This window comes from Oncorhynchus nerka, linkage group LG4, assembly GCF_034236695.1.
Source record: "Oncorhynchus nerka isolate Pitt River linkage group LG4, Oner_Uvic_2.0, whole genome shotgun sequence".
NCBI lineage: Eukaryota > Metazoa > Chordata > Actinopteri > Salmoniformes > Salmonidae > Oncorhynchus > Oncorhynchus nerka.
The window spans coordinates 32331545-32403131 of NC_088399.1; the positions used below are offsets into that span (position 1 = coordinate 32331545).

At 42.8% G+C, this 71587-nt stretch overlaps 4 protein-coding genes and 2 pseudogenes across 5 annotated transcripts; 4 read left to right on the plus strand and 2 right to left on the minus strand.

The window, feature by feature from the left end:
• Positions 1-467: 467 nt before the first annotated feature.
• Positions 468-6054, minus strand: c7b (complement component 7b). The gene is made up of 17 exons (XM_029651406.2): positions 5904-6054; positions 5757-5818; positions 5589-5664; positions 5332-5473; positions 4999-5146; positions 4652-4790; positions 4421-4549; positions 4075-4318; positions 3850-3963; positions 3462-3628; positions 3124-3352; positions 2769-2940; positions 2536-2623; positions 2285-2417; positions 1635-1823; positions 1402-1498; positions 468-1281 (listed from the first exon to the last, which is right to left on the minus strand). The coding sequence occupies exons 1-17, from the start codon at positions 5907-5909 to the stop codon at positions 978-980; spliced, it is 2439 nt and encodes an 812-aa protein (XP_029507266.1). The 5' UTR covers positions 5910-6054; the 3' UTR covers positions 468-977.
• A 2723-nt stretch (positions 6055-8777) lies between these two features.
• LOC115122219 (growth hormone receptor-like) lies at positions 8778-37558 on the plus strand. The gene is made up of 9 exons (XM_029651418.2): positions 8778-9066; positions 20582-20674; positions 29871-30012; positions 30238-30404; positions 31114-31292; positions 35109-35253; positions 35369-35459; positions 35578-35647; positions 35814-37558. The coding sequence occupies exons 2-9, from the start codon at positions 20593-20595 to the stop codon at positions 36717-36719; spliced, it is 1782 nt and encodes a 593-aa protein (XP_029507278.1). The 5' UTR covers positions 8778-9066; positions 20582-20592; the 3' UTR covers positions 36720-37558.
• Positions 37559-37657: 99 nt separating this feature from the next.
• Positions 37658-41947, plus strand: LOC115122230 (coiled-coil domain-containing protein 152). 2 transcript variants are annotated; one of them, XM_065017461.1, is made up of 8 exons: positions 37658-37894; positions 38229-38334; positions 38779-38847; positions 38982-39046; positions 39189-39324; positions 39667-39794; positions 40107-40202; positions 40365-41947. In XM_065017461.1, the coding sequence occupies exons 1-8, from the start codon at positions 37832-37834 to the stop codon at positions 40488-40490; spliced, it is 789 nt and encodes a 262-aa protein (XP_064873533.1). In that variant the 5' UTR covers positions 37658-37831; the 3' UTR covers positions 40491-41947. The 2 variants fall into 2 exon arrangements, with proteins under 2 accessions (XP_064873533.1, XP_029507286.2); XM_029651426.2 differs by lacking the exon at positions 37658-37894 and adding an exon at positions 37905-38101.
• A 4964-nt stretch (positions 41948-46911) lies between these two features.
• Positions 46912-48977, plus strand: LOC115117474 (serine/threonine-protein kinase NIM1-like; annotated as a pseudogene).
• Positions 48978-50246: 1269 nt separating this feature from the next.
• On the minus strand, positions 50247-51862 carry LOC115128891 (growth arrest and DNA damage-inducible protein GADD45 gamma-like; annotated as a pseudogene).
• Positions 51863-55277: 3415 nt separating this feature from the next.
• LOC115117493 (growth arrest and DNA damage-inducible protein GADD45 gamma-like) lies at positions 55278-56042 on the plus strand. The gene is made up of 3 exons (XM_029645965.2): positions 55278-55384; positions 55513-55720; positions 55838-56042. The coding sequence occupies exons 1-3, from the start codon at positions 55284-55286 to the stop codon at positions 55949-55951; spliced, it is 423 nt and encodes a 140-aa protein (XP_029501825.1). The 5' UTR covers positions 55278-55283; the 3' UTR covers positions 55952-56042.
• Positions 56043-71587: the final 15545 nt, after the last annotated feature.

The window sequence follows — 71587 nt, forward strand, 5'->3', positions numbered from 1 at the left end:
TGTCAAAGATAAATTTGTTGATAGAATTTCAACATAGCAAAATCATTCCATGTACATGTTGCTCTTACCCTTTGACTTTGTGCACCCAGAGTACAAACAATGTCTGTGTGAAGTTCCCCAGGACTGTCCTGAGGGAGAACACATGTTCTGTGTGAAGCTGCTGAAGAACCAGAGCAAGATGAGAATGGCCCTGTGCTCCATGGCTTCCATCAAGTGTAGAAAGATGGTGTTTGAGATTCTCAATGAAGGCCTGTGTGAATAGTCCACATAATCAGGTCCTGCTGTACCCATCCTCTTCCCATATTCTATCACTCTCTCCTTGTCCATAATACCATAGAGCACACACTACATTTAACTGTAAAGACTAACATTCAGAAGGAGCACGTTTTGTCCCGTTTCAGTTGTAGCTTGGTTCAACTTAATTTGCACAAACTTGTTGTTAAAAAATGTCACTTAATGCAATCAACTCTATTGTGTCACAACGTAGCGTTTATTTGAAATTAACAAAAATGTAACCTTTTTTGTCTAATGATCTTTTATTTACAACTTGCAACAATCCCAGTCATCTTCCAGACATTTTCCAGACGTTGACATAACGTGCATTTCCGGTACTGAATGAAAGGTTATAATATATCTTATACAAACGTCAAAAATACGTATTTTCCGGACATTGGAATCAGGTGCATTTTAGGTGCTGAATGAAAGATAAAATACATATTTTACGGAAGTTGACAAGTTGACATTTACAGACGTTGAAATGTTTTTCCTTCATTGATTCTATGGCCAAATTTCAACCAATAAAGGAAGTCCAAAAAAGTTGTCTGAAGTCAAAAGCTTAGTGGCATAGTTCTCCCCATTACCATGTAGAGTAGAAAATGGATAGCTCTACCTTGATGCACACTTTATTAGAATATAAGGGACTACTCTCTTATAAGTAAAAAACAACAACATTACAATTATGGGTTAAGAATCATGTTTTAAAGTGCAGAACAGGCCTTGATGCTGACCACATCAAACTGCTCCCCCTGGCACCTCCGAGCCCCCACCTCACATGCTGACATTGTCACAGCAACAGCACTGTCTGGTAGTTTGACACAGAGCTGGACAGAGGTGTCAAAGCACTCCTCCTGGCAGGAAGTGAGCCCCTGATCCGACCAATCACAATCACTGTCCTTCACCAGCTTGAAGCTCCGCCCCAGACACTGCAGAGCTCCAAGTTGACACACGCCCAATTTACTTGTTCTGCCTGTGTGGAGGGTGGCACATAACTGCAGGGAAGGCCTTTAAAGAGAAAAATAATCCGATTAAAATATCTTGTTTATTTCCAGGGTTGTATATACTTAGTTGTATTACCCTGTCAAAAGTCAAGAAATGTGAAAAGACTGCAATTAAAATACTCACTGGCATTGGTATGGAAGCTTACACACACACTGACTCTTTCCTGGTGTTTCCCATAGTTTGCAGTTCAAGGCAAGTGGAAGGGTGGGGCCCTTTGGCACTGGCACACACAGAATAAACACATCAAAATTCATATTTAATGGAATGGGATGCCTCCTCATTTAATTTCAGAGCAAAGATGGTAAGATTTTGCTTTCTAGATTCCCATGTAGCAGTTGAATCTCTTGATCTCTTACCTTCTCTGCACCTTATGCTGTCTGGGGATGGAGACCACTGCAGACTGGAGCTGCAGACGATCTCTGCCATGCCCTCTCTCATCATCCCCACAGGACAGGACAGGGACACACTGTCCCCAATTTGATAGATCACTTTCCAAGGAGTGCCTGTGACATCATTCTCAAGGGACGGAACATCACATGTTGCACCTAGAATAGAGTTTGAGCAAAGACAGTACAGTATGAAGATAGGCTAAAACTGCTTCTCCAATAGAAATCCCCAATCAAACTTGTTGGCAATGTCATGGCGACGTTGGCTAGCTAAACTCATGCATATAAGCTGTGCATGTGCAGTCTCCCAAATCAACGGCACGAAAATGAAAACGGGTCAGCTTGTCACTTTTGCGAAGTCAGAGTAATAACATGTTCAACTACTTAAGACCTTGTCTCAAATCTAGGTTGTGTCTTTACATTTTGAGAAAATTAACATCTAAAGATGAATTGTTCACTTCGCTCATTGACTTCTCAAACCCCAAACTCCAGCCTGGTCTGCTTCGCAAGAGTTCCCGGGAAGTCTTGCGATGTTGCGCCTCTGGGTTTAGAAACTCTGTGGTTTGAGTGAGTCAGATCCAACATCAGTGTTTTAAAAAGTTAACCCTTTGAGTACCTACTCTTGCACTCCAATGGTCCTCTGGTCCAGCTGTTGTTGTCAGTGCACTCAGCCACAGTTTCTCCAGTGATGTAGTGGCCCTCTATGCAGGAGTACTCAATCTTACTGCCTACAAGGTATACATCTCTGGGGCTCTAGATGCAAATACACATTGATGCTTTTTCACAACATACAGTAGACAAATTCACACACACTTCCTTGAAGGTTATTGAATTCTGCAATAGATAACAGGAATGGAAAGGTGACCATTACCAGGACAAAGCCATTCCTCAGGGCTGGCGGGGCTCTACATGCCTTCGGTGGACTTATAGAGAGAACAAAACACTGAGGCTCCATCATCCTGCAGACAAACACACAGTCAACCCCCATACTCTGAAGCAGATGTGGCAACTGTTATAGTCTACTGAGGTTATTGTAACTGTAGCTACTGTGCTAAGGTGTGCTGTTGTTCACAGCGTATTTGGTGAGAGGTTAAGTTTCCTCACTGTAAATGTTGTAGGTCTGACTCTTCACAGGAAGTATGTTCTGTGGGCAGCCCCACACAATGGAGGCCCCCTCGCCTGGGAGCAGGGTTAGTGCAGGTCCTAGACCTTGACAGTTGACTTTGAGAACAAGATCCCCATGACGACCAGCAGCTCCAGCTCCCATGGATCACCCCTTATAAAAGACAAAGCCAAAATATCACATTTATAAGTCAATCATTATGGATAAATGTACAACAACATCATACATTGATCTTAAATCTTGCTGGCTCAGTGTCAGAGGCAAGGGGCCTGTAGGAACAATACAGTGTCAGTGGACAAGTCATTACAGGAAGTGAGCAATTTATGGTTGTTTTACCTGGCTGCTCCCCTATAACAGTGCCACTTTCACAGGCAGGGCCCGAGGTACCAGGCCTGCAGACACATTTACACTCTGTGCCAGTCAGCAGGGGCTGCCCGTTGTTGTGGCAGGGCCGGCAGTGGCAGGGATGCTCCTCTGCCAGGTACTCCTCTGTAGCTCTCTTCAGATGGAGCTTCCTCAGCCCGGCACACTGCACCTCCTTCACCAGCTCATACAGAGGCCGCAGCTACAATATGGATGGACTTGATACAGTATAACATGACGGCATCCCAAAAAATGTGATAGAAATTGACTAAAAGGTTTATAGTTATATGAGATATATGTGATTATGCTACCTTCATGTTGATGACCTGAGGGAAGTCCTTGACAGAGCGGGCCCACTGGTCATACATTTGTCCATTGGCCTCAGGGTTCTCCAGGTCCAGGACACTCAGGCCAGCTATGAAGGATGGGTCTCCACCGATTACATTGGTCTTAATAGGCAGCTTGTTGTTGTTATACTCTGCAGACAGGATCATGGTTGACAGAGGTGATTACATACAGTACAATGCATCTGTTATTGTCCCTTCAGACCTATTCAATTCAGTACCTTTCTATTCTTAACAATTCAGACTAGTTGATATTTTCTAATACTGTGTTGTTTTTGATTCATTGTAGCACTCGTGGTGCATACCGTGTGTATATATGGTTTACTAAGGGTGACATAGAAACTTGTAGACCTACCTTTAGAGGTCTTGAGAGAGTCCACCAGTTTTTCACATGTGGTTTTGACCTTTTTCCTGAACAAGCGGCGCTTCTTCTTCGTAACACACCGTTGGTACTCTGTATCTGTTGTGCCTTCAATCAGAGAAAGTGGAAATCAAAAATAATGTGTAATGTATTCAATGCAATGAATACCATATTTAACTGTTATGTGTCTCTATCTGGTGAGAAAGGGGTCCTACTCACTGGTCTCTTTGAGGGCCTCGTTGTCAAACTCCAGCAGGGCCTGGTACTGGCCCCCCAGGGCCCCCTCTGACAAGTAGTGGGTGCCATAGGTCTGCAGGAGGGAGCGGTAGGCTGGGTAACTGTACGTGGTTGGGAGGGAGGACAGCGCCTTCCAGAAGCCCTCAGCCAGAGTGACGTACTGGGGCACGGTGTTCTGGAACTGGGCTAGCTCCACCTGATTCTTTATGATCAGCAGCCTGTGAGACTGGCAGAAGAGAGGGACACGCATATAAGGCCTAACCATCATACTTTACATACTCACGCAGGGCTATATTGTCATCAACCAGTTATAGTCTCAGTGAGTCACTTTGTCTTTGTTGAGCTCTGTGTGAAAAGTGCGGCGATCATGTCCCCATAAGGCATTGTCCTGGATGTGCTTCATGTAGGACCAGGAGCTCTCATAGGCCTCATCGCTGAAGTCATTCTCAACCACCACCTAGGAAGAGATCTCACAGATTGTAGTTGTATTACTTCACCAGTAAGTTACTACCTGTTACTAAACCAAACCTGCAGTCCCATATAGTATAGTATGGCTCACCTGGAAGTTGTACCTGAGGATACTCTGAGGCAATCTGTAGAAGGTCTTGTGGTCTCCACTGAAAACCTTCCTGCACTGCCCTCCGAAGCTTAGTGTGTTAATGACACCAGACCTGAACTTCCCTGTCAGCACATCATACCTACAGGGGACAATACAAACCTTAACTCGGATACCTATCTGCACATCTTCAACACTGGATTATCGCATCAACATGTTGAGAAATACAGTATAGCCAATGCAAAGTGACCATTAAGAAAAACACAAGCAAAACTCATCACATCAAATTTGCAAGATGTGTTGTACTATACATGTCATATGATGTTAGTGGTAGAGGGGGGCCTGCCTACCCTTTGCCAGTGTGGTCAGAGTTGGGAGGAGTCTTGTCCAGGTCACAGACATAGTGGCTATTGTCAGCATCACAGTGTCTCTCGTCTGTCCCGCCCTCCTCACAGTCCTGGTCTCCGTTACATACCAGAGAGAGGCTCACACACTGTCCTAAGATACACATACAAGTACATATGTTGTTGTTGTTTATGAATCATATATGCACATACATACACATCGGTCGCCTGTATGAGATGAAAATACACATACTAAACAATACACTAATTCAGTACAAAGTGCACAAATAGACAAAAATTACTTATTTTTACTGGTTTCATGTGGATTTCAAAAAGTACCTGCAGAACAGCGGAACCTTTCTCCACAGCCTGTGCCCAAGGGACATCCTTTCTTGGGGACACACTCTTGACTCTGAGAAGCCTCCCCAGAGCATGGACTGCCCTGATACTGGGCAAACTCCTCAACAGTCCGTGTGCGGACCTATAAATATTCAGAACACATCAATATTAATACATGCAAGTTTTAAAAAATACCTTCCTTTCTTGAAGTCCATGCAATGAAGTGTGTGTGTGTGTGTGTGATTGACTGTGTGTACCTGTGTTTTTGTGCAGCCATCGCATTCAGACCATTCCCCATAAAGTCCCCATCTGCAGTTCACAGGGCGCTCACAGCTAAGTGGACGGATGGAAACAATCATGTTCAGCTTTTACGTAGAATGGTAAATGTCAACCATGAATGTCACATTCAGGTTCTCAGTACATACCGAATGTGAGGGAGAAGGGAGAGTAACAGAGTCAGACAGGACAGAGTTACATCCAAGTTCAGCTAGGAGAAATAATGACATTCACAAGGTCAGATTGAGTTATAGTAATCATCATTCATGTTGAGCGGATCAGTGAGAACTCCTTACCTTCATAATGCACACCACAGAGACAGACAGGTCTTTTCCTCTGGCCCAGCACAGTGAGCCCAGCTCATATAGCCAGTGAAGAGAGAGCTTACTCAACAGCACCCAGAATTCAGGACATTCCACACTGGAGAAACACTCATGTTCTTTCCCCCAGCCAGACAACAATAAGGACCCATTTCCCCCTCCCTTGCTTGATGCGTAATTAATGGGGGCCTTGTAGCCCTGTGCCAGCAACAAACCTAATAAGTATATTTCTATCCATTTTGCCATGGGCTTTTATTCATTTCTAGCAAAAGTATTGGTGGTGTCAAGGTTTTTGTGATGGTATTAGGTAATAATGCCTGTACAATCATGAAATAAATGTGCTTTTCTTCAAACAGCACCTGAACTTTGTTTCTGAGTTGGGAGGGAGTTACGCAATCATTGTTTTTCCAGGATGAGTCTCTCTGCTCCACACAACTGGTGCAAAGGTCACAAGCCTGTATTTACCCAAGTTAGTAGAGCCAAATTGTATGAGTTTTTCTACTCCAGTTGCTCCCAAGCAAATGTGTATGTAATGTATGACTGACTGTATGATATCAACCAGACACAATACAGCAGCTGACATACTGACATACATCATCCCAAACTGAACAAAAACAATTGTATGTTTAAAAAAAAGAAGATAATTACCAATTTAACAACATGTCAATTTACACCTATAAGATCTGATCACAGTCAGACCACAATGTGTATTTTAATCATGTACACCTGTCTAAAAATGTACAGGACAAAGGAAACATGTTAAAACCATGTATAAGTAAGGGCCTAAGTAACACAGCAACATGGATGGTGCTGAACACTTGTCCCACAGGACACCAGTACAAGAAAGTATGAAAATGTATGCACTCCTTACTGTAAGTCACTCTGGATAAGAGCGTCTGCTAAATGACTAACATGAGAAATAGAAATATGAATAAAATTTGTTTTTACAATATGCACAGTGTAATCACACATTTAGTCCACCAAGTAATTTTTTAAGTTTAAGCTAAAAAAAAGTGCAGCTAGGTCCAATAAACCCACATATCAGGCATGGCATTGCAGTAGGCCTATTCTGAAGCTAGCCTACTGAGATGATTGAAGGCAGAAATTGCTGTTGTATTGCAGCTGAAGGACATGCTGTAGATGAGTATCAGACATCCTGTTTCGCTGAGAGGTAAACAGGTTTCCACCATAGCTGAAAAGGCTCTCAACTGGGGCACTGGAGGGCAGTGTAGTATTGCACTTCAGAAAACAGTTCCGAACTACGGGGAACGATTTCAAACAATCCAAAGACTTGTCTTTTTCTTGTATTTTTTTCTTTTATTATTGTTAACCCATCCACCCTCTTCAGAGGACACATATTTTGTTTGTTTTTACAGCTTTTCTGCTACACATACATTTTACATTGACATTTTACATAGACATTTTTGTACACATTTTGCATAGTCGCATTATACGGGCCTGCAAAGTGATGTGTAATTCCTATTGGAATCAAAGCAGACTTTTTTTAATCACCCACAACCTGCATTCAGAACGACTGCCAGGGTAGGGAAGACCATCTCCTTAACAGATGCAATAACTCCATCACGTTGGACTAGTTTAGAAAACTGTATGTTATTTATCTTTGTGTAGCATCAAATGTATCAACCAATCAATGTGATATTACAGCAAAACAAGCAATTCTGAGAATCTACCTGCAATAAGGCATGCTGGGAAATATTCTATATGGTTCTATGTAGAACCTTTCTTGCCTTCCAAAGAATCATCAACAAACCTTTTCTTCTAAAAGGTGTTATTTGGATGTTAAAACCCTTTGCCTTACAAAGTACCCTTGTCTACCAAAATGGGTTATTCTGATCCAATCGGTTCTTGGTAGAACCCTGTCCATCCACAAAGAACCGTTTTGGAACCCTTTTTTCTAAGTGTAAACAGTACATTTGACCTTTCAGCTTCCAGACAACCTAACAATGACAAATGGTTTGATGAAGAATGCAAAAACCTAAGAAAGAAATTGAGAAACTTATCCAAGCAAAAACAGAGACCGAGAAAACCTGTGCCTATGCCTTCAGCATGTCAGAAATCAACTCAATGTGATTGAAGAAAATTGGAACACACTAAACGAACAACTATACAAAGAGTTATCTATCCAAAATGGAGATGTATGGATAAACCGTTTCTATAACAAAGAACAAAGAACAAACAGCATAAACATGATCAATTACAAATCTTAGAATCAGACAATAAGAACCCACTGGATTCTCCACTTACCTTGAATGAACTACATGACAAAATACAAACTCTCCAACTCAGAAAGGCCTGTGGTGTAGATGGAATCCTAAATTAAATGATAACATACAGTGCCTTTAGAAAGTATTCACACCCCTTGACTTTTTCCACATTTTGTTGTTACAGATAGAATTTTAAATTGATTGAATTGAGATTTTTGTGTCACTGACATACACATATTAAACCCCATATTGTCAAAGTGTAATTATGTTTTTAGACATTTAAAAAACATTAAAAAACAATGAAGAGCTGAAATGTCTTGAGTCAATACATATTCAACACCTTTGTTATGGTAAGCCTAAATAAGTTCAGGAGTGAAAATGGGGTTAACAAGTCAAATAATAAGTTGCATAGAATCACTCTGTGTGCAATAATAGTGTTTAACATGATGAATCACCTGACGAAGCTATGACAACGGTTTTTATTCATGTCTGAACTGCAGGCTATGTAATTTTGGTGCTTAAATGTGTAAATAACTATTTGTAGTCGTGTATGTTATATTAAATATTTACCAGCAGGTGGCGCTTTAATGTTGCCTCTGGCAGCTTGAGCGCGCCTAGGATAGACGACCAGACATCCCCCACCATCCTCCGCAGTCCACACTAAAAAAAGCAGCTGCCTGCCAGAGATTTTTAGAATCTCTGTGCAAGACAGAAAAAGCTATGTGTCTTGCTACAAGTTGCAACCTGTTCTCAACATTACATATGTCGAATATGGCCACGTTTAAATTGTTTGTTTTTTTAAAGCCATGAACGTTTTTGGTTGTGGTCTACCAAATGCAAGTATTCCTGTCTTCAGCCGAGACGAGCGTTTCGCCTTTGAAGAAAACAACAGCGATATACAACTTGCTGATACGGTGAGTAGTTTGAATATATATTAAAACCAGGGTTAGGTAGTATGCAGTATTTTGTTGTTCAAAGAAGTTTATTCAATCTAGCCTACTGCTTATGCCCACTTTCGGTTAAATTGTGTGTGTATGGGGAGGTTAAAATGGAAATATTTTAAAGATTTAAAGTCACTTTATGTATTTTAAAGTCTAAAACACATGACTGTCCTCGTAAAATTAAGAATATGATGTTTGTTGATATCTTCTTCAACAATCAGTCTAAATGATAATGCTTCCTCAAATGTGTATGTATTAATGAACATACTAAAATTTCATTACGAATACGTATACATTTAAACACTGGTAATCAAATACACACTTTGGATTGAAATAATTACTTTTCTACTGAAAGGTCTTCTCCCCCTTTGAACAGATTTGACCATTTCCTTTAGTGTAGCTCAGTGGCGATTTTAGCATGTACATCTTGGTGAGTCAACAACAACAACAAAAACCTGGGGTGCATGCCAGCAAAGCCACTACACAACACTAACCAATACATTAATTGCACTATAACGGTGACAAACGGAGTCCCAACAGCAGTCCCAATACCTTAACACTTAACAGCCTCTTACTGGCTGACTTGCTTAAACAAATGTGGTTTCTACTGACAATTGAGATGTACAAACTATGGCATACGGGGACAATGAGCAGATAAGAGGCTATCCGTAATTTCGATGAAGACATTAATGAGTGAGCTAGGACGGATGTAGTCAATATAACTATTTGTTCAGCACTTTTGAAATGTACAGCTACAGAATTCAGAACATGGGCCGTTCTTACACTGTTCTCCCTGTACACCAAGTCAGAACCGTAGGATAAATAAATGGGGCATATGAAGCAGACAATGAAAGCTCTTACAATATTCGATGATTACATTTCTCAAAAACAGGTTATAGGCTACATGTGCACCACCAAGTCAGAACAGTAGGTGAAATTAAGAGATGAAAATAGACCAAATTATTAGGGTGAGGCACATGCGCTACTAACAGCTTACTACACAACATACACTTAGTATTACTTTCTTAGCTACAGTATACATATCTCCCTGGCATATTTCATCATTTATGCAGCAGCATCAAGACATTTTGGTACTCACCTTGTTGTGCTGTGCTCACTTGAACAGGAAGGTGGCGCGTGGCGGTCCTTCGTGGGCAAATTTTGTCATCAAACTTGTCATCAAAGTCTGGCACTCTCTGGATTTATGGTGCTTTCAAGACAACTTTGAACTCGAAGAAGAAAAAACATTGAATCATGATGGTGTCAGTGATCTTCAGGTCAAATCTCTAGAAAGAGGCCCAAGTTCCGAATTTACAATTCCGAGTTGGTGAAAGTTCAAAATGTATTTTCCCAGTTGTAGCTTGTTTTTCCCGAGTTCCCAGCTGTCTTGAACTAACTAAAGTCAGATTTTGCAGTTCAGAGCACAAATCATGCTTCATTGATAGTATGTCCAATGTTGAATGTTTATCATTTTAACTTCTTACCGTCTCACCTGGCCAACATCCGGTGAAAATGAAGAGTGCGAAATTCAAACTGCAGAATTATAAATATTATTTATCTTTCATAAAATCACAAGTGTCATACATCAAAATAAAGCTTAACGTCTTGTTAATCCAGCCGCTGTGTCAGATTTCAAAAAGGCTTTACGGCAAAAGCACACCGATTATCTGAGGACAGCGCCCCGCATACAAAACCACGAAAAACATATTTCAACCAGGCAGGTGCGACACAAAAGTCAGAAATAGCGATATAAAAATGCCTTACCTTTTGATGATCTTCTTCTTTTGGCTCTCCAAAAGGTCCCAGTTACATCACATATGGTCCTTTTGTTCGATAATGTCCTTCTTTATATCCATAAAAACTCAGTTTAGCTGGCACGCTTCAGTCAATAATCCACCCAGTTTCCCTCCATCAAAATGCATAAAGAATGAATCCAAAACATTACTAATAAACTTTTCCAAACAAGTCAAACAATGTTTATAATTAAACCTTAGGTACCCTAATATGTAAATAAACTATACAATTTAAGACGGACAATCGTTATTGTCTTTACTGGAGAAAAATACCAAAGAACGCGCTCTCATTCACACGCTTGGAAACACTATACCCAAAATGGGAGCCACCTAGAAAAACTACAATTTCTGGCTCATTTTTCCAAAAAACATCCTGAAACTCTTTCTAAAGACTGTTCTACATCTAGTGGAAGCCCTAGGAATTGCAATCTGGGAGAACTTCGCATTATAATAAAAGTGACAGCCATTGAAAATAGTGGTAGGCTGAAATTATTTTTTAAGGGGGATGGTTTGTCCTCGGATTTTTGCCTGCCATAATCAGTTCTGTTATACTCACATACATCATTGGAACAGTTTTAGAAACTTTAGAGTGTTTTCTATCCAAATCTACCAATTGTAGGCATATCCTAGCTTCTGGGCCTGAGTAACAGGCCGTTTACTTTGGGCACGCTTTTCATCCGGACGTGAAAATATTGCCCCCTACCCAAGAAATCAAATCAAATTTTATTTGTCACATACACATGGTTAGCAGATGTTAATGCGAGTGTAGCGAAATGCTTGTGCTTCTAGTTCCGACAATGCAGTAATAACCAACAAGTAATCTAGCTAACAATTCCAAAACTACTACCTTATAGACACAAGTGTAAGGGGATAAAGAATATGTACATAAAGATATATGAATGAGTGATGGTACAGAGCGGCATAGGCAAGATACAGTAGATGGTATTGAGTGCAGTATATACATATGAGATAAGTATGTAAACAAAGTGGCATAGTTAAAGTGGCTAGTGATACATGTATTACATAAGGATGCAGTAGATGATATAGAGTACAGTATATACGTATACATATGAGATGAATAATGTAGGGTATGTAAACATTATATTAGGTAGCATTGTTTAAAGTGGCTAGTGATATATTTTACATCATTTCCCATCAATTCCCATTATTAAAGTGGCTGGAGTTGAGTCAGTGTGTTGGCAGCAGCCACTCAATGTTAGTGGTGGCTGTTTAACAGTCTGATGGCCTTGAGATAGAAGCTGTTTTTCAGTCTCTCGGTCCCAGCTTTGATGCACCTGTACTGACCTCGCCTTCTGGATGATAGCGGGGTGAACAGGCAGTGGCTCGGGTGGTAGTTGTCCTTGATGATCTTTATGGCCTTCCTGTGACATCGGGTGGTGTAGGTGTCCTGGAGGGCAGGTAGTTTGCCCCCGGTGATGCGTTGTGCAGACCTCACTACCCTCTGGAGAGCCTTACGGTTGTGGGCGGAGCAGTTGCCGTACCAGGCGGTGATACAGCCCGACAGGATGCTCTAGATTGTGCATCTGTAGAAGTTTGTGAGTGCTTTTGGTGACAAGCCAAATTTCTTCAGCCTCCTGAGGTTGAAGAGGCGCTGCTGCGCCTTCTTCGCGATGCTGTCTGTGTGGGTGGACCAATTCAGTTTGTCTGTGATGTGTACGCCGAGGAACTTAAAACTTACTACCCTCTCCACTACTGTTCCATCGATGTGGATAGGGGGGTGTTCCCTCTGCTGTTTCCTGAAGTCCACAATCATCTCCTTAGTTTTGTTGACGTTGAGTGTGAGGTTATTTTCCTGACACCACACTCCGAGGGCCCTCACCTCCTCCCTGTAGGCCGTCTCGTCGTTGTTGGTAATCAAGCCTACCACTGTTGTGTCATCCGCAAACTTGATGATTGAGTTGGAGGCGTGCGTGGCCACGCAGTCGTGGGTGAACAGGGAGTACAGGAGAGGGCTCAGAACGCACCCTTGTGGGGCCCCAGTGTTGAGGATCAGCGGGGTGGAGATGTTGTTGCCTACCCTCACCACCTGGGGGCGGCCCGTCAGGAAGTCCAGTACCCAGTTGCACAGGGCGGGGTCAAGACCCAGGGTCTCGAGCTTGATGACGAGCTTGGAGGGCACTATGGTGTTAAATGCCGAGCTGTAGTCGATGAACAGCATTCTCACATAGGTATTCCTCTTGTCCAGATGGGTTAGGGCAGTGTGCAGTATGGTTGAGATTGCATCGTCTGTGGACCTATTTGGGCGGTAAGCAAATTGGAGTGGGTCTAGGGTGTCAGGTAGGGTGGAGGTGATATGGTCCTTGACTAGTCTCTCAAAGCACTTCATGATGACGGAAGTGAGTGCTATGGGGCGGTAGTCGTTTAGCTCAGTTACCTTAGCTTTCTTGGGAACAGGAACAATGGTGGCCCTCTTGAAGCATGTGGGAACAACAGACTGGGATAGGGATTGATTGAATATGTCCGTAAACACACCAGCCAGCTGGTCTGCGCATGCTCTGAGGGCGCGGCTGGGGATGCCGTCTGGGCCTGCAGCCTTGCGAGGGTTAAACTAGGAAAAGATACCCTTAATCTTAGATTTGGGACCCCACAGCCACTCCACTGAATAGCAGGCTAATGATTGCTTTGCCATGCTCGCAGTTAGCCTCTGATTCCTTGTTGAATTTGTGATTTCCAACTGACTGTGTAATGTTTATGTCCAATGACTGATGAGCACCAATACGTTTTATCTATAATTTCTCTTCAGTATTTCTCTTCATATGTCAATGATTAAAAACTATTTGCCAGTAGATTGTTGACTTGATTCATGATGATGACTGCTAGCTAATATTTTAAAAGTACGATGTTGACATGATCAATCCAATCAATGCTACTGTATATATAATGTGATTTGACGTTGTTTTATCTGTGGCTAATACAACTCTATGGCAGTACCCAAGAAACTTGAATTTTCTATCTCTACCCCTAGACTTGGCAGTGATGTAGTGTCCCCATGAGTGACAGAACACTGAGCCAATCATGGCACAACACTCCGTATTTTCTGCTGGCTTGCCCCACCACAGATTTGTGCACGAATATTGCATTTTAAAAGCATGTTATATTAAATTAAGTGCCCTTTAATATAAAGCACATGGAGAATTAAATACATCTTTAATATGAAGAAAGACTTGCAAAAGAAATGGCTAGAAATGTTTTAACTGTTTTTTGTGTGAAGCTTTCATTAAATTACCCCTCCCTATTGCACACAACAAGCGTCCATTCTCCTTGTCACAAGGGGATTCATTGTTGATTTAAAATTAAATCATCAACCCTGTTACGGTCAACCATGTTACTTTATTTGGTGCCTAATAGGTACTTACTATAGTCATTTTTTCTATCTAACCTCTTGAGATGGGAGTGTGTTTTTTATGAAGTTGAACATGTGCTCTTTATGACAGAATGCTATAATTGGGTGAAATCAAACATTTGTTTTTTTTTACCAAGTTACATTTTTCAAAAGCACTGAATTGGTGGAACGACCTGCCTATATATTTCATAGAGAGGGGAAAATAACTGGAATGGGGCCAGGATGTAGGAGGGATTGATTTCATAAACGCTGGACACAACTCAGCCCAGAGTTGTTGACTGCAGAACAAATGTCATGTTCAACAGTGGACTGTTGACTTTGTCAGGTTTCAAAATGTGGCCGAACAGTCAAATTCAATACCCCCCAGGAAAACCAGGAATAATGAACAAAGTAGACATCATTTTTATAATGTAAAAAAATTATTTTGTTTGAATTATTGTGTCATCCGGGTTTGTCAGGGCTTGGCAGGCAGGGATATCCTTGTCTGACCAGGTCGCCAGGTGTATGGTGTTTCCTCAGACACATTGGTGCGGCTGGCTTCCAGGTTGGGTTGTGTTTCGGAGGACGCATGGCTCTCGACCTTCACCTCTCCCGAGTCCGTATGGGAGTTGCAGCGATGAGACAAGACAGTAACTACTACCAATTGGATACTATGAAAAAAGGGGGTAAAAAAAAAAGTTCTCCTTACTGTAATGTTCATAACCTGGATTTTGTTTATTATATGGGTCGCGGTGTGTAAATTTGGTGTCCGAAGGCCATTCATTTAACATAAAACTATAAATATTTATAAATATAATATTAAATCACTCAACACTCACTCAATCCTTCTTTTGACCCAGAAATATTTGTGTTGCAAACTATTAAATTAAGGGAGTTATTGATCTCTAAAGTGTAAAAAATATCCTTCAGTGTCACTGTCCGGGTTAAAATTCGAATGAAAAAAGGGATTTTAAATGTAGAAATTCATCTTAATATAAATGAACACCCATGGCATAATTGTGTTAGTGCTTGCAACAATATATAGAATAAGGGGTGATATATTGTACCTAAAAAATATTTAAAAACTTGAATAACTTTTGTCTGGACTTTTGCGCTTCATCAATTACATTCAGTATAACAAAGGTAAAAAGCCATTTTAAAGCATATCACATGATGGTAATCATGTGACATCACAAAGAAGACCCATTGAAGACCCTCTAGCAATGTGATGAGGTGAGTAAATCTCTGAAATATTAGATGATTTCACCTTTTCACCGTCTAGTAATATTTGTGACAAAAAAATGTCCTTCAGTACAACACGGAAAATATACTTTTAATGTTATTTTATAAAATGCTATATATTAAATATGAAAAGTAAGGATAATCTTTATAGGTCAAGGTCATTACTTTATATAGGTGGCCAAGGAACTGCCTGTTAAATATGTTTATGTATGAAATCCGTCCTTCAGTATCATGCTTTTGTCCTTCAGCACAACAAAAGTTTCATGGTATACCACAATGTCACCCATTATGCTGAATGACAGTATCTTTGTTATCCCATGTTTTCACTAGTTACAACATTTAGTCATGCAATTCATATTTACTTGTATGAATACGGAATATTATAATTTTAAATAATTTTATGGCATTTTAAGGTATTTCAAGGCATTATCTTTATACTGTATATGTCGTTGTCTAATAAGAAGAGGGCTGCACAGCACAGACAAAATATTAATGCAGATCCAGTTACTAGGGTGGAAAGACTAGCCAGAAAAAAAGCAAGGTATTCCTTTCATGGTCTCATGCTACTGTCCGCAACAGAAAAGGATGTAATAGGATATAAAGCTAGGTGGATAATACTTAATGTTAAGTTGCACTTTTGCACTGTAGTTAATGTTTAATTTAATTGCATTTAAGGTATAACTGATGGATTATATTAATTAATATAATATTACACACGCACACACAATTATGGATAAAAACTGGATTATGAATTATATTAGTTAATAGCTGCTTCACATTTGGGGCACTATATGAAAAATTGAGCATGTACCAGTTTGATTTGAAGTAGTTTGATGGGCATTTTATGTAGCTATTTTGTGTAGGTATCTTGAAATTGCATTTGTGTACCTGCATTAAATAGACATTTACCTGTTACAGTGTAACAATGTATAATTACAACATTAACTATCATGTAATAATCGTGTAATAATGCAACTTAATGCAATGTAAAGTGTTGCTGCAGGCTCAAATTATAGTAAAGGGATTATTATTAACATTAGAAATGAAATAGTAACAAAACATGGTTGGGAGAGAAAAGGAGATGGAGTTGATTTAACTTTTAAACTTTGATTAAGTGTTTTCATTGTATAGCCTATTATTAATAGACTACTAATAACATTTAATGGATGTGATTCCTATTCTGTGCCAGTGTCATAATGATTACATTTTCGTTTTTTAGCTATCATAGATGAAAGAAGGATGTCAATCCTGATCATCCACCGATCCATACAATGACACAATCTGATGCTGAAAAAAGAGGGAAAAGTGGAGATTGAATCAGAGGAGGCGCCGTGAAAAAAATCTAATAAATGAATGTGGTGATGAACTTAACTCCAGTATCAACTGAAGGAAACTCATTATTATTATTGCTGAAGGAATCACATTTAATCAATATTTGTGGGCCTTAGTGATATGTGTCATTCAGGGTACAGTATATTTTATATTAAAATACAATATCTTTATTTTGTTGACTCAGAGAGACAAAAACAAATCTCAAAGGAAGAAGTGAAAGATATTTTCAAAGATTTTAGCATTTTTTTCAGTGTAAGGTGGAAAGTTTTTGTAAAAAACCTTCAACAAATTATGAGTTGTACCTGTGACACATCAAATATGTGCTATTCAAAATAAAATAATGTCATTTTTTCTGGGTAGTTACATTTCTGCCAGTCTAAGCATGAATATATAACCTTGTGATTATGATAAATGGGCATACAATGACATAAAAAAAACACTTAGTGTTATACTGAATTACATTTTACTAGGGCACATTCATACAAATCACAATAAAAATGAATTATTGGCTTTATTCTTGAATAGAACTAATGTAAGGGCATAGGTAACACTCCAATGAACATAAGAAAGCGTTTTAGGGAATTGTAATTGCTGTTTTATTTTTTTTTCTACTTTGAAAACCTTTTGTCTTTGACCCATATGTTTTAAACTATTATTAATATAAAAAAAGTACATAAATATAAACAGCACATTTTATGCAAAGCTCAAATATTTAGTTTTCTGTCATATTATTCTAGGAATATTTTCTCATTGATGATGCATTTCGGTCATCTACCATGTTATGGACCACATTACGGTAATGAGCAAATGAGCAAATGTTACTTCATCAAGAGCAAAAAATATAATTTTGAATCAGTTAACCATCTGAAGCGTTAAGAACAACAAATTAATCATTCACTTCCCACCATTGCCCAGCTCCAGCACATCCCATTCCCCCTCCCAGTACTTAATGTTTTTTGTGTTCTGTAGGAGTTAAGTCTGCCACAGACTTAAGAAGTCAAACCAAATTTGATTTTTCACATGCGCCGAATACAACAAGTGTAGACCTTACTGTGAAATGCTTACTTACAAGCCCTTTTAACCAACAGTGCAGTTCAAGAAGAGTTATGAATTTAAAAAAATATTTTTATAAAAAGTAACACAATAACATAACAATAACAAGGCTATGTACAAGGGGTACTGGTACCGAGTCAGTGTGCAGGGGTACAGGCTAGTTGAGGTCATTTGTACATGTAGGTAGGGGTGAAGTGATTCTGCATAGATAATAAACAGCGAGAAGCAGCAGTGTACAAAACAAATGGAGGGGGTGGAGGGGGGTCAATGTAATAGTCTGGTGGCCATTTGATGAATTGTTCAGCAGTCTTATAGCTTGGGGGTAGAAGCTGTTAAGGAGCCTTTTGGTCCTAGACTTGGCGCTCCGGTACAGCTTGCCGTGTAGTAGCAGAAAAAACAGTCTATGACTTGGGTGACTGGAGTCTCTGACAATTTTATGGGCTTTCCTCTGACACCGCCTATTATACAGTATATGTCCTGGGTGGCAGGAGGCTTGGCCCCAGGAATGTCCATTTCGCTTTCACTTTTGATACCTGGAAATATGGAAATTAATTCAATCACATTTCATGATAGCCACTCTCTTTTTTATGAACAGTCCCTACTTATTCCTCTTGTGTAATTACATAAACTCCATTAGTTTGCAATGCAATAACATGATTACAGTGTTACTAGTGTAAGCTAACTACAGTGTTACAGCCAGTGATGATCACTATTGCTAATCGCTAACTAGCTAACTGGCTAACTAAATGTCATTTAGCTAAATGCACTATCTAGGGCAAAGCAAACGTTAGCTCTAATATTCTATTTCTATGATTCAAACACCTAAATGTTTTGATCTCTATCTCAAGTCAAATCAAGATCTTTAGGTGAAAAATCACGATTAGATGTTTTGCCCATATCAGCCTGGTAACTTTACCAGTATATGCAAACATTTGGTGGCACAGAAATACACAAAAGTTGATATCTTCTTCAGGAGATGTGCTTTAAAAATAAGTAGGTAGAATATACTATATTAAAAATAAGCTTTGTTTTTACAGCTTTTTCTTTTGTTTTTACATGTACATTCTACACACATTTTATATACATGCCACAAATATATATACATACAGTACCAGTCAAAGGTTTGGACACATCTACTCAAGGGTTTTTCTTAATTTTTACTATTTTCTATGGAATCATGTAGTAACCAAAAAAAGAGTCCAACAAATCAAAAACATATTTTTTATTCAAAGTAGCCACCCTTTGCCTTGATGACGGCTTTGCACACTCTTGGCATTCTCTCAACCAGCTTCATGAAGAATGCTTTTACAACAGTCTTGAAGGAGTTCCCACGTATGCTGAGAACTTGTTGGTCTCCTTCTTGGTCAAATAGCCCTTACACAGCCTGGAGGTGTGTTTTGGGTCATTGTCCTGTTGAAAAACAAATGATAGTCCCCTAAGCGCAAACCAGATGGGATGGCGTATCGCTGCAGAATGCTGTGGTAGCCAGGCTGGATAAGTGTTTCTTGAATTCTAAATAAATCACAGACAGTGTCACCAGCAAAGAACCATCACACCTCCTCCTCCATGCTTCATGGTGGGAAGCACACATGCAGAGATCATCCGTTCACCACTCTTTGTCTCGCAAAGACACGGCATTTGAAACCAAAATTTGGACTCCACAGACCAAAGGACAGATTTCCCCCATTGCTGGTGTTTCTTGTCCCAAGTTTCTTTTTCTTATTGGTGTCCATTAGTAGTGGTTTCAATCTCCTCTGAACAGTTGATGTTGAGATGTGTCTATTATTAGAGCTCTGTGAAGCTTTTATTTGGGCTATAATCTGAGGTGCAGTTAACTCTAATGAACTTATGCTGCTGAGGTAACTCTGGTTCTTCCTTTCCTGTGGCGGTCCCCATGAGAGCCTGTTTCATCATATCACTTGATGGTTTTTGCAGCTGCACTTGAAAAACTGTAAAGTTCTTGACATTTTACAGATTGACTGACCTTCATGTCTTAAAGTAATGAGGGACTGTCATTTATCTTTGCTTATTTGAGCTGTTCTTGCCATAATATGGACTTTGTCTTTTACCAAATAGGTCTATCTTCTGTATACCACCCCTACCTTGTCACAACACAACTGATTGGCTCAAACGCATTAAGAAGGAAAGAAATTCCACAAAATAACTTTTAACAAGGCACACCTGTTAATTGAAATGCATTCCAAGTGACTACCTCATGAAGCTGGTTGAGAGAATGCCAAGAATGTGCAAATCTGTCTTCAAGGCAAAGGGTGGCTACTTTGAAAAATCTCAAATATATTTTGATTTGGTTAACACTTTTTTGGTTACTACATGATTCCATATGTGTTATTTCATAGTTTTGTTGTCTTCACTCTTATTCTACTATGTAAAACATCGTAAAAATGAAGAAAAACCCTAAGTAGGTGTGTCCAAACTTTTGACTGGTACTGTATATATAATTTGATATCTGATTCATTTCTTTTTATTACCCTTTTTGTAGTTAATAAATTAAATTTGAAAACTAAAATATCCTTTTAACTAGCATTGAAAAAGTGAATAATTATTCTATAATTAAACATCTCTCCCTAATTTCCAGACTGGACTTATATAAGGGTATGGCAGTACAGATACCTTTATCTGGTCCGTTTTAGGGTTATGGTTCAGTGGAGATGACACAGTGAAATAACTCATATAACTCAATAACTCTCCTGTCATGTTTTTCTAGGGTCAAACATCATGGCAATCTCCCACATTCTCTTCATCTGCCTCGTCCTCATCCTTCCAGTTTTATCGCAGGAGCCGCCCACCTCTAAACAAGGTACCTTTTGATCAATGATGAACAAGACCAAACTAGAAGGGCTTTCCTTTCACAGGACTATCAATACTGACCTAACATATAAGTCAAGTACTTCCTTTGTATGTAGAATTCCTGCTAAGGACAGTATAGTATGTACACTATATAGTGCAGGATGATATGACACTATGGGTACACGTTATGGATACATACCAGCGGGTGTCATCACACTTTAACTGCGTGGCACACATTTAAGTTAACTCTTAGAGGAATAGATTACTGATATACAATATGAATGATCTCATTACACACTCTGGTTTAAATGTTACATTCAAGATAAATAAATAAATATAATGGTTATTTGTGAAAACTCTGTAATATGCTTTATGATAATGCAATGGCACTGTGTAGTTTATTATACAGACTACTACAACCTCTTAGAACACGTGCTCTAAATAAGCATGCATGCATGGGCACATATCGAGTTCTTCCCAGGAACAGGATTTCCAGGAATTCTGGAGGGGGCAGTGGGAGCAGTGAGTGGTGCACTGTGGGAAACGGTTTAGTTATTCAGACTCCCCCTCTCAACAGATGCAGCGTTGTAATGTACAAAGTTTGAGTGCAGGACGTTCTATTCCTAGGTGGTTCAGGCCTTTATGATGAAGTCACACTTCTCCTAAGTGTTTCTTCATGTTATGCAACATTATACACGTTATATAACTCTTTAGCGCTGACGTATTGAATAGAAGTCTCTTTTGTCTCAGATTTTTATAAGCTTTGGCAGTGGTGCTTTGACAGAGTTATTCTGTTTCCAGTAAGTGGTACTTCATACTGTCAGAATGGGTGAAAGGGTTTGAGCTCCCAGCAAAAAAATATACTAGATTTTATTTTCTGAGAATAAGCAGTACCCAGCCAAAAAGGTTACTGTCTGAGTGAAACAGATGGACATAGAACAGTGCAGGAGGAGAGGACACTGCCAGCTCACGCACACAGACAGAAAATACACATTTTCAATGCTTCCCATACTAGAGTAAACCAAGTTTTTGTCTCACAGAGCTTTAAAGATGTTCAATTGAAGGGGACAACCTTGGTTGCAGCTATTGCTTTAAAGTGTCTACTTAAGTAGCTACAATATATAACACCAGCTGTCCTTCACGTAAGCATTTCTCTACCATAAATGGGAAAAATGTTACTTTGCACATGTAATTGCTTTTGATTTCTGGAACAAACAGAATAGGTAAAGACTCGATGTACATTTATGTTAGGTACATATTTATTTTTAATCACCATCTTGTGAATTACTCTCTGACAGTAGGACTGAAAAGTCAAAACATTCATCCTGACTTTAATCAAAGGGAAGGAGAGGGTTGTGTTTGTTCGGCTGCTGTGTAATAGGAGAGATGGAGGGAGGAAATGGGTGTTTTAATGCGCAGGGTGTTTTAATACACATGTTGCACAAACATCACTCCAAATGAGAAGAAACAACATCGAGAGGTTGGTAAGGCACCATCCCTTTCATCTGTATAATTGTATCTGGCATACGTCAGTGATGCACATAGGAGAGGGAAAATAGTGAATTAGATTCTATAAAGCAAGTGTCAAACTCATTCCATGGAGGGCCGAGAGTCTGCGGGTTTTTGTCCCTCCCTTGTACTTGGTTGATGAATTAAGGTTACTAATTAGTAAGCAACTCCCCGCACCGGGTTGTCTAGGTCTTAATAGAAAGGAAAAACCAGCAGACTCTAGGCCACAGGTGGGCAAACCTTTTGGTCGAGGGCTACATCAGGATTATGAAATGTAATTCAACGGAGGGCCGCATTTTTGGGGGGACCAATTGTTTGTTAAAATCAATTTGCGGGGACCTCCCGAGTTGCGCAGCGGTCTAAGGCACCGCATCACAGTGCTTGAGGCGTCACTACAGACCCAGGTTCGGTCCCAGGCTGTGTCACAGCTTGCCGTGACTGGGAGACCCATGATTTGGCGCACAATTGGCCTAGCGTCGTCCGGGTTAGGAGAGGGTTTAGCAGGCTGAGATTTCCTTGTCCCATCACACTCTAGCGACTCTTTTGGCGAGCCGGGCGCTTACACAGTCGCGAGGTGTATGGTGTTTCCTCCGAAACATTGGTGTGGCTGGCTTCCGGGTTAAGCAGGCATTGTGTCAAGAAGCAGTGCGGTTTGGCTGGGTCGTGTTTCGGGGGATGCAGGGCTCTCGACCTTCGCCTCTCCCGAATACGTACGGGAGTTGTAGCGATGGGACAAGACTGTAACTACCAATTGGATACCGTGAAATTGGGGAGAAAAATATATAGTAATAATGTCTCGCGGGTTGGATTGAATTGCCCAGCGGGCCAGAAACGGCCCGCGGGCCCATTTCTACTCTAGGCCCTTCATGGAACGAGTGACACCTCTGCTATAAATCATCCAGTGCTAGCGCTCATCATCATGTGTACTCTACAGAGAATTACTTTATGCATTTAGAAACCCCTTGATTAAAACACCCATTTCCTCCCTCCATTCCTCCTAGTACACAGCAGCCAATCAAACAACCCTCTATTTCCCTTTCATTAAAGTCATAATGAATGTTTTGAATTTTCAGTCCTAATGTGAGAGATGAGTAGGCTAATTTACGAGATAGTAGAGGACATTTTGTATCAGAAGTGGGGGACATTTTGTAAAAGAGTTCACCTTCCAGCGACTGGAACACTAGAATAACTGGAGCCCAAAATTATATTTTACCCTTGTTTTCTTGGAAAGGTCTGTTTGAAATTTGAGCTTCAACGTCCTGTTGGAGCCAGTGATATCTGCTGTGCACATGGTGTGAAAAAAAGTGACCTCAACTTGGCAGACTGCACTTACTCACGTGGACATTCAAGAACATTCACAAGTACTCACATACAGTGCCTTGCGAAAGTATTTGGCCCCCTTGAACTTTGCGACCTTTTGCCACATTTCAGGCTTCAAACATAAAGATATAAAACTGTGTTTTTTTGTGAAGAATCAACAACAAGTGGGACACAATCATGAAGTGGAACGACATTTATTGGATATTTCAAACTTTTTTAACAAATCAAAAACTGAAAAATTGGGCGTGCAAAATTATTCAGCCCCCTTAAGTTAATACTTTGTAGTGCCACCTTTTGCTGCGATTACAGCTGTAAGTCGCTTGGGGTATGTCTCTATCAGTTTTGCACATCGAGAGACTGAAATTTTTCCCATTCCTCCTTGCAAAACAGCTCGAGCTCAGTGAGGTTGGATGGAGAGCATTTGTGAACAGCAGTTTTCAGTTCTTTCCACAGATTCTCGATTGGATTCAGGTCTGGACTTTGACTTGGCCATTCTAACACCTGGATATGTTTATTTTTGAACCATTCCATTGTAGATTTTGCTTTCTGTTTTGGATCATTGTCTTGTTGGAAGACAAATCTCCGTCCCAGTCTCAGGTCTTTTGCAGACTCCATCAGGTTTTCTTCCAGAATGGTCCTGTATTTGGCTCCATCCATCTTCCCATCAATTTTAACCATCTTCCCTGTCCCTGCTGAAGAAAAGCAGGCCCAAACCATGATGCTGCCACCACCATGTTTGACAGTGGGGATGGTGTGTTCAGGGTGATGAGCTGTGTTGCTTTTACGCCAAACATAATGTTTTGCATTGTTGCCAAAAAGTTCAATTTTGGTTTCATCTGACCAGAGCACCTTCTTCCACATGTTTGGTGTGTCTCCCAGGTGGCTTGTGGCAAACTTTAAACGACACTTTTTATGGATATCTTTAAGAAATGGCTTTCTTCTTGCCACTCTTCCATAAAGGCCAGATTTGTGCAATATACGACTGATTGTTGTCCTATGGACAGAGTCTCCCACCTCAGCTGTAGATCTCTGCAGTTCATCCAGAGTGATCATGGGCCTCTTGGCTGCATCTCTGATCAGTCTTCTCCTTGTATGAGCTGACAGTTTAGAGGGACGGCCAGGTCTTGGTAGATTTGCAGTGGTCTGATACTCCTTCCATTTCAATATTATCGCTTGCACAGTGCTCCTTGGGATGTTTAAAGCTTGGGAAATCTTTTTGTATCCAAATCCGGCTTTAAACTTCTTCACAACAGTATCTCGGACCTGCCTGGTGTGTTCCTTGTTCTTCATGATGCTCTCTGCGCTTTTAACGGACCTCTGAGACTATCACAGTGCAGGTGCATTTATACGGAGACTTGATTACACACAGGTGGATTGTATTTATCATCATTAGTCATTTAGGTCAACATTGGATCATTCAGAGATCCTCACTGAACTTCTGGAGAGTTTGCTGCACTGAAAGTAAAGGGGCTGAATAATTTTGCACTCCCAATTTTTCCGTTTTTGATTTGTTAAAAAAGTTTGAAATATCCAATAAATGTCGTTCCACTTCATGATTGTGTCCCACTTGTTGTTGATTCTTCACAAAAAAATACAGTTTTATATCTTTATGTTTGAAGCCTGAAATGTGGAAAAAGGTCGCAAAGTTCAAGGGGGCCGAATACTTTCGCAAGGCACTGTACATGTGCATATTTATATTTTGAAAATATTAAGTCAAAATGGGGAGTCTGGATGTAGAGTCACAATTTGTGCACAGCACACACACACACACACACCACCTGTGCTGAATCCTCACCAGTCACGGGAAATTGAGCAAGTATGAAACACTTGAGCATTGCCAAGTATTGGATTGATTTTTCCTTTTCATTCCGAGGAAGTTACTGGTAGAAAAGGATCTGGTAAACAAGTTATTTTTAACATTTGGCCACCCTGATGAGCTGCTAACCAAGCCAGTGGTATGCATCTCTCCTCAGAAGAGCCACACAGCTGTGAATTCTCCCTAGGCGCCAGAGCCATTCTACCTGCTATTGTGCTGTCCCTCTCAGCGGTGTTGATGTGGCACATTATGGGAGATGGTACTAATTACTAAAGGACCTAAGTGCCTCTTCAAGGCTATGAACAAATAGGAGTGTTTACCGAAAGCTCCCCTCTCTCTGGGAACACATTCATATAATCATGTACTATAGTACAGACAGACCAGGACAGCGCTCGCCTGATACAGTGGGGCAAAAAAAAAATAGCAAGTTCTCCCACTTAAAGAGATGAGAGAGGCCTGTAATTTTCATCATAGGTACACTTCAACTATGACAGACAAAATTAGAAAACAAAATCCAGAAAACATTGATTTTTAATGAACTTATTTGCAAATTATGGTGGAAAATAAGTATTTGGTAAATAACAAAAGTTTATCCCAATATTTTGTTATGTACCCTTTGTTGGCAATGACAGAGGTCAAACGTTTCCTGTAAGTCTTCACAAGGTTTTCACACACTGTTGCTGGTATTTTTGCCCATTCCTCCATGCAGATCTCCTCTAGAGCAGTGATGTTTTGGGGCTGTTGCTGGGCAACACAGACTTTTAACTCCCTCCAAAGATTTTCTATGGGGTTGAGATCTGGAGACTGGCTAGGCCACTCCAGGACCTTGAAATGCTTCTTACGAAGCCACTCCTTCGTTGCCTGTGCGGTGTGTTTGGGATCATTGTCATGCTGAAAGACCCAGCCACGTTTCATCTTCAATGCCCTTGCTGATGGAAGGAGGTTTTCACTCAAAATCTCACGATACATGGCCCCATTCATTCTTTCCTTTACACGGATCAGTCGTCCTGGTCCCTTTGCAGAAAAACAGCCCCAAAGCATGATGTTTCCAGCCCCATGTTTCACAGTAGGTATGGTGTTCTTTGGATGCAACTCAGCATTCTTTGTCCTCCAAACACGACGAGTTGAGGTTTTACCAAAAAGTTCTATTTTGGTTTCATCTGACCATATGACATTCTCCCAATCTTCTTCTGGATCATCCAAATGCTCTCTAGCAAACTTCAGACGGGCCTGGACATGTACTGGCTTAAGCAGGGGGACACGTCTGGCACTGCAGGATTTGAGTCCCTGGCGGCGTAGTGTGTTACTGATGGTAGGCTTTGTTACTTTGGTCCCAGCTCTCTGCAGGTCATTTACTAGGTCCCCCCGTGTGGTTCTGGGATTTTTGCTCACCGTTCTTGTGATCATTTTTACCCCCCGGGATGAGATCTTGCGTGGAGCCCCAGATCGAGGGAGATTATCAGTGGTCTTGTATGTCTTCCATTTCCTAATAATTGCTCCCACAGTTGATTTCTTCAAACCAAGCTGCTTACCTATTGCAGATTCAGTCTTCCCAGCCTGGTGCAGGTCTACAATTTTGTTTCTGGTGTCCTTTGACAGCTCTTTGGTCTTGGCCATAGTGGAGTTTGGAGTGTGACTGTTTGAGGTTGTGGACAGGTGTCTTTTATACTGATAACAAGTTCAAACAGGTGCCATTAATACATGTAACGAGTGGAGGACAGAGGAGCCTCTTAAAGAAGTTACAGGTCTGTGAGAGCCAGAAATCTTGCTTGTTTGTAGGTGACCAAATACTTATTTTCCACCATAATTTGCAAATAAATAAATAAAAAATCCTACAATGTGATTTTCTGGATTTATTTTCTCATTTTGTCTGTCATAGTTGAAATGTACCTATGATGAAAATTACAGGCCTCGCTCATCTTTTTAAGTGGGAGAACTTGCACAATTGGTGGCTGACTAAATACTTTTTTGCCCCACTGTATGTCATATTGCTGTCATAAACATGATAGGAATGATCATTTATCTTTCCTACAGCTTATTTATAGTTTCCTTAATTGACCCCTAGGAGCAGAAGGTAATAAGATGCATCATTTTACACCGTTTCAGGTGTAGTAGTAATTGGCTTCTGAGAAAATACTTCCAATTGCACTATTTTATTGCCAGCTGTCATTTTCCTGCAGATACAGCAGATCTCTGAACACTTACTATGAGTGTAGTTTTCATGCAGTGTACTATGTAAGTGCAGTTCTGAGAACAGATGACGGCAGATGCAGTGTACTATGTACGTGCAGTTCTGTGAACAGATGACTGCAGGGTTTTCCCCGATATTCCTGTGGGCGGTAAAGTCTGGCTGACAGATTTAGAGGTATGCGGATACTTCCAGGAAAATGTAGCTGTCCGCCATGCGGCATTATGTTACGAGGATGAGTTATGTTACGCTCAGTTTGTCTTACACTTGAAGAGCAACTCAGCCCTGTAAATGGTCTCAGCAACAGGCGTAGATAAGTCGACTAGACTGGGTGTGTGTTCATGTTTAAGTTTGACTTTTGACTTTTTTGAAAGTCTATATAGAATGTGTGTGCTCACCTCCTCTCACGCTTGTCGTGGCTGGAAGAAGGTGAGGACCAATGCGCAGCGTGGTAAGTGTTCATAGTCTTTAATAGAACTCAGAACACTAAAATACAAAACCAACAAGAGAACGAAATGAAACCGAAACAGTTCTGTCTGGTACAGAATACGAAAACAGAAAATAATCACCCACAACTCAAGGGTGAAAACAGGCTACCTAAGTATGGTTCTCAATCAGGGACAACGATTGACAGCTGCCTCTGATTGAGAACCATACCAGGCCAAACACAGAAATCCCAAATCATAGAAAAAAGAACATAGACTGCCCACCCCAACTCAGGCCCTGACCATACTAAAACAAAGACATAACAAAGGAACTAAGGTCAGAACGTGACAGTACCCCCTCTACCCCCCCCCCCCCCCCAAAGGTGTGGACTCCGGCCGCAAGACCTGAACCTATAGGGGAGGGTCTGGGTGGGGTGGCGGCTCTGGCGCGGGACGTGGACCCCACTCCACCATAGTCTTTGTCCGCCTCTTACCCGCCTCCGTGGCCTCTTTAGAGCGGCGAGCCCTCGCCGCCGACCTAGGACTGGGGACCCTGGCAACGGGTCCCGAATGGACGGGAGATTCCCGCAGCACTGGACAGGCGGGAGACTCCGGCAGCTCCGGAGTGAAGGGCTATTCCGGCAGCACCGGAGTAACGGCGGCTCTGGCAGCTCCTGACTGACTGGCGGCTCTGGCAGCTCCTGACTGACCGGCGGCTCTGGCAGCTCCTGACTGGCGGGCGGCTCTGGCAGTTCCTGACTGGCGGGCGGCTCTGGCAGCTCCTGACTGGCGGACGACTCTGGCAGCTCCTGACTGGCGGGCAACTCTGGCAGCTCAGGACAGACGGGCGACTCTGGCAGCTCAGGACAGATGGGCGACTCTGGCAGCTCAGGACAGACGGGAGCACCTGTAGGGAGGAGACGGAGAGACAGCCTGGTTCGGGGGGCTGCCACCGGAGGCCTGGTGTGTGGAGGAGGCACCGGATAGACCGGACCGTGGAGGCGCACTGGAGCTTGCACAACCCTACTCGAGCACCGAGCCTGCACAACGCTACCTGGCTGGATGCTCCCCGTAGCCAGGCCAGTGCGGCGAGGTGGAATCGACCGCACTGGGCTTTGCTGGCGAACCGGGGACACCATGCGTAGGGCTGGTGCCATGTGCCCCGGCCCGCGGAGACGCACTGGAGACCAGATACGTTGAGCCGGCTTCATGGCACCTGGCTTGATGCCCACTCTATCCCGGCCGATACGAGGCACTGCTATGTAACGCACCGGGCTATGCCTGTGCACCTTGGACACCGTGCGCCTCACGGCATAACATGGTGCCTGCCCGGTCCACCTGTCTCCACGGTAAGCACGAGGAGTTGGTGCAGGTCTCCTACCTGACTTAGCCACACTCCCCGTGTCCCCCCCCAAGAAATTTTTGGGGCTGCCTCTCGTCTCAGCCTCTCGGCTTTCGCTGCCTCCAGCTCTGCCTTGGTGCGGCAATATTTTCCCGCACTACCCAGGGTCCCTTGCCATCCAAGATCTCCTCCCAAGTCCAGGAGTCTTGAACCCGCTGCTCCTGGATACCACGCTGCTTTTTCCGGTTGTGGTGGGTGATTCTGTCATGGTTGTCTTCGTCCTCCTCTGACAAGGAGTAAGAAATTTCAGACCGAAACATTTCTGTCTGGTACAGAATACGAAAACAGAAAATAATCACCCACAACTCAAGGGTGAAAACAGGCTACCTAAGTATGGTCCTCAATCAGGGACAACGATTGACAGCTGCCTCTGATTGAGAACCATACCAGGCCAAACACAGAAATCCCAAATCATAGAAAAAAGAACACAGACTGCCCACCCCAACTCAGGCCCTGACCATACTAAAACAAAGACAAAACAAAGGAACTAAAGTCAGAACGTAACAATCCTTCTCTCTCTCCCTCCCTTCTCTGCCTCCCTCTCAGCCCTCTTCCAGATCCGCCCCCAGATCACTGGCTGTGTCTCCCATGACATGAACACATTCCGCTGCAGATGGAATGTCGGAGTTTTCCAGAACCTCACAGAACCCAGAGACCTGCGGATATTCTACTACATTAATGATAGGAAGTGAGAGAAAAAATATTCCCTAATTAAGGGAGAGATTAACATTCTGGGGCTGAAATTAAATACATTAAATATTTGAGAGCCAAATAGTTTTTCTTCTGAAATTTGTAGTTCTTAACTGTATGGGAGTCTCTCCCTCTTATTTAAATTATGTCAGGTGCATGATGTCAGTCTTTCGTTTCATCAGCACATTATTAAAACCTCTATGTTGTCTCCCCTTGCCTGCAGCATATCTCCCAAAGAGTGGGGGGAATGTCCTCGCTACGCTGACAGGACAAACGAGTGCTTCTTCAATGAAAGCTACACGAAGGTCTGGATGACCTACAGTGTTCAGCTCCGCTCTGGAGATCAGGACATTCTCTATGACGAGGTCATCTTCACTGTGGAAGACATCGGTTAGCCTGGCCCCTGTATTCCTAAACCACAGTTATTCCTCCATTCATAGCTACCTATAGCTACCCTACACTCACCTGTGTGTCCTCTGTCTGCCTCCACACATCTCCCATATTTTAAACCCTAATAACTTTTTTTATCATTGGAAAATTAAACGTGGAAATACTGAATTTTATACAACGAACATTAGGAACACCCCCCCCCCCTCTCAAAAAAAACGTTCCACAGGGATGCTGGCCTATGTTGACTCCAATGCTTCCCACAGTTGTGTCAAGTTGGCTGGATGTCCTTTGGGTGGTGGACCGTTTTTGATACACACGGAAGCTGTTGAGCGTGAAAACTCAGTGGCATTGTAGCTCTTGACACACTCAAACCGGTGTGCCTGCCACCTACCATCAAACGCACTTAAATATTTTGTCTTCCCCATTAACCCTCGGAATGGCACACATACACAATCCATGTCTAAATTGTCTCAAGGCTGAAAAATTCCTTCTTTAACCTGTCTCCTGCCCTTCATCTACACTGATTGAAGTGGATTTAACAAGTGACATCAATAAGGGCTCCTAGCTTTCACCTGGATTCACCTGGTCAGTCTTTGTCATGGAAAGATCAGGTGTTCCTAATGTTTTCTATACTAGAATATGCTACATTTTTGATGTGCCATTCTGCATTTCAAGTGGTGAACCTAATATGGTTTTAAATGTGTTCCAGTGGAACCAGACCCTCCAATAGCGCTGAACTGGACCCTGCTGAATGTGGGTCTAACCGGGAGCCACTTTGATATCATGTTGAGCTGGGAACCGCCACACTCTGCAGACGTGTCGATGGGCTGGATGACGCTGCAGTACGAGGTGCAGTACCGCGAGGTCAACTCAACACTGTGGAGGATGGTGAGTCTACACACCCTAAAACAGGGGAAAACTCATAGCCCTGGCCTTTATGCATAGGGCTGGGTTAGGAGTTCTTCTTGACTGTGATTAGACCAGGAAATCTCCTGGCACCATCTATACCCATTCTATGAGGACTCTGTTTGACTACTTCGTTCACACTATTGCAGATCATTGGGTCATTTCAGAAACTTTACATTGGCAATAAAGATTAAATGCAGTTGTCATGCCCTGACCTTAGATAACTCTGTTTTCTATATAGTTTGGTTAGGTCAGGGTGTGACTAGGGTGGGTACTCTAGGTTTTTGTATGTCTAGGGTTTTTGTATGTCTATGGGTTTTTGTATGTCTATGGGTTTTGTATGTCTAGGGGTTTTGTATGTTGGCCTGATATGGTTCCCAATCAGAGACAGCTGTTTATCGTTGTCTCTGATTGGGGATCATATTTAGGCAGCCCTTTTTCCCCACTTTCTGGTGTGGGATCTTGTCAACAGTTAGGTAGGTGCCTGTGTGCACACTAGTAGCTTCACGGTTCATTTGGTTGTTTGTTGTTTTGTTCAGTGAGTTTCAGTTCATTAAAAATATGTGGAACTCTATTCACGCTGCGCCTTGGTCTAATCATTACTACAATCGTGACAGCAGTGTTCCAGTGTTCACATAAACCTTTCTCTGGACATACAGTACCTACTGAGACTATGCAGTCCAGATTATTTTGACCTGACTAAGGTTTACTGTATTTGTTTTTGCGTGGATTCGGCGATGCGTTTAGCTTTTAACAGCTAGGAAACACCTCGAACCAAACAACAGTGCTAGGTGGCTGTACTACAGACACCGGCCATCGTCGTGGGAAAGACACATTTTGAAAAACAACTAGTTGCAGTAATGAGCCAACCTGGATACTAAGGAGATCCTGAGGGTAATCGACGAGTACCAACATCTTTACGCTATGGAGGAACAACATACTCCATCATGGAATGATCCTACTACCTCACAAAATAACTCTAACCCGACAAAAAAAAGAAAAACAGATTAATCTACAGACACGAACAATTGACTTACCGTTGAAGTAGAGGCTAGTGTTCTGGCTGGAATCCATGCAACACTGGAAAAGTTGTGTGAGGAGGTATTAGGGCTGAGGGGGAGTTTGGAGTTTAGCCAGAGGGAAATTCTCACGCTCCAAGGAGAGAACAAGGCACTCACAGCCAAGGTGAAAATACACGATTCTAAAATAGATTGTCTACTCAGGGAAAACAGGGTGTTGAAGGAGTCGCTGATAGACATGCAAAGTCGTAGAATGCGTGAAAATCTAATATTTTCTGGGATTCCAAAATTCAGAGGGCGCGACCAGAGAATTCATGCAATCCGCCTTGAAATTTCCTCTAGAGACTGTAAACCAGGTGGCTTTCCACCGTGTACACAGACTTGGAGCTCAAAGCGACAAGACCAACGGTCCCTGGCCAATCATCGCAGAATTTGAACACTAGCAACAAAAGGAGCTGATCAAAAGCAGGGGAAGGGAGCTTAAAGAGACCAAATTCGGTCTCAATTACCAATTTCCATGTGAGATAAACGAACGTCGCAAGAGACTGTATCCTGTACAGAGGAAACAGAGAGAGGGGTAACCGTGCCTTTCTCATTGTGGACAAACTCTTTATAGATGGACAGCTATTCCGAGACAGCTCCATAACTCCATGGCTGTACCATGGCTGTACCAAAAAACTAAGTTACGAAAAAAAGAAAGTATGGGAACGGTAAAAATATCTGAACACTATAAAGTGGATATGAACACACACGTACTCAATTACATGTTCACTTATACATATGGACTAATATACACTACCTGTCTATTTATGGAAAAATTGCCCTGATTAACTCCTTAGTCATATCTCAGTTTACTCACTTACTTATTTATGGCGCTGCCTACTCCTGATGATTTGTTTTTTCAAATCATATGAGCAAAAAATATTTTGGATTATCTGGGATGCTAAACCAGACAAAATAAAGAGTGCCTATCTATATAATGAATATGAATTAGGTGGGTTGAAATGATTAAATATAAAAGCACTAAACCTCTCTCTAAAAGCTTCACTCCATTCAAAAGTTTTACTTGAACTCTAAATGGTTCTCAAGTAGATTACTAAGAAAAGCTCATCCATTGTTTAAAAATGGCCTTTGTGCAGATTGCCATGTCTCATTTTTGATTAATTAGTATCTCTCTTTTTCAAATGAGCATTGCAGAGCTGGCTACAATTTCAATTTCACCCCCCTGAAAAGATAGAATAAATATTACAACAAATATTATGGCTGAACTCAAATGTGCTGGTTGATAAAATACCTGTATTCATGTGAAAGATGTTTGAAAAGGGTATTTTCTTCTTAAATGATATTGTAAATTGGAATGGTAGAGTTACGTCTTTCATGGAGTTATCAGAATTGTACAGGAAGGTCTGCTCAATCCAAGAGTACAACCAATTACAGCATTACCCCAAAAATGGAGATGGCAGGTGGCAGCGGAAGGAGGTAGGGAACTGGTCTGTCTGCCAAATATACAGGATCAAATCTGGCGGAGGAATAAAAATAGCATAAATATAAGTATACCAGTTTCATTTGAGACTGACAACTGTGACATACAGATAGCAAAATAGTTAGGAAGAGATTTGTGATGTAATGATTCTATGGTACAGGGTGTATGAGTTGCTATATAAAACGACGCAAGATTCAAGACTTCATGCTTTTCAGCTAAAATTATTCTATAGAATTCTTGCCACCAACAAAATGTTGAATATTTGGGGCATAAAATCATCGAAGCTCTGCAGATTTTGTTGTGAGTATACAGAATCAATAGACCATTTATTTTGGTATTGCCCTCAGGTAGCCTGTTTCTGGTCTCAGGTTCAGGAATGGCTGAAAATGCATAACATTGATCTAAAATTGACCTTAGAAATAGTAATGTTAGGAGATCTGGAGAGTCAATTATTAATATAATTATACTCTTAGTAAAAGTATTTATCTTTAACTCGCAATCTGTGGATTCTATTCGATTAGATAGATTGAAATCTTACATTAAAACATCACAGCATAGTTGAAAGATATATGTTGTGTAGAAATCCGAAGAGGGTGGCCAGAAGAGAAAGATGGGATGGGCTGAAGGAAGCTGAGGGTTCGGTTGTGGAATTGGAGACAAGTGGGAGTGGAGTTGCTGGGCGGAAGATAGAATGATGGTCAAAGATAAAGTATAACAAGTATAAAAAATAAAGTAAAAATAAAACATAATTATAATAAGAAGTAAGATCTGTTGACGTGCCCTTGAGCAAGGCGTTGACCCTGGATGCTTCTGTGTGTCGCTCTGATTGGGAGTCTGTTGGATGACTGGTGTGGTGTAGTTGTTAAAATAAAATAAATAATAAATGAATAGATTTTCTGCATTATTTTAAGATAATTTCAGTGAATAATAAAATGACCTAATAATCAAGACTTATGCCTCCTCCCACATTGTAATTTAGAACAAACTGCCTCTTTCCAAGGGCAGTTTGCCCTCTCATTCTCCCTCTTTCACGTTAACTCCATGCAAGGGAACATGAATCTTTGGGGTAATCTACCAAGGTGACATACCAAGGCTCTATTGCTTTTAAGTTGATTCATGTCTTTATATGACATTATATATTTCTCAAGGTGACTTATCCTCAGTTAAACTCTAAGTAGTGTGTCCCTTAAACCAAATCGTTAAACCTGCAGGTGTAAGTTATGTTTCCTCCTATCGTGTGGGTGATATTTACTAACAAACTGGTGTGAAACCTCTCTGTTTTGACTGCAACCCTAGGTGGACCTTGAAAAGGGAATGCAGCGATCGCTATACGGGCTGCGCACCAACACAGATAATGAGGTCAGGGTGAGGTGCAAGACGCTAGCATCCCGTAACTTTGGGGAATTCAGCGACTCCATATTCATACACATCCCTACTAAAGGTACTGATGTATTGTTTTTTAAATACTGTCATATAAAATGTTTGCTGTTATAAAATGTATGATGTCTCTGTTTTGAATCGTATATATTGCTTTGTATATATTCATATGTGCTCAGAGTCGAGACTTCCAGTTACTGTCCTGCTTGTCTTTGCTGCTTTGGGTTTGGCAGTCATCCTAATGCTGGTAATCTATTCCCAGCAACAGAAGTAAGAAACTTTTACGTTTTACCTTTCACTTTGTCTCAAAATACCAAACCCCTTCATAAAAAATGTAATGTCTAATGCTACATGTCTTTTAATAACACTTCCGCTATCTTTCTTCAAGGTTGATGGTGATTCTCCTGCCTCCAATTCCTGGTCCCAAAATCAAAGGCATAGACCCAGAGCTTTTTAAGGTATTAACTTAACACAATGAAAAATGCCTAGAATTCTTTACTTGTACCATTAAAACCATTGCCACTAGAGTTTTATGGGGAGGCAATATGAATTACCAGCAAGGTTGTAAAAAGTGTATGTTGCCCCTTAAACTAACTGTGAGGTATTATCTGTTGTTTACCATAGAAAGGTAAGTTGGCTGAGCTGACCTCCATCCTGGGCGGCATCCCTGACTTGAGGCCAGACCTGTACAGCGACGACCCCTGGGTGGAGTTCATCGAGCTGGACATGGAGGAGCCCAACGACAGGCTGACTGTGCTGGACACCCAGTGCTTGATGGACCACTGTGCCTCCTCAGACTGTCCCCCTATCACCATTGGCTTCAGGGATGATGACTCGGGCCGGGCCAGCTGCTGTGACCCTGATCTGCCTGACCCAGAGGCCCCCTTCCACTCCCTCCTCCCCAACACCAGCCACGCCCTGGAGCCCTCTTGCCTGGCCAGCACTAAGGCCAGCTCCCCAGTCCAGACCCCCACCACTGAGGATTCTCCCTGGGCCGCACCTGGCAGGGAGGACCTCTACACCCAGGTGAATGAGGTGAGACCAACTGGTGACGTGCTGCTGACACATGAGGAGCAGAGGAATGTGGAGGAGAATTCAGAGAAGGATGAGAAGGAAAAGGAGAAAGAGAAGAAGAGGAAAGAGTTTCAGCTGCTGGTGGTGAATGCTGATGTGGGAGGCTACACCTCAGAGTTAGATGCTGGGAAGATGAGTGCCAGACTCCCCACTGGGAGAGCCAGCCAGCCTGCTCCAACAGAGGACAGTAGTCTTGTGCAGGGACAGCCCTTCGGAGAGTACCAGAGCCTGTACTTTGAGGCTGAAATGCCCCCCATTCCACCTGCCTCTCCTGTCTCACCACTGCCACCTGTCTCTGCCTACACCATGGTGGAGGGAGTAGACAGGCAGAACAGCCTCCTTCTGAAGCCTGGACCCACACCTGCACCCCAGCCAGTTCTAACCAAGCTTCCCCTGCCCACACCTACACCAGAGGGGTACCTGACCCCTGACCTACTGGGCAACATTATCCCATAACAAAGGTGTAGGGACTATGCCAGTCATTTGTGATTGGACACAGATCAGAGGGGGCATGGGAATTCAGTGCCTGAGTGACTAAACATCAAAAGAGTAGGGTCCCAAATGTCATACCTACAAAAATGAGAGGGTTCCCTGCCTTCCCCCCTCTTCCCGTTCCTTCTCCCAACATGACAGCTGTAGACATTTTGAGGTTTGGTAAGATGTATGGTGAGTACAGCAGAGGGGTCTGTTCTTCAAGGTGCCACACCTGTCTGCAAAAACTTAAACAAAAACTGAGTGAACAAAGGAAATAGGGAAAGGACAAGAAGGAATTATGGTCTCTCACAGGAACTGGCCATATGAACCTCTTCACATATTATGAATGTGAAATAAAAATATATATTTTGAAGAACATCACCTACATGTGACTTTAAATGCCATCACAAGGAAAAATACTTAACTTAGTGTTGTTGTTGATAATGTTGTTTACAATAATCCCAATAATTGGTCTTTACAACTATGAAAAGTATTTACAGTTCTCAATATTGTGTCAAAAGTGAAGTATTTGGTGACCAAGTGGGAATCTACCATATGTGTTCTGCTGATTGACTGTGGCTTTTCAACAAGTCTAAAATAGTAGGACATTGTGCTTACTGAATGGTTGCTGTTATTTTGCATATATACAAAATGTGTGATTATTAAAACAAGAATAAATAATTCTGCTTACTATGTTGTACGCTACCACTTACAAAAAGGGGACTATCAAATGTCAGATTATCCTTCTGGAGATCTCTAAATGCTAATGGTTCTTTATTGTACAGCTATAATGTTACTCATAAACATCTTTCACATTTAAACTGTACTGAGTCCATTCATTTGATATTGTACTAATGCTTTTAAATTGTTTCCATAGGACTACATTTGATTTTACAGCGTCAAGAAATAGCAACCGTTCGATTGGTGGACATCTTGAGCGCACGTACCTGCAATACTGAACACGTGACACGTGCAGACAAGAGTTATCGCTGTAGTTTAAAATAGACGTTTAAACCGTTGTGATGTATATGGTATACACCTGCCAGGTAGCTAGATAGCTTAGCATATTGAAGAATAAAACACTGAACCTAGAGATGAAGAAATGTACAGTAGTAAATCTGGACAAGTTTATTGATCATTTCACTCATCTGGAACAGGTAACTTTAACATAAAGTAGGAGGACAGCTAGTTTTTCAGGTAGGTAAATTAACGTTAGCCCGCTAGCTAGCCAGTAACTAATCTAGCTAGCTAGCTAAATAACTCTTAAAATAGCCCATGAGCAGGCTATGCTGAATTTGCCTTAAATTAATCCTGTCATGAAAGTGGCAGTAACAACAGTTCCCCCACTGCCTGAGGATTTCAATGTAAGTTATAGGGCCACAATTAACGTTACCTTTTACTACCTTCATCAATTCTTCATGAAATCTGTTTAAAAAGCCAGGGGCATATTTATTCAGTCCTTTTAAAATGTATATTTATTTGTTTTAAAAGAAAATTACAGAGCTCAAGGGTAAAAACAACATATTGGAGATCAAGTTGGATGAGACCAACAGAGTTCTGAAATTTTCTCAGACCAAAGAGAAGTGCTTGATTGAGGGTGAGGATTCTTATGCATTCACACTCTTTTGTCTATGATCTCTAGCCAGCAGGTAGCCTAGTTTGTTAAGAGCAGTGGGCCAGTAACCTACTAGGTGTAAAAATCTGTCTTTGCCCTTGAGCAAGGCACTTAACCATAATCGCTCTGCTAAATGACTGAGATGTTAAATGTCATTTAAATAGATTTTACAGTAACCACGCATCTGGATTGTGTTATCTTTAGTGATGGGTAGCACTTTGGTCTGGTTTGAAATGCCAACAAAGTGACCAATAGGAACTTTAACAAATGTCCAATTCCAATCGAAAATGTAAAGAATTGGATCTTCTCAAGGTATGGCGAAGAGGCCTAAAATTCTCATTTGAAAACTATATTTATAGTGTGTGTCTCCCTCTAGTGGTCCTGTAATGTAACATTAGTCCACCTGATTACGTCATTGTCCCACAGAGCGAGATGGGATGTTGGGGACAGTGAAGGGACTCCAGCAGACTCTACTGCAGCAGTGTGACGTCAGAGGTAATAATCTCCTCTGCAAGGCACTCTGGTCAACACATCTTTAGTGTACACTATTTCTATTGTCTGCATCCAAGATGTAAACTGTTGTAATAAACTTATAATTCAATTGTAATAAACACCCTTTTATCTTACAGTGGAGAATGAAAAGTTGAAAAGCACTGTGTCAGACCTGAAAAGGCAGAGTGATAGGACAGTAGAGGTGAGGGCAGAATGATTGAAAAAACTGAATTTGAACATTTCATTCTTGCACAATAAAATAGTTTGGATTCAAAATTGACATTATAGAACAGAGAAATGGAATATGTTGCCATTGCTTCCCCCTTGTGGTTGGTTGTGGTCAGGAGCGGGAAGCTGAGATTCAGAGGCTGGTGGCAGAGATGAGAGCTGTGGGAGAGAGATATCAGAAGGAGTTGGAATCTCTGAGAGACCAGTGCAGGAAAGGGGTGGAGGACACTCACAGAGAAACACAGAGCAAACGTAAGAACACATTACACAAACCCTTATTTTGAGTGACTGGCAGTGATCATCAATCCTGCTCATAGAGCTGCAGTGTTGCAGGTTTGTATCTCAGATTAGTGCAACCTCACCTGATTCAATGTATCAACTGATCTTCAACACACCTAAAGCTGAAGCATGTGTCTCACTACTGAGCTGGGACAAAAACTTGCAGTATTGCAGCTCTGTAGTAGTATTGAGGATCACTGGACTGTGGCATTCCATCTCTGAAACAGAATGACCTACCACAAAATGTCACACATATATCATAATATTACATATTTAGGGCTGCCTGTTTGTCTTATGTTGTGTTTTTGTATGCAGTTGAGGCGAAAGATGCAGAACTGAAAGAGGCCCTGGAGAGGAAGGAGTCAGATATGGCAGAGATGAGAAGGAGAATGAGGGACCAGGAGAGAGAGAGGCAAAGTGAAATATTAAAGTTACAAATGGAGGTATACAGACTGGCAACAGTGCTAAAGAATTATGTGTGTAACCTGTTTTTGATTGACAGATCAGCAGATATATATTTGTAACTGGTTTTATAGTAATAGGCAAAGCTGCTCTGTGTAAAGATGACTGCTATTTTAGTCATCTGATACATACTATAGGTAGACCAGCTTGCAGTCACAGTGATTTACTTCTGTTTTTTACAGGTAGGATAGTGCAAAGGTACATGTGGTTTTCATTTGCCGCTTGGGGTAAAGATGTACATGACGTGAGTTTGATGGACAGATCAATCCTAACACTGTTTCTTCTGCTGTCAGTTTGGTGCTAAGCTTGCCAGGGTGCAGAGTACCACACAGAGGATCCAGCAGCAGCCCCAGGGCTCAGGTCTTTTACCTCAGAACATCTTCAAACGGGTGAGGAGCCTCTGACCACGTACTAAGCCAACACTTCACACAGAAATGCGAGTTTGAAGTAACCTGTGCCCCCTTTTGCACACTTGTTTGTTGATTTTGCATGTGTTTATCCTGTGTTTCTGTATTGATGGCCTACCTGTGTGTTTGTTGGTGTGCTCCCAGAAGTTCCAGTTCCTTCAGGAGGAGAAGAACAGAGAGGTCGAGGCCCTGCGCCAGAGAATCAAGGAATTGGAGAAGCAGCACGCCAGCGGATTCAGTGACTCCCGTCTAAAGAGAAAGAAGATTTAGCATATTTAAAATATGCAGGAGTGAAATTCATCTACAGTAGTGCCTTTCTATTCTTTTTGGTATAGTGTTCCTGGTGTTTGCTCTCAAGCGGTAGTTGGGTCATTCTACGAAATGAGTGCTTTTTCATTGTTTAAATAGAAATTGTGCACCAATATTGAATTTTAAAAGCATGTTATATTAATTTAAGTGCCCTTTAATATAGACCACATGGAGAATTCAATAAATCAGATTTTTTTAAATGAGTAAAGACTTGCACCCTCTGTGACTTCTAGGAAAATTTTAAATCTACTTAATCTCAATTTCGGCACATTTTCACCATCATTGTAAAGCCTTAGTTATTATGTTGCTTTGAAGTAATTTCTGAAAAGTATTATTTATTTAATGTAATTGGTGATTAATTTACATCTGTCCCTCATTTTATGGTCAACACTGTTACGTGAACTGAACTCTTGTTTTAATGTGGTGAAACTTTTTACATTTTTATTTTCAAACTAAACTTTGAACATCTAATAGTTCAACCATAGTGTAAAAGCAGGTGAGTTGGTGCTGCAGACAGATATATTTGTCAGCTAATGCAGGACTATTAAAGGTCCAGTGCACTACCTATCGTGAAAAAAATATTACGATTTTTCAGAGGGTGCTGCAGCACCCATACTTCCTGTGACTATGCACAGGGGCAGTACACCTGAAAACCAGGGGCTGCAGCTGGGCAACCTATTAGATTTACTGTTATCTTTTTATATGTGGTGTGCTGTGTCTGAAGGGAGCAGGCTGAGCTAATCTCCCTCTGGGAACATCCCCCTGATCCTCACGTCTCTCGCTACAATCAAGAGGTAAACCTTGTGTGACAAGGACGGCGCTTTGGTTACATAGAACTGGTGTTCTCTAACCTACAGTCAAGGCCAAAGGGTCCATTCCAGGGGAATTCCTCATGAAGCTGGTTGAGAGAAGGCCAAGAGTGTGCAAATCTGTCATCAAGGCAAAGGGTGGCAACTTTGAAGAATCTGAAATATATTTTGATTTGTTTAACACGTTTTTGGTTACTATATGACTCCATATGTGTTATTTCATAGTTTTGATGTCTTCACTATTATTCTATAATGTAGAAAATATTAAAAATAAAGAAAAGCCCTTGAATGAGTAGGTGTGTCCAAACCTTTGACTGGTATTTTTACCCCTCCTTGTTCTGGCGACGTTCGGCGGTCGACATCACCGATCTTCTAGCCATCGCCGATCCACCTTTCATTTTCCATTTGTTTTGTCTTGTCTTCCCACACACCTGGTTTCAATTCCATCAATTACATGTTGTGCATTTAACCCTCTGTTCCCCACATGTCCTTGTCCGGTATTGTTTATTGTAAGTGCTTGTGCACGTTATGTCTGGGTTTTTTGTCCCATTGTATATATTGTTTTTGTTCACTGTGATTTTTATCATTAAACTGCGCCGTTGTAACACAGTCTTTGCTCTCCTGCGCCTGACTTCTCTACCACCAGTACGCACGCCTTACAGAATACCGGACCCAACTTATGGAGTCAGCAAGAACAGGTACCCTGGGTATAGGGGTGGAGGAGCACATCCGGGAGCACGCAACAATGCTCCACCATCTTGGCACTGCCATGGACCGCGTTGTCCAGACAATGGACTGCTGGGAGAGACAGGAGTTCTCCCAGCGCCTCCACCAGCACAACCGGGGTCTCCACTACGCGCCCCTCCTGGTCCCAGTGGGATTCGTGTCTCCCTTCCCCAGGAATATGATGGGACGGCTGCGAACTGCCAGGGGTTCCTACTACAACTGGACCTATACCTGGCAACCGTCCACCCGGTTCCTTCAAGCCGTGAGAGGGTGTCCGCCCTCGTCTCGTGCCTCACCGGGAAAGCTCTGGAGTGGGCCAACGCCGTGTGGAGAGAGGGAGATGCGGCATTGGACCAGTTTGAGGAGTTCACCTGCCGTTTCCGGGCAGTCTTCGACCAGGCAGGGGACGAGGAGTGCCCAGGAGTTTGCCCTGGAGTTTCGGACCCTGGCTGCTGGCGCGGGATGGAACGACAGGGCCCTGATCGACCATTATCGTTGCAGTCTGCGCGAGGACGTCCGTCGGGAGTTGGCCTGCAGAGACACCACCCTCACGTTCGACCAACTGGTGGACCTGTCCATCCGGCTGGATAACCTGTTGGCTACCCGCAGACGTTCAAATCAGGGTATTTTGGTTCCATCCCCTTGCACCCCCTCTCCAATAACCATGGAGCTGTGAGGGGCGGTGCGCAGGGAGACCAGAGGGGGTTCCAGCTCGTGCACCATCTGTGGCCGCAGAGGTCACACTGCCGGTCGAGGCAGCAGGCAGGGTGCTCTGGCGCCACCCCAGGTGAGCCGGTACCATTCTCACCCAGAGTCCTCTGATGCATATATGTTTGTGTATGTCACTTTCCCTGAGTTTTCCTCGCATTCCCAGCATAAGGCGCTCGTCAATTCAGGCACGGCTGGGAATCTTTCGCCCATAGTTTAGGGATCCCTGTTGTTCCCGTGGCATTGCCCTTCCCCGTTCACGACTTAGATAGTCGACCATTAGGGTCAGGATTGATCAAGGATGCCACCACTCCTCTGAGCATGGTGACGCAGGGGGGTCACAAGGAGAGAATTAGTCTCTTCCTTATTGACTCTCCCGCGTTTCCAGTGGTACTAGGTCTACCCTGGTTAGTTTGTCATGACCACACTGTTTCTTGGCCACAGAGGGCTCTCGTGGGGTGGTCGAGAGAGTGCTCAGGGAGGGTTTTAGGGGTCTCCTTTGGTGCTACTACGTGGAAAGTCCAGACCAGGTCTTCTCCAAAAACAAGGAGTCTCAATTACCACCCCATCAAAGGGGCGTTTGCGCGATAAATCTCCTGGTAGACGCTGCACTTCTCAGGAGTCATGTGTATCCCCTCTCACAGGCGGAGACGGAGGCTATGGAAACATATGTCTCTGAATCCCTGCATCAGGGGTACATTCGGTCATCCATTTCACCCGCCTCCTCGAGTTTCTTTTTTGTGAAGAAGAAAGAGGGAGGTCTGCGCACGTGTATTGACTATCGGGGTCTGAACCAGATCACTGTGAGGTATAGTTACCCGCTAGCGCTCATAGCCACAGCGATTGAGTCAATGCACGGGGCACGCTTCTTCACCAAACTAGATCTCAGGAGCGCTTACAACCTGGTGTGTATCCGGGAGGGAGACGAGTGGAAGACTGCTTTCAGTACCACCTCAGGGCACTATGAGTACCTCGTCATGCCGTACAGGTTGATGAATGTGTCATCAGTCTTCCAGGCCTTTGTAGACGAGATTTTTCAGGGACCTGCATGGGCAGGGTGTAATGGTGTATATTGATGACATTCTGATATACTCCGCTACACGTGCCGAGCATGTGTTCCTGGTCTCCTGTTGGAGCATGACCTGTACATCAAGGCTGAGGAGTGCCTGTTCTTTCAGCAGTCCGTCTCCTTCTTAAGGTACCGCATTTCCACCTCAGGGGTGGAGATGGAGAGTGACCTCATTTCAGCCGTGTGTAATTGGCGAACTCCCACCACAGTAAAGGAGGTGCAGTGGTTCTTAGGGTTTGCCAACTACTACCAGAGGTTTATCCGGGGTTTTGGTCAGGTAGCGGCTCCCCTTAACCCCCCCCGGCTGAAGGGGGCTCCGGTGCGTTTGCAGTGGTCGGCTGAGGCGGACAAGGCTTTTGGTCACCTGAGGGCTCTGTTTACCTCTCGTCCCTTTTGGTCACCTGAGTGCTCTGTTTACCTCTGCTCCGGTGCTGGCCCATCCGGATCCCTCTTTGGCGTTCATAGTGGAGGTGGACGCGTCCCAGGCTGGGATAGGAGCTGTGCTCTCTCAGCGCTCGGGTAAGCCACCGAAGCTCCGTCCCTGTGCCTTCTTCTCGAAGAAGCTCAGGTCGGCGGAGCGAATCTATGATGTGGGGGACCAGGAGCTGTTGGCTGTTGTCAAGGCTTTGAAGGCATGGAGACATTGGCTTGAGGGGGCTAAACACCCTTTTCTCATCTGGACTGACCACCGCAATCTGGAGTACATCCGGGCAGCGAGGAGATTGATCCCTCGACAGGCAAGGTGGGCCATGTTTTTCACCTGTTTTGTGTTTACCCTTTCCTACCGGTTGATCTTTTGGGCCCACACCGTCACCCTCCTCTGGTCATCCTGGGATCGGTCGGACAGTGCGCTGTTTGAGTAGGAGGTACTGGTGGCCTACCTTGGCTAAGGACGTGAGGGTTTATGTTTCCTCCTGCTCGGTGTGCGCCCAGTGTAAGGCTCCTAGGCACCTGCCCAGAGGGAAGCTACACCCCTTACCCGTTCCACAGCGGCCTTGGTCTCACCTGTCGGTGGATTTTCTAACCGATCTCCCCTCTCACAGGTTAACACCGCGATCCTGGTCTTTGTGGATCGGTTCTCGAAGTCCTGCCGTCTCCTCCCTCTGCCCGGTCTCCCTACGGCCCTACAGACTGCGGAGGCCTTGTTTACACACGTCTTCCGGCACTACGGGGTGCCTGAGGATATAGTGTCTGATCGAGGTCCCCAATTCACGTCGATGGTCTGGAAGGCGTTTATGGAACGTCTGGGGGTCTCGATCAGCCTTACTTCAGGTTTTCACCCCGAGAGTAATGGGCAGGTGGAGAGAGTAAACCTGGATGTGGGAAGATTTCTACAGTGCTATTGCCGGGACCCGCCGGGGTAGTGGGCGGCCTTCGTGCCCTGGGCCGAGATGGCACTGAACTCGCTTCGCTTCGCCTCTCCTCCACTAACCTCTCTCCTTCCAGTGCGTACTGGGGTACCAGTCGGTTCTGGCACCTTGGCATCAGAGTCCGACCGAGACTCCTGCGGTGGACAACTGGTTTTGAATGCGCGGAGGAGACATGGGAGCTGTCCGTGTTCACCTTCAGCAGGCTGTGCGGCACCAAAAGGAGAACGCAGACCACCACCGCAGTGAGGCCCCGGTGTTCGCACCGGGGGACTGGGTCTGGCTCTCGACCCAAAACCTGCCCCTCCACCTGCCCTGCCAGATGTTGGATCCGCGGTTTATCGGGCCATTTAAATTCCTGAGGAGAGTGAACGAGGTCTGTTATAGGTTACAGCTTCTCCCCGATTATTGTATTAACCCCTCGTTCCATGTGTCTCTCCTCAGGACGGTGGTGGCTGGCCCGCTCCAGGAGTCTGAGGTGCAAGAGGTTCCTCCGCCCCCTCTGGACATCGAGGGGGTCCTGGCGTACTCCGTTCACTCCATACTGGATTCGAGGCGTCGGGCGAGGGGCCTTCAGTATCTCGTGGAGTGGGAGGGGTACGGTCCGGAGGAGAGGTGCTGGGCTCCAGTCGAGGACGTGTTGGACCCTTTAATGCTGCAGGAGTTCCACCGTCTTCATCCGGATCGCCCTGCGCCTCTCCCTCCGGGTCATCCCCGAGGCCGGCGCTGCTGGAGCTGCGCGTCAAGGGGGGAATACTGTCACGACTTCCTCCGAAGTCAGTCCCTCTCCTTGTTCGGGCGACATTCGGTGGTCGATGTCACCGGTCTTCTAGCCATCTTCTAGCATCTTTAGGGGATTGAGATACATCTAAATAAAGTTTGGGGATTAGACTGCATGACACCACCTTGATTCCTAATCTGCAAGGGGAGGGGTGAGTAGACAGTGTCAGAGACAGGGGTGAGAACACTTTGTGCTATGAGTTCATTTAACTTTTACTCTGCAATTTGAATAGGATGATGCTTCACATGACCATAACCATGGGTACAGCTCAGAGCTGTGGAGACCACAGAGAATGGCAATAGACATATTTTGAGGCAGTTAGTGGAAATCTAAGGCTACAAGCTAAATGGAGTAAGATATTTGCATTTCAGGGTTGACCAGACATTGAGGAGGATTGGGATCTTTTTCGAACTCAATCAGCATGACAGAGTGATCTCCAGCCTTGTCCTCGTCAACACTCACACCTGTGTTAACGAGAGAATCACTGACATGATGTCAGCTGGTCCTTTTGTGGCAGGGCTGAAATGCAGTGGAAATGTTTTTGGGGGATTCAGTTCATTTGCATGGCAAATAGGGACTTTGCAATTAATTGCAATTCATCTGATCACTCTTCATAACATTCTGGAGTATATCCAAATTGCCATCATACAAACTGAGGCAGCAGACTTTGTGAAAATTAATATTTGTTTCATTCTCAAAACTTTTGGCCACTACTGTAGACCTTACAGTGAGTGAAATGCTTAAACTTAAACTTTCTTTGTAATACATCAAATGTTGAGCAACTATTATAATAGTATAATTCAGTTATGTCATCATAACAATATTGACTATTGGGTTCTCAAGGTGACTTGATACCGTATTATATTTCCTTTCCACATTCAGTTCCTTTCCATTACCTGCCATGCCCTGAGTAGCAGTAAGGATGCCAGGGGGCCAGTACCAGATGTCCTCCAGGAGGCCGTGCCCCAGGCTCTATAGCCTGTCAGTCAGCTCAGAAGGTGGGCAGGACGAGGAGGGGGCCGACCCTCCCCAACGCATCACCCCCCTGGAAAGGCTCACCACCGAAATGTGTCAGGATGAGTGGATCATCAAGGAGCTGATCGTGGGCCGTAGGATTGGCTTCTACAAGGTCCGTGGTGAGATCGGATATGGAACCTTTTCCCGCGTCAAAATGGCCTTCCCCGTCCTCACCAAAGGTAAAGGTCACACTGCTGACCATACAGAACTTCATCAACATCTTGGATGAATGTATCATCCATGTAATGATGATAACAGCAAAGCAATTCATTAGTGTGACTGTGAAACCACCACAGTAAAGCATGTTGAAACTGAATTGAGGAAAACACCTGTCTCAAGTTATCCAACATCTGACTCTCTCCTTCTCACCCCCAGACAAGGTGGCCATCAAGGTGCTGGATAAGACGCGGCTGGATGTTTAGGTCCAGAGGCTACTCTCCAGGGAGATCTCCTGTCTGGAGGCCCTGCAGCATTCCAATGTTTTGCGTCTTTATGAGGTGGTGGAGTCCCACAGCCGCCTCTACCTGGTGATGGAGTACTCTGGGGGGACCTCCATACACACATCTGCTCCGATGGTAGGCTGTCAGAAGCAGAGGCCAAGATCACCTTCGCACAAATCCTGTCCGCCATCAAACACATGGTCAGTAATATTCAATTTAATTCACATATAGAATCAGCAATATGATCACAGGTCTTAATAAAGTCCAGTTCAGAATTCAAATAAAATATATTATTTCAGTCAATGTGAATAGTCAAATAATTTCATATAGTATGTCAATTGTTTGTGTTTGCAGCATGACAAAAACATCATCCACCGGGACCTGAAGGCAGAAAATGTACTATACACCTGTAATGGCTGTGTGAAGGTGGCTGACTTTGGCTTCAGCACCAAGGTCATCAACCGCAGCGACACCCTGGACTGGAAACCTTCTGTGGTTCTCCCCCTTACGCCACTCCTGAACTCTTCAGGAACGAGTGCTACGCGGGGCCACCAGTGGACGTGTGGGCCATGGCCGTCCTGCTCTTCTTCATGGTAACCGGCACCATGCCCTTCCAGGCTGACACCATGGGCAAGCTGAGGCTCGCCGTTATTAGAAGGGGTCTACACCCTCCCGCCCTGGGTACCAGGCCCGTGCCAGCGGCTGATTCGAGGCATCCTGAAGTCTGTGCCAGTGGATCGCTATGCGGTGGAGCAGATGTTGGGCTGTGACTGGCTGCTCCCTGTGGAGTACCCATGGACAGTGGTGCCACCGGTCCCCCTCAACCCTCTGCGCCTGGCAGATGCAGAGCCTGGAGAGCTGGATGATGATGAGGCGGAGATCAGAGCCTCCCTGGAGGAGCTGGGTGTCAACATGGAACATATACGCAACAACCAGGGCAAGGTCAGCCGCATACCCATCACCGGACTTTACCGCATCCTATTACACCGCGCCCAGAAGAGGCGTGGCACAGAGACTGTGCCTGTGATCAGAGGGTTGGTCCAGGATCCTAAGAAAGAGGGCCTCCTAGCCTACAGAGGTCTGATGCACTTCTCCAAGTTATGTGTCATTCAGTAAGTGACCAGCCTGGACATGGGTCCTAATATAAGCCTGCTTTAATCCATTGAACATTCACTCAGCATCATTACAGCCACAAATGTTCTATTGAACTTGAATATGGACATTTGTGGTAACACACAGGTACTGAAACATTGGCCTGAAGGACTAATGTCTTTAACAGGTATTTGTGTTATTTTGTTATCTATTGTTTTATATCAACTCAGCATTGCTTATTCTGTTTTTCTATGATCTACTATTGTCTACTGTACACTGCTGTGTTATATTTCTTACATTGCTATTGCACTGTTGCTAAAGAGTTTGCAAGTAGTGCTTTTACACCTGCATTGTTTGCTGTTTGGGGTTTTAGGCTGGGTTTCTGTACAGCACTTTGAGATATCAGCTGATGTACGAAGGGCTATATAAATAAATTTGATTTGATTTGATTTGATTTCCCTGTTTTGTTTACATCTACTGTGTTCTGTGCACATGACGAATACGCTTTGATTTGAAGTAAGATTGTTATAATACAATAATATATTTCGTTTAGCACACACTTTATTCAAAGCGACTTACAGTCATGCCTGCATATATTTTTCACGTAAGCCTATGGGTTGTCCCGGGAATCAAACCCACTATCCTGGTGTTGCAAGCCCCGTGTAATATGAAATAGGGGTATAAATGTTCCTGATGAAATGAGCCCCATCAAAGTGAATTTAAAAAGCAACCTTATGTGATATGTATACTTTTATTCATATCACAATAATAGACTGCATGAAATATGAAGAATGTGCTGAAAGAGTATTGCTTAAAGACACTCCTTGGTTGTTTGCTGAGATCATAGATCGTCTCTGAAATACAGATGATTTTTTTGTCATTGTGACTTTTTGTTTAATCTGAGAGAAGATTGATTTTACACAGGTGCTTGTCTCTGTATTATATTTGACCACCAAATTGACCTTCTACCATTGTGAATGTATTAATCCTTGAATACCTAAATATTTTCGAAATACAGCAGGCTTGTTTTGTTAATCTGAAACAGGTGTGTTTCAAATATAGGATAATGCCTATGCAATCAAATTTAGGGCTACTATCAAGTATCTTTGTATGTAGTGCTTCCAAAAGCCAATGTCCTTCTCGACCCCATGTAAACAAAAGCCCACACCATCTGGCAGAGCAGCAGATGATAGCCAGACCCTATCCAAGCACCCAAACCAGTCTATACCGGTCCCCTTTGCACTCAAACTACCCTCGACTCCTCCTCCGTCCGACCCCCAACAGCAAAGAACGGCAGATGGCGCAGCGTGGCTATGGAGACATCTGCTGGTCCAGCGACGTTCATACAATAGACCCTCTGTGTGGACCGCTGGATGTGACAGCAGAGCGCGCGCAGCTATTGTGCGCCCCCTATACACATGCAGATCAGCCGAGAGGAGGCGGATGGAATACAGAATTTTACTGAAGGGATAACAGTGAGCAGATGATAGACTTTAGCGCTTGCTATGCTAATTTTCCCAAAACCTTTGTCAACCCAATAACCTCCCCACATTCTGCCCTCATAAGTAGGCCTACCGTCCAAACTTCAAGAAATTGAAAACACATGACACAAAATATAATATGCAGTTTTATTAGGTTATTGTTTTTTTCATAAACATTTCTTAAGTTAAACATTGAAAGAATTATAAATCAATGTCTTGTTTTTTATTTTAAACATAATGAAATGTTCTTAAGTATAAACAGTGAGAAGATTATAAGTTAATATCTTTTTTTTATTTTTTACAAAGTTAATAAACACATTCTAAAGTGAAACTCTTAGAGCATTATAAGTTGCCCAATTTATTAAATGTGTATTGGTTTTGACAGCGTTAAACGTTCTAAAGTCAAAACGTCAGAGCATTAGGCCTATAAGATAATACCTTTTCTTATATTTTTAAAGGGCTATTCTTTTTTTGCCATGATTACATTTCTAAAGTGAAACCTTTAGAGAATTGAGACAATTCTGGAAAGTGGGAAACATTTCGCTGAATGCAACGGTTGTTATTGCTGCTCAGCAAGAAGACATTTTAAAAAGTCCCTTTTTAAGAACGCTTCTTCTTGGCACCGCTTCTTCTCCTACTGCGCGTGCTTCAACGTGAGACGTTGGCTCTTTGGACCACAAAATGCAGAACTCGCTTCTCCTTTCTCTCCAAACCTCATCCGCACAATGAATGAGGGCCATCTTTGTCGCTCTCGTGGCATACCTGACCTCATTCACATAAAGAATGGAAGTCATCTTGGTATGGACCGGACAAGAGACAACGAATCGCGGGGGGCACTCGGGCCGGCCTCGCGCTGCCTGGATCGGAATCCTCCTCAGGAGTATCCAGGGATGAGAAACAGTGTCATCCTGTAAACGGATGACTATTTCCTTATAGGTTGAAGGTTTACAGCATCTCAAGAGAGAAGAGTCAAGTCCCAGATCAGCGCTCAAGAAGGGTGATCTCTGGAACCCAGTCGTTCAGACTGTGGCTCTCCTCACAGAACAGGTGCAGCTTCCCCAGAGCAGCGTCCTCCCAAGAACCATCAGCTGGGTTCTGTTGACAAACAAAAGGGGAAAGGAACATTAGTCACATGGACACAATGAGCAGTTCATAACATTCTATATTATTCAATGTTTGAATTAAATCACTTTGAGTTGTAATATAACATACAGTGATAAGACAGCAGTGGGCATCTTCAAGCTGGCCAGTCTTGTCCCCAACAATCTCGGCCAGGCGCTGCATGTCGTTCACTCTGACGATGCTGATGTCGTTGTCAAAACAGAAAGACTGGATGAGGGTGAAGTGGATCTGGAGAGCAATGTCACACTCCCACTCCTCATCGGTGGCCAGAACGCAGAAAGACACGCTGTCTGGGTCACTGAAAGAAAAAATAGAAGCACCATAAGTATATGCAAAATGACTTCAAAATTATTCAAACATAGATAGAAATTATAAGTTTACATTAGCATTTCAAGAAACTCATACTTACACATTCATAACTTTAGCAGACTCGTAGACACCAACCGTCAGGCAGTCATTTTCTTTAGCTGAGAGCAAAACTTCCTCTAGTGCATTGCCGGTGCACTGGGCACGCTCAGCGAATTTCTGGATCAGAACTTCCTCAAGAGTCATGATGATGCAAAATATTTCAAAAGGAACTTCGTAGTGAGAGGTAGTGTAGTCGGAGGATAAATCCGAAAAGATTGGTGAGTCTGAAGAGACTGTGCTGCGTTTTAATACCCTTGGGCTCGTGGCCCCTGTAAATACACAGCGCTCTGATTGGTTGACCTGAATGGTGCATTGGTATGCTAATGTCATTGTCCCACTCTAGCTCATGGCAGATTGATAGGGGTCATTACGGCTCGTCTTTCTGTGCAAGGCATGCTCTCCAACCGAAAATAAACAATGTTGCATTACGTTCATATGCATTTATAATATTTCTAATGTTATACATGTTTAAAAAAATAGAGATTTGGGCTGTCATATTTTGCATTGCAAGTTTACTTGAGTTTTTATAGTTTCAAATTGCCGCACTGATGCCAATGGCATCGAAAGATGCTTTAGGGGTATGCAATTGATCATTTATCAAATCAGACTATTCCCTACTGAAACTAAACATCCAAAGAAGGACAATTGAATAATAAAACTGCGTAAAGTGCTTAAAAGTGCCCGAATTGTCTCTGATTAAGATTATGTAGGCTGATTTCAGTTTTAGGTGAAGGTGTCCGAACACCAACAATAGCATAGCATGGTGAAAATAAAGTGTGCATAAGACGCACCATCCCCCCTTTGGAGAAGGCAGGTGGCAATCCGTAGAACCTGATCAAAAACGGCCCCTATTGTGTCTGCAGCAACTCATATTATCACGCTCTCCATACAAATGCAAATTAACCGCGCGTGCCAGGACACCGTGTGTGCCTCACAATATGCACTGCTGGCCTATTACTGACCACGTGATCGACATCAGCGGTCGGAACTCTCTGCATGGTTTTATTTATTTACTTTTGACACATGGACCAATGAAGAGCCATGCTTTTCCATAAATGTAATTCTAAAAGTTGAGCAAGCCTATGCCCAAATCCAGATATTGCACAACTTATTAATGATCCTTTATTAGAATATAACTGTCAACAGGTAGCCTACGTTTAAAGAAACACATATACCTTACAGGCATATTTCAAGCCACTGCATCTGGACACTTTTATCGCATTTGGTGACATTTAAGGTGCATAAAATAATCTAGAATTGGCTTGAGTAATTCTATAATTCTAGAGGGTCAGTGATTGACTCAGCGCCATTGTTTGATGGATAGCAGCGCAGCAGATGGAGGATTGCTATGGGGACACCCCCTGTCACCCAGACTGACCCCGACCCCGAGGCGCGCTGCTCCTGTTGTCCGCGAGTCTTTACATTCACTGGACGAAAAAATCTGTTGTCTGAGTTTTGATCCAATTTAAATGTGAATAAAGCGAGCGTATGGTCAAAAAAAGAGGCCACGAGCCTAAATTGCAGCACAGGGTTGAATCCTTCCGAAATGTTTGGAATAAAAACAAAAATATGCTGTTTTGATCAAACAAGGTTATTTTGCTACAAAACAAACTAATTGAATGTGGCCAATCATTGGTTTATTATCAGGCAATCATTAGTTGAGAAGTTTAAATGGCTGATGCACGACAACAACCCATAGCTTGCATAGGTTAATGCACAACCGTTTACAAACATAACAGATTGAGTTCCTTGAATCAGAGTTTGATTCATCTGATAGCAGCTCAAAGACTAGGCTCTTTTTTTGGAAGGATCAACTCAGCATGGCAACAGGGCAGGCGCGTGGAAGTCGATATGCAACGCATTGTTCTTGAAGTAGCACATCTGTCGGACGGGGTCCCCCTCCCCAGTAGCGCTTGACAGGTGTTCCTGGCTCAAGTCGTGGCTTGCTCGGGCGAATGACATGCTGCACGTTGAGCCATGACTCAAAACGTATTTGTGCAGATGCAAATTAGCCAAAGCACACAACTAGACAAATCATACTTTCCATTAGCAAATAGCAAACAACGTTCTATTCATTTAGTAGTGGCTGACTGCTGTAGCAATCATGTTGGTTCTTAGTAGCCTATACTAAATAATCAAATGGGGAATGCAAGATTAAGTTGGGTTTGTAACTTGCATGTTGAAACCCTGTGGTCACAATGTAGGATGCTTTGTGTATACAATGCAATACAATAATATAGGGGCTGTGAGACTATATTACATTCTCCAAGCTATTGTGTTTGCCTCTGTGCTTTTTAAAATAAAATCATAATCAAATCACATTTTATTGGTCCATACACATATTTATCAGATGTTATTGCGGTGTAGCGAAATGCTTGTGTTCCTAGCTCCAACAGTGCAGTAATATCTAACAATACACACTAATCTAAAAAAGAATGGAATTAAGAAATATATACATTTTAGGACACACAATGTGGAGTCCCGAGTATAAATATATATAGCCTACATGTGATATAATGTATAGACATTGTGGACGGTATGTGGTTAGAATATGTCTGTGTAGCCTATCTGAAGAATATGTAGGACAGAACTGTATATGTACAGCAATAGTTGAATAGGATGTCCTTGACTAGCAAACAGTAGGCCTATATACATCAGAAATGGGTAAAACAGTATGAAACATTATTAAAGTGACCAGTGTTCAATTATTAAAGTGTATATGTATGCAGGACAGCAGGCTCTACGGTGTAGGGATGAGTAACCAGGTGGTAGCCGGCTAGTGACAGTGACTAAGTTCAGGACAGGCTACTGCGTGGAGGCCGGATAGCGGTGGCTATTTATCAGTCTGATTATCTATTTAGTAACGCGCTCTAACAATTTCTTATTCTGAGACAAACTTTTTATGCTGTCTATGCATAATAGCAGCAGCAAGTCATTGTCCATTATGCATTGCGGGTGCAGAATTACCTCTGCTTTTATCATGCAGCAGTAGTTTTCTTTGTTGACCCCTCACCTTCCCCCACAGACAAATGGGATCTTGTTGCTATGGAGAGACACAGGCATCTGCAGATGCCACGCGCCTGAAGTGAGCCCTGCAAAGCAGCGACGCATGCCATAATCGGATGCAAATAGAAACGTTGGGCCAATTCTGTTCTCCAATAAATGCCTATTCAGTTATCTGGATATTAAAGTAAGTAACACAATAATATTTTGCGTCTAAATAAATTTAGATTTCCAGAAATTTTTCTGACTACATAAAGTTGGTATATATACATACTCTATTTGAATCATGAAGGGTGCATCGGAAAAATGGAACAAATGTAGAAAATAACGCTGTAGCGATATCTTTATGTAGTTTGGAAGCCCTTAGTGTTACACTTGGATATGGTTGTGGATTTTACAGTAGGTTAATAACCTCATCATTCAAACCGACCCTTCACGAGTCTGAATTCATTAATCCAGTACATCGGATGAAGGTCAGGGAGTTTCGTATTTGATCCATTCAATCGAAACTGCCCTGTCCTTTCTTCAATAGTTTTGTCTATAGACACGCGCCTGCTAGGGCTGGTCACTCGTGCATTGTCGCCCAGCAGCCAATCACAGAACGCGTGTGTGCCGGGGTCTTGCCTATAAATATGATCTGTTTCTCACAAACAGCACATAGTGCACTTCTGTTTTATCCTCATCAACATCTTCTCAATTGAGCTCTACAAACGTAACTATCTATCTTCAAGATGGAAGCTATTGGCAAATCTCTGAAGGAAGCTCTCAAGTCTGCCCAGTGTGAGGATCGTCTCACTGTTGGTGTTTATGAGAGTGCCAAAATAATGAATGAGTATGTATTTTATCTACTAAATGTGTGCTTTATTTATACCTTTCTTGACATTTACTCATTTACTGACACAATTGTGTTATTTTATGATAATATTGACCAATGAAAGTACATTTTTTCTATCTCAACAGTGACCCAGACAGCGTGTCTCTCTGTGTTCTGGCCACCGATGAGGAGTGGGAGTGTGACATTGCTCTCCAGATCCACTTCACCCTCATCCAGTCTTTCTGTTTTGACAACGACATCAGCATCGTCAGAGTGAACGACATGCAGCGCCTGGCCGAGATTGTTGGGGACAAGACTGGCCAGCTTGAAGATGCCCACTGCTGTCTTATCACGGTATGTTATATTACAACTCCAAGTGATTTAATTCAAACATTGAATAATATAGAATGTTATGAACTGCTCATTGTGTCCATGTGACTAATGTTCCTTTCCCCTTTTGTTTGTCAACAGAACCCAGCTGATGGTTCTTGGGAGGACGCTGCTCTGGGGAAGCTGCACCTGTTCTGTGAGGAGAGCCACAGTCTGAACGACTGGGTTCCAGAGATCACCCTTCTTGAGCGCTGATCTGGGACTTGACTCTTCTCTCTTGAGATGCTGTAAACCTTCAACCTATAAGGAAATACTCATCCGTTTACAGGATGACACTGTTTCTCATCCCTGGATACTCCTGAGGATTCCATTCCAGGCAGAGCGAGGCCGGCCCGAGTGCCCCCCGCGATTCGTTGTCTCTTGTCCCGTCCATACCAAGATGACTTCCATTCTTTATGTGAATGAGGTCAGGTATGCCACGAGAGCGACAAAAATGGCCCTCATTCATTGTGCGGATGAGGTTTGGAGAGAAAGGAGAAGAGAGTTCTGCATCTTGTGGTCCAAAGAGCAAACGTCTCACGTTGAAGCACGCGCAGTAGGAGAAGAAGCGGTGCCAAGAAGAAGCGTTCTTAAAAAGGGACTTTTTAAAATGTCTTCTTGCTGAGCAGGATAACGCCATTGCATTCAGCGATATACTTCCCACTTTCCAGAATTGTCTTAATTCTCTAAAGGTTTCACTTTAGATGATTTAAATATGACAAAAACAAAAAAACAGAAATATATATTTTTAAATGTACTTAGAATACTCTAAAAGTTTAACTTTAGACCTTTAACATGAGATTTATTAACATTTTTATGAAATATTATTTCAGTTGTTATTATTGAAAATGTTACAATATTGAACTCCTGATTATGTCAACAACTAAAAAGAAAGATATTACATTTGTTGTTCTCTAAAATGTTTTGCTGTTGAATTCTTGATTGTCAAAAAATAAGAAGATACATGAATAAATATATTTGTTATTTTCTAAAGGTTTCGCTTTAGACATTTCTTGTATGACAAAAATATTAATAAAAAGTTTAATGTAAATCTTGAGTCTTGAATGTTCTATACATACTAGACACACATTTAAGTGTGGTAACAAATCAGTCTCCCATCCAGCATTTGCAAATAAACATTAGCTCTTACACACTTTGGTGCTCTTACCAGTACCCAACACTTGTACATCCCATAGGCCTGATGTACTGTGGTCTATCCTAATTGCCACCTGTCATCATGGCCTGTCATAGCCATGTGTGTGCAGTGTCGTAGTTTACAAACTACTGCCCCTGCAGGCCCATGTCTATTCTAACCTCTTGAAGCATCTACCTGTGAGAGGCATGTCACTGTGTTTACAGCATCCCAGGTTCAGTTGAAGGGATCCCTATATGTTAGCCTTAACTCTCAGACCTCTCCTCCACCAACATACAGAGCTTCAGTGATGGGAAGTAGTGAACTACATGGTGTTCAACTAGTTGTTGAATTACATTTGGCTTTATCTTGGTGGTAGTTGAACAAAATGTAAATCTTGGTAGTGTTTTCAGTAGTTCATTACTTTGTGCCAGTGTAGCGATGTAGCTAACTACCTGAACTACCTTATACTTTTATTTTTTTAAATAACAGAAAATATGGGTAAAGTAGGTGTTACGAATCCCTTTTGGACCGACAGTCTAGGGGGGGGGGATGGTAGTGAGACCCATAACATAACTCATGCAAATTATAATTGTGACAAAGTAAAAGTGAGAACGAAATAACCAGGACAACTGAAATCTACCGTCAAACTCAGGGTTTATTGTAAAACACACGGTAATGGGGGGAGCAGGAAAAGGGGCTGAGCTGGACCCAAGGAAAGAAACAATAAGTATTCAAAAACATCCCTAAGCTAGACTAGCCTACTTTAACAGCTAACTAACTAACCAAAAATACAGTGGGTGGTCCGCCCAGTTCTAACTAGTGTATTTAACAAAGTCTACCTACGGGTAGTGTATGCCCATGGGCGACTTGTCTTGGTTTCCCCTTTTCCCACCAGCAATCAAACACAAACACCATAACCTAAAACAATACTCGCAGGTGATGACAAAGTGCTATGGAGGTGCTCAAACAAAAGAGAGGTTAATACACAACGAGAGCGTGAAACACAGAGACCTACAGACATGGCATTTACAGAGAGATTGAGCTCTAGAGCAAACAACTGATGGGGTTTTTAAACCAAGGGAAAGGAACTGTGATAGGGTAGGAAACAGGAGGTATGTCTTCTGATTGATGATTGGATTGGTGACTGATTGGGGAGTGATGATTTTCACCTGTGAGGGGAGAAGGAGAGAAAACACAGGATACATATACACACAGGATACCTGTATCCGTAACAGTAGGCAAGATGTACGTTCTTTTTCAGCATCTGACCTGCCTAACTCTCACTTGAAACCGTTTTTGTGTTTAATAAGCTAAATGACAGATTTAGTTAACATCTGACTCCAGAGTGAGCTGCTCTTGCGTTTTGTAGTCTGCCATTTCAGATTTAAATCAAAATGTTCACAAAGTAGTTTGGATTTAGTGAACTACTTTTACAAATAAACTTTAGTTAAGTAAACTATATGTTTGTTAAGGGTAGCTTTAGTGTAGCGTATCTTGTTCCAGTGTGAAGTAAACTATATGTTCAGAGTAGCTTCCCCAACACTGAAGAGCTAGAGTCTGTGCCTTAAGACCCACCACCACACACAGTTTAGTAGCATATACAGTATAGCAGTACAGGAGAACAATTTGAGTTTCTGTCCACTGTTACGCACGCCTCTATGAAGAGGGAACGCAACACCCTGCTACAACTAAGCTCTCCGTGAAGTGAAAAAGTTATGGACTGTAGGTGCGAGTAAGAATGACAACAGGCAGAATGTGGTACCGTTTACAAGGACTTTATTCCTTTACACGGTAATATGGGGAAAAGGGGCTGGACGGAACCAAAGCAAAGAAAGTAAATCTCAAAGCCCCCTCTCCTATCTTACCTGCCTACCCACTACTTACCTAATTTAGCACCACCTGGTGCCCTAACCAAAATACAGGGGGTGGTCCGCCCAGGTCTTACCTAAGTGTGCCTAGACAGTGAATATACTACGGGTATATGTATGCCCGCGGGCCTCTTGCCTAAGCACTCCCAAGGTGCCTTCCCCTTCCCCCCTGGGAACAAATGAAACAGAATATTAAACAATTTCACAAACAAAGGACATCAAATAAGCTCTATCTGAGCAACAAACTCACAAAACATACCAACTCTCAGCAATGAACTCCCAGCAAAATCAACCTCTATCAAAATCTCTCTGCAATGACCTCCCAGAAAATCTCTCCCTCTATCAAAATCTCTCTGCAATGACCTCCCAGAAAATCTCTTTCTCCTGAACAGAAACACTGGCTTTTATATAGCTTCAGATTGAATGGGTAATTGGAGACAGCTGAGTCTTGACGAGGGGGCGGGGTCAGCTCTCCAATTAGCCATGGAGTCGACCAATCAGCTGCTTGAGGGATTTCAGGAAGCCATTTCCTGAAATAAACACATGGAAATATACAAACTACAATACATAAACTGGGGAACGTAACACCACTAATCAAATGGCAGGTAACCAGAGTGATTGATCATTAAAACATTGATTATATATTGTCACTTGATGTCCTTAGCCACTTAAGAGTTGAGATATGGTTGAATGCCTTAATCATTGTCTCATATGGTAATTAGGCACATCTATTTACATTGAATTCATCCTCAAATTTCCTGACAGTGTTTTATGATGATGGTGCATAGCATTCACACCTACTTCCAATTGCATGTTGCAGCAGGATTAGGATTATAGTTATTTTGGTGCTGTGAACTAGAGTTTGCACCTGATTCTAACTTCTATGGTCAAGGTGTGTTTAGGTGTTGTGCCTCAAATCAGTCCTGTGTGTAGACTGCTGCATGTGGTAGCTTTCAATTTTTGGGGAAGCTACTCTTGAAATAAAGTTTACCAGGTGTAACAGTATAACTTTAGTCTGTCCCCTCGCCCATACCCGGGCCATTTCACATCGGCACCCCCCTTTTGACCTCCTCCTTTTCCGCAGCAACCAGTGATCCGGGTCAACAGCATCAATGTAACAGTATAACTTTAGACCGTCCCCTCACCCATACCCGGGCGCGAACCAGGGACCCTCTGCACACATCAACAACAGTCACCCACGAAGCATCGTTACCCATCGCTCCACAAAAGCCGCGGCCCTTGCAGAGCAAGGGGAACCACTACTTCAAGGTCTCAGAGCAAGTGACGTCACCAATTGAAACGCTATTAGCGCGTACCACCGCTAACTAGCTAGCCATTTCACATCGATTACACAAGCTACCAATTTCTTAACGTTGGAAGTAATTTAGCCTATTAAACTCAAAAACTGTTTCAAGTGAGAATTAGGCAGGTCTGAGGCCAATTTATTTTGCATTTTTGCAAAAAAAAATGTAGACTGTAGTTCCAGTAGTTAGCTACACTGCTACCTGGCAACAACTACTGAAAACACTACGAAGATTTCAGTTTAGTTCAACTACTACCAAGCTACAGCCAAATTTAATCACATGTTGTTCACTACTCTCCATCACTGGTAGATTTAGAGGCAGTGGATGGAGGATAGGGGTGTTGCTAAATGTCTTTTGAAGATTCATCCAGATCAAGGGTTCTACTTTTTTTGTGCGCTGCCTCATGAGTCTCCTGGCCATAGCTGTGACACTTCCTGGGATTCAAACCAGGGTTGTAGTGACACCTCACATACTGTGATGCAGTGCTTTAGACTGCTGCGCCACTCAGGAGGCCAGGTTAGACTTTTGTACTGGAGTGTTGATGTGTGGTAGAGGAACCTTTGGTTGTTATTAGCTGACTTATCTATTAAGTTCACTCCTGACCTATGTTTCAGTGTGCTGCCAAATGCCTGCACCACAAAAAGACATGTGCAGTCCATGTGGTGTGTCTGCTTGAAACATTCAGCTGTCACTCTCAAATAAGGAGCAACATATCCTACGGGTGTTTTATGCAATAGTATAAGAGTGACTGAGTAGCTTACGGAAACACCTGAAGATGACATAGAATTACAAAACCACTCCTAATATAGTCATTACTCCATGCACAGGTTTGTATGTCACAGCTGAACAAAAGAAACAAGAAATACAGTATATCAAGCTTTTCACTGTGCTCTTTTGCTCCTGCCACATGCCATTTGTGAATAGCTGTCTTTCATTGGAAGTTCAGAACATGGCTTTTTGCTTTTGGAAATAAACTGTGAAGTCATTCTGACCCAGCATGCTTCATGACATTCATAAGCATTGTGCCTCTCTGTAGTAGTCAACAGTTGCCCCAGCCCTCATGCCCCAACTCTGACCCTCCAGATCTGAATACCCCTCCTCTCCATCTCCTCCCCCTTCAGTAGCACTCCAATCTGACCTCCAGATCTGAATACCCCTCCTCTCCATCTCCTCGCCCTTCAGTAGCACTCCAATCTGACCTCCAGATCTGCGGCCCTGCACTGAGCTGCCAAGTGCAGCCATGAAATCAGCCCCCCAGAATGGTTTGTTTAATTAGTGACCAAGCGCAGTGTGTGTCAGTGTGCAGCAGGCGCTATTGTTCCCTTTCAGACAGCGAACGCCTGCAGACTACAAACCCAACCGAACCCCCAAAACCTACTACCAATACCACAAATATGCCTGGCAATCAGACCACAAACACTGATTCCATCTGCTTCCCCACATAATGAGACAGAAGAGGGAGGAGAGAGGAAAGACAAGGAGAATAAAGAGGGGTAGGGCACTGTGCCTGGCACAAGCCAGCTCTCATTCATCCATTCAACCCTTCCCCCATCTTTACCACTAACCCCCCCATTGAAGAAACAATACAGAGGGTGTCCTTGCAGGAGAAAATCAGAACATAGCTGTAGTAGGAATAGTAGGCTGCTTTATCCACATATCTGCACGGAGAGAGAGATTGAAGCCCAATGCAATGTTAATAGCAATATCCCCATGAGGTTCATGCACTCATATGAAAGCATGTGCTCTGCAGCTATTCATCCCAACAGGGCTGATGCTCTCTCCATCTTTCTATCTCTGCACTCCACAGCTGCTCTGATATGTGCAGTGTATATGTGTGGAGGGGGGTGGCAGAGGATACTTTAATTGCCCTGTGTCACAATATTTCATTATCTGTCCCCCTTCCACCCAACCCCGGTTGCCCCCCGTCTCCGCCCGTTTTACAAGGGCTCTGTTCCAACCACATGGCTCTTCTCAAGTGTCTTTTCAACACTAACGGCCCCCTCTCTCTCTTCATAGTGAGCTGAAGATGCCCCAGGAGCAGCAGATGGTGCTGAGGGAGGGGGATGTGACATCTTCCACTACCCCTAGTCTGCAGTACCAGTGAGTTTCTGTTTGGTTCTATTTTTAGGGACAGTCAATTAAATGATTCGATTGGAATTATAAATAGTCAATGACTGACTGCCTTTTAACTTGATAATCTTAATCCCATGGACTACAGCTCTCTCATTGCACGTGGTGCATTACTCAGGGGCTCCCGAGTGGCGCAGTGGTCTGAGGTACTGCATCTCAATGCATAGAGGAATCACTACAGTCCCTGGTTTGAATCCAGGCTGAATCACATCCAGCTGTGATTGGGAGTCCCATAAGGCGGTGCCCAGCATTGCCGGGGTAGACTGTCACTGTAAATAAGAATTTGTTCTTAACTGACTTGCCTAGTTAAATAAAGGTGAAAATATTTTTTGCTTGCCTTGTGCATTTAGAGCATCACAACAAAGTGTAAACATTGCATCCTCTTGCCAAGTTGTTCATCCTGATTTGAACGATGTGGGTAAAGCTTCCCATAGAATCCAAAGTGTGTTGGGGAAGTATCAAAGGAATAATCCTGTTTCTGAAGTGTTACCTTGGGACTCAATGTGTTTTTACTGCCATGGTGGTGGTTGTGATGAAACTAGTTGTGTCTGGAGGGATATTCGGTTCAGCTGGCTTTTTCTGTAGTGATATGTTGTCCTCTAGTCTGCTGGCTATGCTAATATCACTCCTTACAAACCTGCTGCTGGGGTCAGAGGACCAGAGAGGTCAGGACCTTAACCAATAAACGTGTGCACACACAAGTACACACACAAACTCTCGCATATGCGCATGTACACACACACATACACACATATACACACAGACACTTTTCCCTGCCTACTCAGCTATTCATATGCATATCACCAGTGGTTGGCTTTATCTCATATCCTCTTTGAATTCATGATTAATCTGATAATTAAAGATATGCTAAATCCTCTAATTATGTACTGTGTATAATACTGGTCAGCTGCATGACTGCATCACTATCATTTTTATAAAAACGATTTATCCTTATCTTGCTTGCCTGTGCTTGAAATTCTTCCTAATTTACTGGGTTGTACTGTATATCCAAACACCGCTATCTCCCAGACAGAGCAGAATTGCAGCAGGTGGCAGGTGAATGCATTGTTTAAGTGAGTATGTGTTTATGTTACAGTGTATTCAGTACCAATATCAGTGTACGGGTGTGTTTATGAGTGTGTGATGCCGGTGTGCGTGTTTATGTGGTGGGGTTTCTAGTTTGGTCATGTTTGCTGTAACCATGGAGCCCAGTGCTGACATGTTGTCAACTGTTGCCAAAACATGGCTCCTCAACCAGACAATCCTGAGGCAAATCTGAAGCCCCCCCCACACACACGTACACTCACTCCTGAACCCCCCTATCCCCTCTTGTAACTCTCCTCAGCTCTATATCATTGCTGTGTGTGTGTGTGTGTGTGTGTGTGTGTGTGTGTGTGTGTGTGTGTGTGTGTGTGTGTGTGTGTGTGTGTGTGTGTGCAGTGTTGGGAGGGGAGGGGTCTGTAAGGATTTGCTGAGGAGGCTGGGCTTGCCAGCTGTGCTCTGAGTGCTGCCTGAGGGGCTCCCGGAGGGGAGGGGTTGGTCTTGGCCCACATTAGATGGCTAATGTGGTTGTAGGCCCCTCCCCCAAAAACAAAACAAAGATCAGCCACCACTCTTACACCCTCGTCAAAGGGTAGGGTGCGGAAGAGGGGCATTGCACAAAGGTTCATTGATACCCACCTTTTGTTTCAGCTCTGAAAGAATGGTGAGGTCCAGGAGCAGCTGCCGTGGCTGCAGAGGAGATTTGAGACGGTCCTTTTCACAAACACAAAGTCTAGACCAGAGTGTGCAGGGTGGAGGGGTGCAGGGAAGGAGGAAGAGGGGGTAGAGTAGAGGGCGGGTGGGTGGGGGATGTATGTACAAAACGAAAGGCACACTTTGCCAGGACAATGTGGGCTCTCCATTGAAAGGAGAGAGGGGGAGCAGAGGGATGGGTGGAGCTGCTAGTATGGGTTGGGTTGGAAGAGAAAGAGCCTTTAAGGATGGTAGGCATTAAGGGGAGCCCATCAGTCACAGCACAAAGGATTCCCAGAGGACAGCCATATGGGAGCAGGCATCTCATCTGTTCAAGGATCACTATCACTAGTCTAGTAGAGGCAGGCCTTTACTAACCAACAGCAGCTCAACCCCTGCACCCATTGCACTCCTCAACCATAACCAATACCACTGGTTCTGATTGGAAATGGATGAAGTGTTTCTCTGCTCTTAGTAAAGCTTCTCTTCAATTAGTTGAGCTATCATGTACCTTTAGTTGGTGATTCGTTGTTTTAATTGCCTCCCTTAATTTTAAGTCTTATAAGTATTCTTAAAAAGTAATGAAAGTCAGTTGTAATTTTTCCTCTTTTGATATTTTAAGTGTTGTACCCCATGCAGATCTATATGGATACAGTAGACAGTTAACTGTCCCTGAGCTTAGCGACATTGATTTGGATATTTAGATAAATTAAATGTAAAATGTGTATTAACCTGTATATTTTACACTATTAGGAATACATTGAGGAATGACCTATCTGTTTCCTGAGTATATAAAAGTTATTTTGTTTTCAGTATACTGCTCAAACAAACTCAATAATATCCAGGAGAATGTTGATAACACAGTTCTATTTTCTAAATCAAATCAAAACACTCAGTGCACAATAAACGTTAACAAACTGGTCACGCACTGTAAGTTCAGACTCAAGAAAACGCACCACCATTCAATGATTATACACCTGCCTTCCTGACTAGCTCTGAGATGTGTGTGATCTGCCATCTGGTGAAAATAATCAAGTACTGCAGATATTACTATTGCCAAATCCACTTTGCTGCTTCCCTCTTGTGTTGAATCAGAGAACTGTCATTGGCTACAACTGACTACAGGGTAAAAGCGCAATCTAGTGGACAAAAACAACACCTAATTTAATTTAGAATTAAATTATTGCTCAGCTAAACCGCTATACCGTATTCATTGCATTTACACAGCTTCAGTTCGTTTACAGAACATTAACCATGATAATTCACATAGATGTTTCTATTGTGTTATTGACTGTACGTTTGTTTATGTGTAACTCTGTGTTGTTGTTTTTGTCACACTGCTTTGCTTTATCTTGGCCAGGTCACAGTTGTAAATAAGAACTTGTTCTCAACTGGCCTACCTGGTTAAATAAAGGTGAAGAAATAAAAAAATAAATGTAAGGAGATCAAGTCAGGGTCATTTCAATGTGACCCTGACACATTTGGTTATATGATGAGCTCAGAGATGGTAAGGAGAAGAAGAGTGATTTCTCATGTCAACAGCTCATCAGTAAGCTATAAAAATAAGTAAAGAGAGTCGCACACTCTATATAAATAAACTCCAAGTAATTTATTGGGTAAAACACCAACGTTTCGCCTTCACTGTGCCTTCTTCAGGGTGATGTCATGAATGCTTGAACCAGGTTGTGTAGACAAACAGTGCAATTAGTGCAACCAATGACAATAGTGAGGGGTGTGTCATTATTAGGTTGATTAGAATTAATTGAGTGAAACTGTTAAAAGACAATAGTTTACAGAATATACAGTGGGGCAAAAAAGTATTTAGTCAACCACCAATTGTGCAAGTTCTCCCACTTAAAAAGATGAGAGAGGCCTGTAATTTTCATCATAGGTACACTTCAACTATGACAGACAAAATGAGAAAAAAAAATCAGAAAATCACATTGTAGGATTTTTAATGAATTTATTTGCAAATTATGGTGGAAAATAAGTATTTGGTCAATAACAAAAGTTTATCTCAATACTTTGTTATATACCCTTTGTTGGCCAAACGTTTTCTGTAAGTCTTCACAAGGTTTTCACACACTGTTGCTGGTATTTTGGCCCATTCCTCCATGCAGATCTCCTCTAGAGCAGTGATGTTTTGGGGCTGTTGCTGGGCAACACGGACTTTCAACTCCCTCCAAAGATTTTCTATGGGGTTGCCAATGTGCGGGAGAACTGGTTGGTCAGGCCAATTGAGGTAGTATGTACATGAGTGTATAGTTAAAGTGACTATGCATATATGATAAACAGAGAGTAGCAGCAGCGTAAAAGAGGGGTTGGGGGGGGGGGGGTGCACACAATGCAGATAGTCCGGGAGTCCGGGAGTTCAGGAGTTTTATGTCTTGGGGGTAAAAACTGTTGAGAAGCTTTCCTCGGACACCGCCTAGTGTAGAGGTCCTGGATGGCAGGCAGCTTAGCCCCAGTGATGTACTGGGCCGTACGTACTATCCTCTGTAGTGCCTTGCAGTCGGAGGCCGAGCAATTGCCGTACCAGGCAGTGATGCAACCAGATGTTGCAGCTGTTGAACCATTTGAGGATCTCAGGACCCATGCCAAATCTTTTGAGGGGGAATTGGCGTTGTTGTGCACTCTTCACGATGTCTTGGTGTGTTTGGACCATTCTAGTTTGTTGGTGATGTGGACACCAAGGAACTTGAAGCTCTCAACCTGCCCACTACAGCCCGGTCGATGAGAATGGGGGCATGCTCGGTCCTCTTTTTCCTGTAGTCCACAATCATCTCTTTAGTATTGGTTACGTTTAGGGAGAGGTTGTTATTCTGGCACCACCCAGCCAGGTCTCTGACCTCCTCCCTATGGGCTGTCTCGTCGTTGTCGGTGATCAGGCCTACCACTGTTGTGTCGTCTTCAAACTTAATGATGGTGTTGGAGTCGTGCCTGGCCATGTAGTCGTGGGTAAACAGGAAGTACAGGAGGGGACTGAGCACGCACCCCTGGGGGGCTCCAGTGTTGAGGATCAGCACATTTCTACATTTAACATGGTCTAATTTATTGTCCAATGATTGCACATTGACGAGTAATATTGACGGTAAACGGCAGCTTTCCCACTCGCCTTCTGCGGGTCGTCACGAGGCATCCCGCTCCGTGTCCTCTGTACCTGCATCTCTTCCTCTTGCAAATAACGGGGATATTGGCCCTGTCGGGTGTTTGGAGAATGTCCTGTGTGTCTTGCTTGTTGAAGAAAGAGTCTTCATCTAATCCAAGGTGAGTGATCGCTGTCCTGATATCCAGAAGCTATTTTTTACTGAAAGATACGGTTGCAGAAACATTTTGGACAAAATAAATTACAACCAACACAAAAAAAACACATAATAGCACAATTGGTTGGGCGCCCGTAAAACTGCTGCCATTTCTTCTGGTGCCATTTTATACTATGTGTTGTTATGTGTTGTTTTAATTGTCTTTTCGTTTGTCCTACATATGCTTTCTCACATGAACAGGTGATGAGATAGATTACTCCCTTTGTCTAGCATGAGATGATCCCCCGAACATGGATTTTTTTTACCTGTATGTGGGTGTCTGGAGAAGGATGTTGTTGTAGTGCTATTGCACTGTGCATATGAGCCACATTTGTAGTTCCTATTTGTAATGGGTGTCAAGAGTGTCTGAGTGGGCTCAGGGGGCAGGTCAGATCTCAGTAAGCTATCCCCAAACAGCTCATCAGTAACATTAGACTGCCTGAAGGCACATTGGACAGGAAATGTCAGAACAGGACACTTCCTGTGTCAAATGGACCATCCACAGTGAGGAGGAGGAACGGGTGGGTTTTCCACAATGTTGTTTACAGAGACAATACTACAGGCCTGTGGTTTTAGCTCTGAGAGACTGACTATGTTACAGGAAGACAGAAGGTAAACCATACAGCATAGTTGCTTGCTAAGATGAAAAGATGGAGAAGATGGATGAATCTGAATATTGATGAGAACTATATGTGGAAAAATATATTTATACAGATTAGTCTAAGGCAGAGGAGAAATGTGATTGATGTGTTTGATGCCTGAATCCCACAAAGGGCTAGAAGAAGTCAAGTTTGACTCTTCACCTGTGCCAAATACTCACGGCCATACTGCCTAACATGAAAGATGTAAATGTGATTGACTAACTTTCCTATTATTTTTCTGTCCGCAATTCTTCTGAAGTCAGTCCAGGAGCGCATCTCTTTGCAAATGTATGTGTGCAGTTCAGACACAAATTAAAGCTTACATCACTGTGTGCGTATCATCACGATCATACCTCAAGTAAGTTTTTTGGGCAGTTCAAGGCATTCCAATGCACTGACTATGATGCTATAGAAGAGAGAGAACCTCAGTAATTCATCACATTCCTCATAATTGCAGAGGGAGGAGAAGACGACCTGAAGTTGCTCTTAGGGGTGTTTCTGTGTCTGAACTGCATCACCATTAGATGGATGTATTTCACTCTGGGCTTATGTCCACCCCAGTTCCCACGCCAACACACGGCTCAGTAGCGACCCTCTCCTCCTTCACAGTCCCTCTGCTCCGCAGATAGACCCAATGGAAGTCATTTCAGAGAGAATTAACACAGGAGGCTAATACTTCCACAGAGCAAATTGGATTTCTGCGCTCGGCTGCCTCCTGAGTATCACTGTATTACAGAAGACCAAAGTTGCTCTCCTCCTGGTCAGAAAGTGGACACATGAGACTAGATCATGACATTTTACCACAATTTATCACTTACATGCTTAGAAAAAGGGTTCCAAAAGGGATCTTCGACTTTCCCCATAGGAGAACCCTTTTTTGTTCCATGTAGAACCCTTTTGGGATCCATGTAGAACCCTTTCACAGAGGGTTCTACATGGATCCCAAAAGGGTTCTACATGGAACCAAAAAGGGTTCTTCAAATGGTTCTCCTATGGGGTCAGCCAAAGAACCCTTTTAGGTTCTAGATAATAGTTTTTTTCTAAGAGTATAATGTGCAAGTGGTCTCAGGCTGTATCCAGCTTACAAGGTATAGACTGGCCAAACCAGCCAATGGCCACTCTCTAGTCCCAGTCTACAGTATTGGCATTCTGATTTTGTTTAATGGGAACTGAAGCCTCTGGCCCTCATAACACTGTGTGTGTGTGTGTGTGTGTGTGTGTGTGTGTGTGTGTGTGTGTGTGTGTGTGTGTGTGTGTGTGTGTGTGTGTGTGTGTGTGTGCACATGCTAACTCTGTAAATGATCCTCTGGGAAGTCGTTTTTCCTGCCATTGTCATTCACTTCTATAATTCTCAAAATTCACGCATAATCAAATAAATTATCCTTTATGCTAATTCCTTATGGCTCAATTATGTTAAAATCGTGGTTTGACTGACAGACTTAATTACAGTCATAATGTTGGCTGAGATATTACCAGCAAATGACTCTGTAATGGATATGAAAGCCTGGTTCCCTCTAGATGAAGACAGGCTGGGATGAGTAAATACACTTTGATGTGTTTGCAGTGATGAGCTGCCTGTGCCCCAAAGCAGTGATAGGACACCACAGAGGTCAGTGCTGAATGAACTAGCTGAAATAGCTCAAACTAAGGATTTGATTTGATGTGCGCAGAAAGACAAGGAAGATAATTTACCCTAAAATGTTTTTTCTGTGTTAGGTAATACTGAGTCATCAGACGAATCGTGTCCAGTCCCATATATCAACATGTATAGTTTATTTGTTTACATATCATCCTACTTATGTAAAGGTCCAAATATAGTACTTACTGTACTTTCCAAGCCCTTTATAAGGTTTTCCCCTTATAGGATAACAGTAACGTTACTACTAGTGTTAGTCCATTCACGAAGATGACAACACCATTTCATTTGTCTCTTTAATTCCATACAATCCCTCATGTCAAAAATGTAACTGATGTTACCCTATAGAATAACATGAATGTGACAACACCTATTTATAAAGTCTGTCTGGTTAAGTGCCTTCAGAATTTGTTGCAGTAAAGTGCCTTCTCCCTTCTCCATTGTAATATCTAGCATTGTTCTGTTAGTATACTGTAGTGTTCTTGGCAATGCATTGCATTGAGACCTATGATGAATGTATTCAAAACAAATGTAAAGTCATTGCATATTTTATGCTCCTCAGATGAATCACACAGTGATGGTCTGTTAGCATGATAGTGAAACACAACCCGTCATTTGCAGTGAGGAATGATGCTCAACACTGGTATTTGGACAAATGCAGGGGGTAATAAATTCATCCAGCGACACAAACACATTAGTTCAACTCTTTCATCACATTCTCAAACAAGGTAGCGTCCTCCTCTCCTGCGGTGTGGATGACAGTAAATACCAGTCCCCCCCCCCCCCCCCCTCTCCAGACCAACCACCCTACTTTCATTTTTGTCTTAAGTAACCTTCTGTCTTATGTAACCCTACCAAACGTGACATATCTTACTAATTGAGTATCCCGGATTTACATTTACTATGTTACATCTAGTCTATGAGACCAGGCTGGTCTCTCTAACAACTCATATACTACCCTTCTCCTCCTGAACAGGATATGAATCAACAGTCTCTACTGTGCTGCTGCCTCGCTCCTGATAACTCCGTCCAATTAGATCACACAGGGAACACACAGCCAAAAGCCAGCTCTTTTCTAAAGGTGACAAATATGACAATTACCTGCTGCTGCTGCTCCTGGCTTATTGGCTGATCCATCATGGCACTAATGTTAGGTGAAGACAAGGCATATTGGGAACACCTAGATGAATGCATCACTCTGTACTTCAATAAAGGACTGTATACCTGTTTTATTGGAGAATTACCTTGGTTATACAATATAACATTTGTTGTAAGTTGCCTTTATTATGTGCTTACGCCTCTGGCCCTCATAGGTGCAGGGGGTTATGATGACTAGCCGTTTAGAATTATTTCTCTCTCTCTCTCACTCACTCACTCACTCACTCACTCACTCACTCACTCACTCACTCACTCACTCTCAGAATGTGTACTGCATTTATCCAATGAGGGTTGGACATGTTGTTGCTTGTGTGGAGTCCATGTGTGGTGTCAGAAAACCATCCAGGGAAAATAAACTTCAAGTCCGGGTATGTTTTGATATGAGTGGATGAGTACAGGAGGCGTAGGTAGAGAGAGATAGATGTATGCCAAAATATACATAGGGTTTTCAGTTACTTTAGTTAGTCTTATTGCAGCCAGTAAGATGATCAGAGGACTCCATTCCATTGAGAGGCCAGATTACATAACACACAAGTGAATGAGGAATATAAAACATCTCAGTCTACAGAAAACGGAATCCTTAAAACATAATAGATTTGAAATGATATAGTTCCATAAATCACAAGAACCACACAGAACTAAAAACACACAAGCCACAGCATATACACTCCTTCCTAGCCCTTTCCTGCAGTCAAATGACCTAGTGGCCTCATGGGTGGAATATTCATATTTTTCATAATTTCATAATTAATAAACATTATTTTTTTAAACACTCTGAAAATCCTGTGATTCTATGTCAAACAGTTTTGTTATATTTCAAGCTTCGGTGATGTATATAAAGTGTAATATTGGGATGAAAACTGAAAATATAATACATTTCAACTCTATATCTGACATGGTACAGGTGTCTTCTTTTTTGTAAGCCCATAACCATGTGTGTAAGG

Coding starts and splice junctions, on each gene's coding strand:
- c7b (XM_029651406.2), bottom strand. Junction 4,319..4,420: donor CAGAGCTCAACAAAGACAAA/GTGACTCACTGA, acceptor CTCTTCTGCCAG/TCTCACAGGCTGCTGATCAT. Junction 2,941..3,123: donor TGTTATAGGGGAGCAGCCAG/GTAAAACAACCA, acceptor GTCTTTTATAAG/GGGTGATCCATGGGAGCTGG.
- LOC115122219 (XM_029651418.2), top strand. CDS start 20,593: ATGGCAATCTCCCACATTCTCTTCATCTGCCTCGTCCTCATCCTTCCA. Junction 30,013..30,237: donor TACTACATTAATGATAGGAA/GTGAGAGAAAAA, acceptor CCTTGCCTGCAG/CATATCTCCCAAAGAGTGGG. Junction 35,254..35,368: donor CATACACATCCCTACTAAAG/GTACTGATGTAT, acceptor ATATGTGCTCAG/AGTCGAGACTTCCAGTTACT.
- LOC115122230 (XM_065017461.1), top strand. CDS start 37,832: ATGAAGAAATGTACAGTAGTAAATCTGGACAAGTTTATTGATCATTTC. Junction 37,895..38,228: donor ATTTCACTCATCTGGAACAG/GTAACTTTAACA, acceptor TTGTTTTAAAAG/AAAATTACAGAGCTCAAGGG. Junction 38,335..38,778: donor AGAGAAGTGCTTGATTGAGG/GTGAGGATTCTT, acceptor ATTGTCCCACAG/AGCGAGATGGGATGTTGGGG.
- LOC115117493 (XM_029645965.2), top strand. CDS start 55,284: ATGGAAGCTATTGGCAAATCTCTGAAGGAAGCTCTCAAGTCTGCCCAG. Junction 55,385..55,512: donor AGTGCCAAAATAATGAATGA/GTATGTATTTTA, acceptor CTATCTCAACAG/TGACCCAGACAGCGTGTCTC. Junction 55,721..55,837: donor CCCACTGCTGTCTTATCACG/GTATGTTATATT, acceptor GTTTGTCAACAG/AACCCAGCTGATGGTTCTTG.